General features: G+C 40.5%; 1 long non-coding RNA gene across 1 annotated transcript; it reads left to right on the plus strand.

The window, feature by feature from the left end:
* Nucleotides 1-33,116: 33,116 nt before the first annotated feature.
* Nucleotides 33,117-38,524, plus strand: LOC115277107. Its single transcript, XR_003902222.1, has 2 exons — nt 33,117-33,399; nt 38,319-38,524. It is a non-coding gene; the product is annotated as an uncharacterized LOC115277107 (long non-coding RNA).
* The last annotated feature ends 33,565 nt before the right edge of the window (nt 38,525-72,089 follow it).

Here is a 72,089-nt window from a genome sequence, read left to right on the forward strand (position 1 = left end):
ATTACATGCACAGCTGCTTGGGTTCAAACCTTGGTCCCACTACTGGCCAGCTGTGTGATTTCATGCAAGTCACTCTAGTTCTCTGTGACCATTTCCTTGCCTGTTAAATGAGTGGGCTACTAGTTGTACCTTATGGGATTGTTGTGAGGAATAAATGAAGCAATATATGCAAAGGCCTCAGAAAAGAGCCAGGCTTACAGCAAGTGATAGGCTGCTTTCATGTTCTCTTCTTTGTCCCCGCCACATCTCCCAGCATCTGGCTTCTAGTAGGACCCAATAAACATCTAAATATGAATGAAACACAAATAGTCATTCAAGTATGAGTAACTGGGAATATGGGCACTAGGTGCCGAGCAGCGGAGGCACTGGAAGGTGAGCATGACCCAGGGGTTACAAAGTCAGTGTTTGACATGTCAGATGGTATCTGCCTAGGAGACCCTCAGAGAAAGATGTCGAGGAACAGTTGGTGAGGAAAGTCTGAAGCATAGAACAGGGTCCTGACTGAAGGGCTGTATTAGTTTCCTAGTGCTGCCATAATAAAATACTACAAATTGGGTGGATTAAAACACAGACATTTACAGTGTCACTGTTCTGGAGGCTGGATTCTAAAAGCAAAGTATTGGCAGGGTTATGCTCCCTCAGAAGGCTCTTGGGAAAGATCCTTCTAGAGGCTTCCAGTCCCAGGAAGCCCCGAGTAGCTCCAGGCATTTTGCAGCTGATGGCTGCTTAACTCCAATCTCTGCCTATTTCCCCTCATGGCCATATTCTATCCATCCAAGTCCAAATTTCCCTCTTCTTACAAGGACAGAGTCATATTGGATTAAGTCTGCTATACCTCATTTTAACTGATTACATCTGCCACAATCCCATTTCCAAATAAATTCATATTCTGAGAATGTGAAGCCTGGGTCAAGGCTTCAATATATCTTTTGGGGGGGACACAATTCAACCCAAATAAAGGTGATATTCACTTGATGGATGACTGGCATTGGATGCTCTTTAAAGCCATGGTAACAGATAAGTATAGCCTGGTGGTAAAGGGTACAAGCCCTGACATCACACAGATAGGGACTGACTCTTCCCTGTGCCACCTGCTAGCTAAGATCTTGGGCAAGCTGCTTTAAGCTTGCCAAAAGTTAGTTTCCTCACCTGTAAAATAAGAATAGAAGTATTTCCCTCCAGGTTTTTTGTAACTATTAAATGAGAGAATGGTTGTAAAGTGCTTGGTGTAGTGCCCGTCACAGGGTAAGTGTTCAGTAATGCTATCTGTTAGCTAAAATTTTCTATGGGGAGAATCTGGCATGAAAAAGAAAGAGTAGCAAGAAATGAATCCTTAAATCAAGAAGAAGCACCCCATTTTAGGTTAGAAATGACACAGAAGAGCAACTGGGATCACTAAAATATTAGAAATTATCTCCTGGTGTTTAGGGTACATATTTATCCCAAGAATTTAGCCCATCACCTGGCCTAGGGCAGGTGACTCGGTATGGATTTGCTGACTAAGTTAAAAGGTCACAAAGGAGACTTTTAGCCAGCAGAAGAAGAATATCAAGGGTAAGAGAGTTTGCTATCAATCTCTGAAAGGTTCTCCTTCTGAAGGGAAATTATACCTACCCTGTGAATGTAAAACAGAACTGGGGGGGTGGATATTACAGGGAGAATCATTTTTACTCCATATAAGAAAACATTTGCTGAGATCCTTACTCCTTGATGTTGCAAGCAGAGATGGATAGCACCAGCCAAATCATTTATAGCAGGTGTCTTTGTACTAGGGAGATGGTTGGATGAGAAGCTTGATGAGTTCTTTCCACCCATAATTCTGAAATGATAGAGGCCATAAATAAGAGCTACTTATCAGATGAGAGGAACATGATCAAAACTATTTAACAAGAGACATTAAGCAATATGAAAATTCCTTCCTTTCTAATTTAGTTTTAAGCCTAAACCTGTTTCCAAAGGCCAAAGGTGCCAGTCATTGATTTCAGGTTATGCTCAATCTCTTTTATGTTTGAGTTTTATAGAGGAGGAACAGCAGTCTTCGGGAAGCATTTCTGGATCCAAACAATAATCCTTAATTCTTTCAGTAAAAGCTAATGGTCATGTTAATGTCCTTTAATAGAAGGAGAGCCAAGCCAGGCAAATAAAATAGGTTTTTACTTCCCATCCTTTTTAGATAAGGCATAAGAGAGAATCCAGCTGGTGTCGTGTCACAAGGTAAAGTTCATGAATTTTGGAACTGTGAAGGAGAGTGGGGGAGAAGCACTGAATAACAGATTGCAACCCAAAGCATAAAGTCCCAGAGTTTAAAGCCCCTTCTGAACTGAATTCTAGAGTGTGCCATTCAGATACCTCTTTGGGGATGAACCCCTTATTCTTCCTGCAACTAGGAATGCTACTGACCAACAGCTCTCAGTGGCATACCTTGGTGAGGTAGAGCCACTTTGAACAAGAATGCCTTCCTGTCCTGCTTCCATCCAATGGCTTATCAGTGAAGATGGAAATAGGCCAGACCCCTCCCTTCAACAAGGGATAGCTCTGAAGGGACACCCCAGCTTCAAGCTCTCCTGGAGTTGGTTTAAGCTTTGGTTGGACTTTATTCAGGCCAGCTTGTCTCCCTCTGTTCAGTCTTGCCCTCCTCTCTAAAGATGTTGATTCTGAAAGCATGATCTGATAAATTTTCTGCATGCCAATCTGCACCTCAAAATCTGCTTCCTGGCAAACCAACCTGCCCACCTTCTTTGAATCCTTGCTTCTTTTTGGTTATCACTTTATTTTTCTTGTCTTTATAGCAAAACTCAAAACATTATTTATATTCTTTATTCATTAACTCATCAGTGGACATTTAGATTGTTTCCATGTCTTGCCTTTTGTGAATAATGCTGCAGTAGACATGAGGTTGAGATATGTCTTTGAAATTCTGATGTCACTTCTCCTGGAAAAATATCCAGAGGTGGGATTCTTGGATCACAAATTATTTCTATTTTTCAGGAACCTCCAAACAGTTTTCTGTAGTAGCTGCACTATTTTAGACCAGCTTTGTGCCTACAGTTAACAACACTGTACTGGACCCTTATAAGTTTGTCAAGAGAGTAGATTTCATTGAAAATGTTCTTACCATAAACATTCACTACTGTCACTTCTTCACCTTCCCTTCCTTCTTGAACTCATTCCAATGGGCTTTGTCACTAACACTCCACATTAACCGTTCTTGTCAGGGCCCCTACAGTTCATCTTGCTAACTGCAGTGATCAAGTATCAATCCTCATCTTAATTTACTCCTCAACAACATCTGTTATGGTTGACTATATCCTTCCTCTTAAGACACTGTCTTTGCTCGGTTTCTGGGACATCACACTTACCTGGTTTTCCTCTTTTCACTGACTACTTCTTCTTACTCTATTTTGCTAAATCACCTTCATCTTCCTAATCTTTAAATGTTGGGAAACCCCAGAAGTCATCCTTGATTTTTTTTTTCTTTTTTAGCTTTACTATTCCTTAGATCAGGAGTTGTCAAACTCTTCTGTGAAGAGCCAGATAGTGAATTTTTTAGGCTTGGGGTGATATGAGCTCTTTTGAAATTGCTTAACTCTGCCACTGTAGGATGAAAGTAGTCACAGACATTATAATAATAAGTGAGCATAGCTGTGTTCCAATAATTTACAAAAATTTGGCCCACAGGTTATAATTTGCTAACCCTTATACTGTATAATGTCACCTGACCCTGTAGCTTTAAATATCTATGTATTCTAAATACCGGATCCAGACATCCAAGTTGCCACTTGGCATCTCCTTTAAAAAGTAGAAGTGACATTTACTAAAAGAAATCTTCTGGATTTTTGTCCATTTATTGCCCTCTCAATCTGTTCCTCTTTCAGTGTTCTTTATATTAGCAAGTGGCATCACTGTGTATACCATACTAATACCATCCTACCACCTCCTCCTCCTTTATAAACTGAATTCAAGACACAAACTTCCTCCACCTGGGTTATTTCAATCATGTTCAGCAGGCCTTTCTGCTTTACCTTTCATTTCCCTGGAGTCTAGTCTTTATATGATGGCAAATGAATACTTTAAAAAAATCAAAATTTCTTGATATTTTGCTACTCAACATTGTCCAATGGCTTTCTATTTCATTCAGAATACATTTCAAACATCTAACCAAAGCCCAGAAAGTCTTAAATTATCTGGTGTCTCCTCAAATTTCTGTTCCTGTGGTCTATTATGTTCCTCTTTACAACCTGTACTTATGTATGAAAATTATCCATAAATATTATTGGACATGAAGACCTTTTTAAACATGCATAGTCCTAAAGACTTCACATCATATTCAATTTTCCCTCAAGAATCTGTTAAAGGATAGGACTTAAAAATTAAGGAAATAAACTCAAAAAGAAGAAGATAAAAACTCAAGAAAAGTTGAACTCAATGCAGAAGAGAAGAATAAAAGGGAGTTATCAGGATGATGGAGATGAAAATTCTCAAGATAAGGATAAAAAGCCCTGGGACACACACACGTCCCCATAAGCTCCAGAAACAGAGAACTCTGAAAGGGTCATATTCCACTTTAAGAAACTAGAACTGATGAACAAAGTATTGTTTTTGTTCACTCAGAAAGGAACTTTGTGGTTCCATTGAAAAGGCAGGCTACGGGCACCTGGCTGGCTCAATCAGTGGAACAGATGACTCTTGATATCTGGGTCATGGGTTCAAGCCCCACATTGGGTATAGGCATTACTTAAAAAATAAAGTCTTTAAAAAAAAAAAGAAAGAAAAGAAAACACAAGCTAATTTAATGATAGGCACTTTAAAATCTGAGCAAATTATAAAGGGAAACATTTATTAACCCCAATAAAAGCAAGCAAAAAATGACACAAAAACAAAAATGTAACCACAGTATAAAAAACTGGCAGCTCAGCTGGGTATGATAATTACATAACTATATGGAAATTAATGCTATTTGAGCCAAAAGAATAGAGAAAATTTCATGCAGTGGCAAGATTTTCAATAGAAGTATACCAGAGACCCATTAGAGTGTTTTAGGTTTTATTGTGATGTAATTTTACATGGGGGGGGGGTCATGATTTAAAGATGTGTGTAAATGAGCAGGTAGTGTGGCCGACCGGTCTAAAGATGTGTGTAAATGGATATGTGTGAAAAGATATAATTTTTTTAAGTTTATTTATTTAAGAGAGAGTAGGAGTGCGTGCATATGAGCATACACAAGAGGGGAGGGGTAGAGTGAAAGGGGGAGAGAGAGAATCCCAAGCAGGCTCTGCACTGTCAGCACAGAACCTGATGTGGGGCTAGAACTCAGGAACTATGAGATCATGACCTGAGCCAAAAATCAAGAAACGGGTGCTTATTGAACTGAGACACCCCGGTGCCCCAAAAGATATAAATTCTTATCTTTTGTAAGGAAGAAGTAATAAGAAAATGCCTACAACCAAAAAATAATTCAACTTAAAAAAAAATAAAAAGATGAGTGTTAAAACATGGCAGCATTCCTAAGAATGACAATTGATGCATAAGAGGCATTACTGCCTCCTGTATTTCCTTTAAAAATATGTTGGTCTTTATAAAATATATAATATGTTGACAGCGTTGATAAATTTTAAAAATTAAAGAAGAGTAGAATAAAGCTATCAGTTGAATGAAATAATTCCGACTTTCCTAGACCAGGCTCAATTTACTCCATCCACACATTCCAACCTTTTCTTTTAAAATCAGAGTTAAATGATATATATGCAAAGTACCTAGTGCATACGAAGCTTTCACAAAAACAAGCTCACTCTCTCATTGTAACAAACAAAGGGTAAAGTTCCAAGTTGAAATTTTACCTGGGTCAATACATTTAGTTTGAAATAGATTCAGTTTTGAAAACGAGTTAGTGGGGTGCCTGAGTGGCTAGGTTGTTTAAGCATCTGACTCTTGATTTCGGCTCCAATCATGATGCCAGGGTCATCAGACTGAGCCCCGCATCAGTCTCAAGCTCACACTGGGCATGGAGCCTGCTTAAGATTCTTTCTGTCTCTGTCTCTGCCCCACTCCCCCACTTGCACTCTCACTCTCTCTAAAATAAAAAATAAAAACAAATTAGTTTACAAAAATGCTGTTTTCCTCAAAGCGTCACTGGACTTCAGGAACGGCAATAGGTCTGCCAGCCCCAGTAAGATGATGACACTGCCCTCCCCATCCTCGGTCATCAAGGTCATCAACTTTCCAGCCATCCATCACTTAACGTGCTACAGGGAGCCCTGCAGGAGTTTGGAAAACAGCCTCCAACTGTCTTGCTAAGATGAGCTATGGCACCACTAGAGAGAAAGGAAGGGAAATTGATTTGTGGGAGGCCAGCTTTTGCAAAGCACAATTCCATAGGGTTGGTTACAACTATTTGATTTCCCAAATAAAAATAAAGAGCTTACTGAGTAACAGATTACACTTTTAAAGGAATGGGGGTGGGGGGGGGGGGTAGGGGAGAAATCTAGCTGCTGGATGATAATGCAACTTTGCTTTATTTCACACATTTATAGAGAGAGGCTGGCTGTGTTATTCAAAGATGTTGTATGCTACTTCAGAAATATGTATCTTCTCTGATGGAATGTATTCTTTCATGAACTAAAGCCATTTTCTCCTTTTTTTCTGCAGCCGATTGAGGCCGAAGCCATGCATGACTCACCAAAACAGGAGAGCTTGTGACTCTTGCTCATAGAAGGCCATATGTCAGAGAAACGTGCTTTCCCAAATATGGCATATTTGGGTTGTTTCTGTTACTGATGAACCTCTCTGTTCAACCCAAGGATCAAAGGCTGTGGGTGGCCTTCCTTTAGTCCTCATGTGTCCAAGAAAGGGGTTAGGGAGGGCTCTTTGCAACCACAGCCATGAAAGGAATGGCCTGCTATTAGGAATTAATTATTTTAGTCATTGAAAATGTACTAAAAGATACGTAATATTCAGGTACTGGTAAACATGTGGGTAAAATGCCATGATCTCTGGTTGAATGGGGTACAAGCACATAAGCAGATGATTATATAGCTCTTTGCTAGGGACTACGAGAAAGAGAAGCAAAAACTGCAATGGGGAGAGTAAGAGGAGAGTCTAACTGAGCCTGAGATCCTCTTTGCAGAAAGGAGAAAGAGTGAGTGGGGGCTCACTGAGGGAGTGCCTAGACCAAATCAGGACTGTGAAAGGCACATTGAACTTTACTCACAAACCCTGCACACCCCAGAAAACCCATCAAGTTGATGTCAGTAATAGTGGCAGCATTTTATTACTATTGTTCCCATTTTTAAAATGCAGAAACGATTCAGCATGAAATCACTTATCACATTGTTTACTTAAAAATTAAAGGACTTTTAGGAAAACAGCTATAAAAGTTTACAGAAACCTCCCAGAAAAAAAGTCTAACACAAATCCACCCCCGCTGCTGTGACCTGAGCAGTTTCTCAGAGAATCTGCTGTTTCTGAGCACTTTTCTAAGGCAAAATATGTAATTCAGGACAATATTTTAATTAGTATGCATTCTTGTCTGGTTGCAATAAACATGGATTGTTATTCTTTTTTAATTTTTGTAAATATTTATTTATCTTTGAGAGAGATGGAGAGACAGAGCATGACCAGGGGAGAGGCAGAGAGAGAGGGAGCCACAGAATCTGAAGCAGGCTCCAGGGTCTGAGCTGTCGGCACAGAGCCTGACGTGAGGCTCGAACCCATGAACCATGAGATCATGATCTGAGCCAAAACCAAGAGTTGGATGCTTAACTGACTGAGCCACCCAGGTGGCCCTATTAAAATAGTCTCCTTACAGCTCCTCAGCTCATCACTTTCCTCCCTGCAGCCTATTCAGTGTAGCCAGAATGATCTTCGAAGACACACAGATGCACTCTGATTTTTAAGAAAAATTAAGTGTATCTCTTATCCCATTCCTCTAAAAACAACATAATTCAGTAAAAACAAGAAAGAGAAACATACACTGTATTTCTCTCTCATTTTTTCACCCCCTCCAGACACACACACAAACACTTGTGCACACATACACATGCACACACATGCAGAACTGCATATCAGAAGGGGCTACCAGAGGCACTTCTCTCCCATCACCACTACTTTAAAAAAATTTTTTTAATGTTTTTATTTATTTTTGAGAGAGAGAGACAGAGAGAGACAGCATGAGCAGGGGAGGGTCAGAAAGAGAAGGAGTCACAGGATCTGAAGACAGGCTCCAGGCTCTGAGCTAGCTGTCAGCACAGAGCCCGATGCGGGGCTCGAACCCACGAACCGTAATATCATGACCTGAGCTGAAGCCAGACGCTTAACTGACTGAGCCACGCAGGCAGCCCCCATCACCACTACTTTTCCACACAAAACAATTAAGGACTTAATCAGTGATGATGGTGATACAAGGAAAGTCTACACGGAATTCACAATAATAATATCTGCAAAAAGATAGAGGAAAGGAATCTTACAAAGGAAAGGCAATTGAAGAATCGCCCCCTAAATCTTCCCACAAATGAAATGACTGCTGTTATCAAATATGTTGCTGCTTTTATAAAATGTAAATACACGTTTATGAATTAAGAGCTCAAACAAGATCAGGGACTCACAGAACAGTTAGAACAACAGTAAGATCAATGAACCAAACAACAAGGTCAGGAACGAAAGGAAAGTGAGAGAGGTAACCATCGCTGAAAGCCCCACTGAAAGTCCCATCTCTGCAGTACTTGGATGGCTTGTCTCCTATAAACACTATTTTGTTTTCAATTTTTCTAAAGACTGCTTTTGGGATGCCTGGGGGGCTCAGCCAGTTAAGCGTCTGACTCTTGATTTTGGGTCAGGTCATGATCTCATCATTTGTGACATCAAGCCCTGTGTTGGGCTCTGAGACAATAGTGTAGAACCTACTTGGGATTCTCTCTCTCCTTCTCTCTTTGCCCTTCTTCTGCATGGCCAGTCAGTGTCTGTCTGTCTGTCTGTCTCCGTCTGTCTCTCTCTCTCTCAGAAGAAATAAATAAACTTAAAAAAAAGGTCCATCTCTATTGGTGAAAATAACAATACAGCTATGGAAGCCAAGGAAGGAAGGCTTGAGAAAAGTGAGCTACAGAAATAAAAAACATTTTTTAAGATTTTTAAATTGAAAAATACTTTAACATTTTTTTATTGATTTTGGAGAGATGGAGACAGAGCACAAGCGGAGGAGGAGCAGAGAGAGAGGCAGACACAGAACTCTAAGCTGTCAGCACAGAGCCGGATATAGGGCTTGAACCCACACACAGACCATGAGATCATGACCTGCGTTGAAATTGGATGCTTAACTGAGCCACAAGCGTCCCTAAAGCTGTTTTCTTAAAAAAAAAAAAAAAAAAAAAAAAAACAGAAAAAAAAGTATTTATAGAAGATAAAGGAGATAAAACATAGATATAAGTGATGTCACTGAGGGTGGGATCAGGACAAATGAAAGAAAATGAAGTAAGTCAAACATCTGAACATGTCAGACTCTCGTTTAAAACTTCAAAACACTCCCTTCTTGACAGGAGAATCCAAAGGCTTAGTGTGCTGATCTATTTCTTGATGGCATATATACCATGGTAGGTCCGGCTGGAGAGGTTAAGGGCCCAAAGACACCAGGCCTCATAACTTAAATAGGGTTTCATTCATGGGGTGTGATGAGAAGCTGTTGGGGGTTCTGGGAAGGGGATGACATGCCCATCTTTGTATTTTAGAGTGATAAGTCTGGCTTCTGAGGTTCAGGGCGAGAAGGCAGGTCGATCAGTGGAGTCTAACTGAATCTGTTCCCCCTACAGGGAGACCCACAGTAGACATTTGAGGCAGGTCTGTGATCCAAAGGCAACTCTTCTGCTTTGAAGTGTTTTTACAAAGGCATTGCATTAGTCAAAAAGAAGGAAGGTTCCTCATACTCCCGTGTTGAACTTCTGGACCCAACAAAACAGATTTTGTTTGTTTCCAAACTCCATGGATTCATTTGTTCATTTTTCCTTGACTCTGAATTACAGACATCTTCTCAGAATGTTAATTACAGAATATGCACAAGTCACGGTCTGTTTCTATACCTTGAACCCAGATTCTAATTTTAGGAGCCCAAAGCCACTTGGTTAGAGGTTGCTTATTCTCAGATATTCAAAGAACTGTTATCTTGAGCACAGCCATAGAGCATTCATCCATGCAGCCTAGGCCCCGTCTGCTGCATGTCAGTCTTTTATGTGACTGCTTCAGTGAAGGGCCGGAGGCCACCTAACGCTTTGCTTAGCCAGAGGAAAAGCATTCACACTGATCTCATATGGGACTAGCACCCTCATTTTCCCAGCAGCAACAGAAATGAGATCAGGTATGTATAAACCCCTTCACTTCTATGATGAGAAAGTAGTTGTAAAAGTATCTAGTCTAGTTTCTGATCCATATGTAAGACCTCAATAAATGACATCACTATTTACAAGATGAGTATTGTTATTACTGTCTCCTGTTAATGTACAAGTCAGGCATTAACATATAACTCATTAGAAGACATTATACAAATGTCTTTGGAATTACATTTTAGTACTATTATGTATTATATATATGCATATATGTATATACGTATACATATTGCTTTATCCAAAGCAGGAGAGGCAATACAAAATAGGCCACAAATGTTTATAATAATAAATGACTGTTTAGTTAACATGAAGTTGTGATAATAGCCACATTATTTATTTATTTTATAAAGAAGATATTGGGTAAATATATCAGGGTGTGTAAAATTACAATCTTTAGATGAAGTACTAGATCTTCCCTCAAGGTTTCTTTCAGAATATTAATTTAGTTGTTCTTAAAAAAATAAGTTCTATTGTCTAGTGAATGGAGATGTATCTGATCATTCTCTTCAGAAGCACCTGAGTGATTAAGACTCTCCTAAGTGTTAAATATCCTGAAGTGCAATGCAATTCTCTAAGAGGGGACTATGCTATATGTCACTTCTCACACTTTTTGGCCTGGAACTATTTTTTATTCAGCATCTATTAACATCTCTCAGAAGAGACGTTCAGTGGAAGTCACTTTGGGAATTACTATATTAGAAAATAGAAGGGTTATGCCCATTATTTTTATGAGGGATTATTGTTAACACCTAAATTAAGGGGCCATGAGAAGGGCCTAAAAGTAAGGAAGGGGAGGGCACTTGAGGGGAAGAGCACTGGGTGTTGTATGGAAAACAATTTGACAATAAAATATTATGAAAAAAAAAAAGAAATACCCTCTAAAAAAAAATTAAGTCAATCATTTATTTGTTTGTCATGCAAGTTCAAATTTCCAATAAAGACTTGGCCAACTTTTCTGAGAACTGAAAAAAAAAAAAAAAAAAAAGTAAGGAAGGGTGGCAGGCTGCTGCCAATTGCGCTCTTCTCCCAGATGTGAAACTCATGTCATGAAAAAGAAGCAAGTGAGAGATAACCCAGGTCTTGGTTAATATTTGAGCTGGGAAGTCAATTATCAGCACTCTGTCTGATGATTATAAATTCCTCCATAAAGTCTTTAGCTCCATAACCATCTGCGTGTGAACATGGCATGTTCTGCCGCTATCTCTCTAGTTAACACTGATGAAGATCAGGCCAGGAACCAACCTGGAGATTGCCTGGTTCTCTCAGAATCTGTCTAGGCTCCATAAAGTATAGGATGTACCCAGAGTGGAAAAGATTTACCCTGTTCCAATTACAAACAAGCTTTCCTCCAGCCAGCTTCTCCTTGTGACCACCCCCCTGGTTCCTAACCTTGCGAAACATGTTCTATGCTCAACTCAGTTTCTTCTTGGATAAACACAGATAGACACCTGCCCCCTTCTCAGTAGAGTCTTGGGACTCAATACGCCTAGAGTATTCTATACCAACATTCCGATGTCCTAGGCTCTTAGTTGGATATCATGAACACCAAAGAATCCAATCAGGTTAATTCATGTGTTCATGTATATTCCTTTGAACAATTATACAGATAGGACTCTAGACCTAACACATGATGCTCACACCTGCTCTTGTCATCCTTCATATTAATTTTTTAAGTATTACCAAAACTCAGTGTTTATTAAATTAACAAAACCTCAGTGTTTACTACCAGGAGTCCTTATGATCTGCTTCTAAATTATTGGCGAAAAGCTGCACCAATCCCCAGATTCTGCTGGTTTTCAAGAGAAGTATTTAATCCCCAGGAAATGATGGAGATCATTAAAGGTTTAACAGGATGCCCTCTGGGGTCTCATTTATTAATTTAATAAATATTTATTGAGTGCCTAAAATATGCCTGACACTGAAGTAGGAACATAATGATAAACAAAAACACAAACCTGGTTTCTAGTCTCACAAAATTTAGGGCGACAGGGGTGGGGAGGGGGGCATGGTAAATCAAACAGGCAATTATGATAGAGAATGCTCAGTGTTAAAACAGATGTAAAACAGGTTGCTCTGGAAGGAAATAGTTGGGTCCTCCAGGTTTGCTCGTGAGTAGAGGAGGGATATTTAGGAGAGGCTTTCCAGAGAAGGCAACTTCTAAATCTGAGATCTGACAAATGAGCAGAATTTAGCCAAACAGGTCCAAGAAGGGCTCGGGATAGAGAAGGGAGGTGGGGGGACTCAGAGAAAGACAGAAGCCTCAAAGATAATGGCAGCTCGAGGGAAGGGTAGGGATGAAAATCTGGAGGGCATAATGCAGTATGCCAACTGTAGGGGTGGGCTTGTAAGAAGAGCAATTGAGCCAAAGAGCTATATGAAGACCCTGGAATACAAAAAGCTCCATGCAGTACATGCATGAACCTGCATGTACCAGGGACCCACAAGGGTCTTTCAAAGCAGAAACTCAAGGTGTGATTGGATCTGCATTTTAGAAAGTTATTTTAGACTCTCTGGAAACCAGAGGTGACTAACTGTCCAGGTAAGACTTGCAGGAGATGCCTCTGGGTTCTCTTTCACATTGCAGTTTTTCTGGGAGCTGTTTGGTTTCCATCAGCAAGGCAGCTCTTGGCCAACCCCTCCTGGGTGACCAGGCCCACCCAGAAACCCAGCTGCACTGCCCTGGCTTTCCACAGCATGGAAGAGACGTTGTCAGCAGCCAACAATTTATCTCTGCACTGTTCTCCAGTGCAGAAGTCAAAAGCCTTAAATCACTGGACACACCCCAGGAGGGAAGGTTGGGACCACATTATTTCATGAATAGGAGGAACATGAACTTTTCACTTGGGGAGTGGTACAAACAGTCCTTCTAGGCCCCAAAGGGATTCGTGGAGCAAGAAAGGTGGACACCTGTCTGGATTGAGCGACTGATCCACACAGGGGCCCTGTGGCTAAAAACAAATGCCCTGGATATTAGCTGGCTCTGATCCAAGAACTCCAAAGCCCTCTCCTATCTGAGGAAGGCCACATCTCTCCCCTGGTGCAGCAATTTCCAATTACTTTAGGAGGAAGAAGAAATAGGGGAAATTTCACAAACGACAGCCAAGCCCCTCTGGGAGGCTTGTCCTGAATGCTCCTCACCTCTGAGCGCCTTGCACACTGCCCACCCACAGGCTCCTTTATGAAGTTCAGCCAACAGAGCCCCCAGCCCCCAGAGGGAAACGACTTAATTAAAATCACACTTTGCACCGCCAAATTGGATATGCTAGTCTCAGCTCTGAGAATGTCTTGGAAAAGTATCTGGAGTTGAGTGAGTCTTTCCCAGAAGGGACTTTTTTACCCAAAAAAAAAAAGGCAAATTCAGCAAATGGAGGGAGGGGGAATGTCCGTTTTAAACATTCTGCTGGTCCACAGCTCACTCCTCTTGCTTTCCCTCTGTACCCATTTCTTGTTACATGTTCTGGGACTTCCATCTTCTCCCCTCACATGAATCTTGTAAGAATGACAAGAGGGAACATTCATCATCAAGCACTACAAGTTGAGTGATGTGGTGACAGAAGGTAAGAACATCAGGAACTGCAGACTTGGGTTTGATTTCTTCCTTTTAGTAATTGGACAAGGTACTTCATCACTTCAAACCATGGCTTCCCTATGCATGAAATAGGGATGGTAAATACCTCTGGTAGGTGAAAAGTGCTTGATACATTCGAACTACTAGAAAAAATGTTACTTCTTATTATTAATAATTCTCAGATTCTTTTGCATTACAGAAGTCTGATCAATAGAGAATCACTGGAGTAAAGCATGAAATAATTATACATAATCCTTGAATGCCTGCCCATTAACTGTTAGACCTTAGGAAAGCAGTTTGCCTCCATGAGTCTCGACATTGTTTGTATAAAAGAGGAATTTGGAATAAGCCATCTCTAAGATCCTTTCCAGCTCTAACATTCTAGAATTCAAGATTTACCAAAGATTTACTCTCATTGTTCATTTATCCATTCATTGAACAAATATCTCGAATAAAATCTAGTGCTTATTCAGCCCTTAGTGCATACCATATACTGAAGGTGTACATATAGTGTATAGAAACAGATTACATCATGTAGTTCCCATAACAAGTTTTCATCAAAAAATGTTTTATTTTCTATTTTAAAGTTTGATGAAAGTCTCATTGCCCCCATTCAATCTATCTTTTCTGGCATAGAGCTGATTATCTTATTTTTAAATGTGTATTTATTTAATTTTGAGAGCGAGAGAGAGAGAGAGAGTGAGCATGCGCGCATGTGTGCATGAGCAGGGGAGGGGCAGAGAGAGCACAGAGCAGGACATGGGGCTAGATCTCATGAATCATGACCTCAGCTGAAACGAAAAGCTGACACTTAACTGATTGAGCCACCCAGGAACGCCAAGATGTTAATTTTCAATAAGGTTCTTAACCATATAACAGAAGGGAAAATGAGAACATATTTGGTAAGTGTTTATTACATGCGAGACACTATGATCAATTCTTCATAGGCTGTCTTGGAGGCATCTTCTGCACATACTGGATTCTCCTAGCACTCACTACTCTCTTCTGGCCCTCAACTGCTGGTACCACCTCAAATGTCAGAGCTCCTCCCCTAGGCATAGCTCATAAGATTGCCTCTGTGGCCAACCACCTCTGCTTGTCTCTGCATGGTCCCTTCCCTCTTGGAGTACGCCAGCACCTTCCCAAGGAGGGTCAGCCTTTGGTTGCCTGTGGAGGGTCAGCAGCATTTCCTGAATTTCAAGTTTCCCTTGCCACTTCCAGACTTGGATTAAATGCACAACACAGGGGTGGGTATCAGGTTTTCTGAACTGCTGTCAAAAGCGCCGGATACAACAAAAGTGTGGAGTATTTGCTTTGAAAATGAGAATCAAAAGTATGAATCCCATTTCCTTCCTCTGTCACCTGGACCATTCTGAGGTATGGATTCTCTAAACTGACTGCCTGAAGAAGCCCGATAAACAGGTGGAGCTACCTCTTATGGCACAGCTGTGTCTCTTCATGACTGATCATAAAAGATGATGCATAGCAGTGCATCACCTCGCATTTATGTTCATTCTTCCATATGCCACTTTTTCTTTCCTACATTCTTGCTATCCTGGGATTGCATCTTCCACAATTAAGTATGAGCACTTCATCTCTGCATCAAGCTCTGTTTGCTGGGGAGCCTGGGCTAAGACCATATAATATCCATAACAACCTATAGCCTAAGAACTATTTTTATTCCCAATCTACAAAGGAGAAGAAGAGCTTAAAGACGTAAAACCAATTGGCCAATATCACAAAGCAAAAGTGAAAGGGCAGGTTAACACTTAAACCATGGACTATCTTATTTTTAAGCCAATACTCTTAACAATATCCCATATGTATGATAAAAGTAATTTACAAGGAAACATGCAATCTGTAAATACTTATTGAGTACCTCCTACATATCAGATGCTTTTTATTTATTTTTTAATTTATTTTTTTGAGAAAGAGAGAGAGAGAGAACATGCACACACATGGGTAGGGAGGGGTGACCAGAGAGTGTGGGAGAGAATTCCAAACAGGCTCTGTGCTATGAGCAAAGAGATCGATGCAGGGCTGAAGCCCATGAACCATGAGATCATGACCTGAGCCAAGATCCAGAGCCACATGCTCAACCAACTGAGTCACCAAGGTGCCTCATCAGATGCTCTTTCAGATATTAGAAAATTAAGAGTGAATTAAGACAATCATTATCTTGACCCTTAAAATGTATGATACTTTGTGAACATATTTATTAGTTAAGATATGTAACATAGTTGCTATAACAAACATCATAATCTCAGTGGCTTAATACAATAAAATTCATTTTTTATTCATGTAACAAGATAATAATAGTCCTAGTCATTAACTTTATAAGAATAACAATGAAATCAAGGACAAGTTCAGGGTAGTAGAAACCCTATAGAAGGGTTCTAGACCATTAGAGGAACAAAGAGAAATGCTATGCTTAAACTAGAAGTCTGAAGAAGGGGTAGGAATTGGTCAGATACAAAGGCTAGGTAGAAGTGGTTTGATTTTCTGTTTGGGTATTTTTTTTTTAGATTTTCTTAAAATTGGGTTTTTTTTAAAGCAGTTTTAAGTTTATGTAAAAATTGAGCAGAAAGTACAGAAAGTTCATATTCTTCTTCCTCCTCTCCTTCCTCCCACGATTCCCCCTATTAGTAACATCTTGCATTCCTGTGGTACATTTGTTGCAACTGATGAACTGATGTTTATAAATTATTATTAATTAAAGTCCATGGCTTACATGAGGGTTCACTCTTTGTGTTAAAGTGTTCTATTTTAACAATGCCATGATGGGAAACCAACACATCATGCAGAACAAGGAAGCAGTTTACTTTATTAGTCTGGTCTAGCTTTTCCTGTCTGAGTGTGTGCCCTATGCATTGCCAATTACTTTCCCACCTCTGAACTGCTCTAATTGTGAATTTCTGCTCTTCAGAATCCACGCACAGCTACCCACTGTTTTGAAGATAAAATCTAAAATCCTTATTTTCCTAGATTTAAAGGTCCTCTACAGATTACTCACTTCTCCAGGCTCATCTTCTATGGCTTACCTACTTTTACCTCAGACTGTAGCAAAATTTCATTCTTTGGAACTCACATAGTACTATATATGTGAAAATATGTTTTCTTCTTTATCTGTTCTTCAGCCATTCCCTCTGTCTGGAATACCTTTCTTCCATTGGCAAAAGCTCCTATTCTGCCATCCTTTAAGGGTCAGCTCCAACGTGAGCTCTATAGATTCTGAGCCCAATATAGTAGTTGCTGTTGGTGCCCATACAGATTCCCTTCAATTCCTTAGCAGTTGTGAGTCTTGGCTGCTAATAGCTCTCCGATTTCTATGATTCCTCCAGCTGATGCCCTCTCTCTTCTGGGTTCTACTGTACTTAATCTTCCTGCTTTTTATGAGACTCTATCTTCTTAATAGATATCATCCCTTGTATTTTATTAGGTCCTTTTCACTTGCTATCTTTCCAAAAGTAGAAACTACACATGCTTTTTTTTTTTTTTTTGTCTCCATAATACTAAACACTTAGCAGGTGCACCATATATGCTCTGTTTTGTGATTAGAACCTTCTGTGTCCTTTCTGGTCTTCCCATTGTTGGATTATAAGGCAGAGTTTTTGTCCTGTCTCTACTAGGATGCACAATACAGAATGGCCCCCTCTGGTCATTTTATCTTGGTGCCTAGCAGTATGCCTAGCAGAATGGATGTTCAATAAATGGAGAATGAAAGAATCAGTTCGTCTGTCTCTGGACTAACCACACTTTATCACTCTAACTCTATAGATTTCGAGCCCAATATAGTAGTTGCTGTTGGTGCCCACACAGATTCCCTTCAATTCCTTAGCAGTTGTGAGTCTTGGCTGCTAATAGCTCATAGTGCTCACAGCTAGAGAATTTCCCTTGGCCAAGGGTAAGTTACCTTACTCAGACACAGCCTAAGAGGTAGCCTGGCCTTCATGCATAGAGCAGCCAACAATTGATACAGGGTCATAAAACTGGAACCCTTGCCTCCAGATGGGACAGCTATGACACCAATGATGCTTCAGTGTATCCTATTAGACTAGGTTGAAGCTCTGCCTATTAGCAGAGATCTCTGTGCTTTTCCTCCAAAAGAAGGTCTCTACTATTAAAGGGTTTTAGAAAGCAAGGGACATTGCTAGCATACATACACATACAGCATTTTTATGCACCTCAAATACAAACAAAAATGTCCGTAACCCAAGTTTTATGTAGTTATCAACCTATTGACCAGCTGTATTCCCCCACTAATGTACCCTTTTGTTCTCTACATCTCCAAAGTACTATCTTTGATTTGTTCCAGCCACAATTTCTCATTCCTCTCAGAATCCAAAACGGAGTCTAAGCCCTCGTCCACCCATGTGTAATCCAAGGCCATCATACTATGCATTTTGCATGTTTCCAAGAGATACTTCTTATTATAGCTTCTATATTTCTTTCCTTATACTTTTCTTTCCCCTGTGATCACAGCTGAATCTCTACTGGCTCTCAGGGACCATGGAGCAATAATTCGAAGTGGCTTGGTAGAGAGCTCTGTGGCAGAGGGCCAGTTCTCCTTTCCAACAGCTCAACCCAAAAAGAATGGAAGGAGAAAAATAGAGCACCCTGGAGGCAAGAATCCTTGAAAAGCCCCTTCTCACGTAGAGTGAAAAAGTTCTATTCATGACTTTTACCACCAGGTTTAGGCCTCTGCTGAAAAACAACAAGGAATTTGGAATATCTGTTTAAAATGAGGGTAAATATTTACCCACATATGCTGAAATATTCTTGTGACATTTAGTCTGATGCACACTGCCAGGAGAGAAGCAAGCTCTTCAGCCAAACACAGGAATTTTTTTTTAATCTTCCCTGGGAGTAGAGCAAACATTTGCAATGATATAAAATGTATTAAATCCACTGACCCTGGAATTCATAACTGGCTATGCATCAAGTACTATCATCTTGTTCAGAACCCCAATGTTTGCAAACCCCACATTCCTTACTCTTCCCATTATCCTTCAAGAACATGAATGGGGTTATTCATAGTATTATCACTATTATGATTAAGCAAGCAGATATGTATGCACACTTTTGTCTTAATATTGTAACAATCACATTATGATTACTGAATGAATGCTCTATTTGTAGAGTGTTTAATCATTGGCAAAGTATTTATACACTCATCATCCAGGACACAGTAGGCACTCAAATGTTCATGGACTTAATCAATCACCATCATTTACTCTGTGACAGGCTCTTTGCTAAGCTCTGTACATGCATTTGCTCATTTAATAAGAAGATGAATGAACTAAGTAAGGCAAGTATGAGTTTTCATTTCCATAAGTAAGTATACTGAGGCACAGAGATGAAAAATGAATAGAAAAAAACCCATCTGATTAACAAACATGCATTATGTGCTCATTATGCATCAGATACTGCTCTAGGTGCTATGAATACACACACACACACACACACACACACACACACACACAGTCTGTCCATACCATGGAATTTACATAGATGAGACAGGAAGGCACATAAATAGAAAACATCACAACAATTGCTTACCAGTAGCTTAAGCATAGTGATGGGATCTCTGAGGATCAAGCAAAAACAAGCACAGAAAAAGTTCAATAAAAGAGATGAAGATCCATGTGAAGACTGAGTAGGCATTGATAGAAGTATGTGCATGGTGGAGGATGGACACAGAGGCCACTTTTGGAGAGCATCTCAGACAGTGGAGGTTCACATTACGTATACAATAATGGATGCCCGAGGGACATGCCAGAGACCTTAAATGCTTAGTCTCGCTATAACAGAGGGCACATGCAGGGAAGGATTTTGGAAGATTTTTGATAGGTTCTAAACCATGGGGCTTTGAATGCTAAGGAGTCTGAATCACACAGCCAGAAAATGGTAGAACTAGGGCCTGAAATGCCTAGTTCTACTTTTTATCACTTCAGTGATACTCCCCTCATCTCTGTGCGTGCATGTGTGTGTACATCCATACTGGTGATTGAGTGGGTGCTTAGATCACATGTGTATACTCTCTCAGCATTTATTTTACTTTTTAAAATTATTTTTGACACACAAAAAGCTATGCATGATTAACGTATATAACTTGATAAGATTGGGAAGAGATGCACCCATGAAACCACTACCACAATCTATGCCATAAACCTATCACTTTCAAAAGTTGCGTCCTAGCATCTTATTTTGTTGTTGTTGTTGTTGTTTTGTGACAAGAACACCCAACCTAAAATCACATTTCTGCATCTATGGAGTGTGGGAGAAACTCAGTGAGGACTGGCCTGGATATCCAGCCAACAGCAGTATGAATCACAGAAATACTTCTTTTTCAAACACATTCAGTGCCTTGAGTCTGAGGAAAGTTACGCACAAAAAGACACAACTGAAGATTCCAGAGAAAAAGAATGTTTGTAGTTGGATGAAACCATTTATAAGTTCCATGGAGCCGCTAAAGTGTTTGGATTGTTGTGTGTTCTTTGTAAGTTGCTAGTGTTTCTTGGGGACAAATTTACCAGGATACTTTTATTTATTTGTGTTTTTACGCTAATGATGCTTTGGAACATCCCACGAGGTCTGCTGTTCAAGCTGAACGATCCCCAGGACTGAGTCAGTGAGATCTGGAGAAGGCGGCTCACAGCTGTTCCCTCTGCCTGAAATCTGTTCCTCACTTGCTCATCTGGCCAATTTCTATTCATTCTTCAGGTCTGAGAGAATCTATTCTTGAATTCTACAGTCTAGGTTGGTCCTCAAGGTATGCCCTTTTTAGTACTCTGTACTTCTCTTTCCTATAACTTATCATAGTCATAGTTAAATAACCACTTCTATAATTATTAGCATGGTGTGTACAGCCTCTCTCCACCACTTCCTTGTAACAGGAGGGGTCTAGTTCACTGCTGGCGTCCAGTCTTAGTAGGATATGCAGTAGGTATGAGTTGAATTAATTAATTAAAATCATACTAACATCAGAATAGATCATCATGATAGTCAGTTCAGTATTTCAATAAGACATTAGCATCTGAGGGTTCCACTAGTGTTTACAAAGCATTAACCTTGTGGTTTTAAGAATGATGGCTTCACTGAACTTTTATTGATTATATACTATGTACCAGGCTCTGTGCTAAGCACTTGATGAGTATTTTCTCATTTAATCTTCATGGCAACTTTATGCGCTGGTCACAGTGGCTGAGATGGACATCTGTGCTCTTCTCCCATAATGTAAAGTTGATGCTGGGATGTGGTTGCTTGCCAGGGACATTTCCAGCCTCCCCTTGCAAGCATCTCAGTGGAACACTGTTGAGCTCTGGTCAATGAAACACAAGCAGGAGTAACGCGTGTCCCTTCTGTACTAAGGTACTTGAGTCTCCACAGTTCTGTCTCCATGGTTCCCTTTTCTTTCCACAGTGAGTTTGGAAGCCAAAGGGTAGAAAGAGACTGGGTCCCTGAAAGCATGTATGGTTGAAAATCTCCCAAGTCTGGCTATTTGTATTTGACTAGCATGTGAGTAAACAATCCTCTTTTACTTTGATAAGGATGTTACTAGGATTTCGAAGTCTCTCTATGATGACATTTAGCATTACTTAGACTCATGGATAGAGGTACAGTGAGTATGGCCAGTGTGCAGAGGAGGAAAGTGAGGCTTGCAGATATCAAGTAACCTCCTCAAAATTACATAGGTGATAAATGGTTACTGTTAGTGATGACTCTACACTTTCTTTGGGGGAAAGGCGACTTACTCAACTATTTGTTTGAAAAAGGGTAGCTCAGGAACCTGACGCTTGGCATGCATAACACATTATACATGATAGAGAAGACTTTGTCCAATATTGAATACTAGGGGTGTGTCTAAAGGAGGCTATGAGAGGGTGTCCTGGGTCCACTTCCAGCCAGATTGTGGCATGATCTTTGGTTTCATGTATTAGTATTTGTACATGCCAGAGACATTGCGTAAATATCTCTATTACTTGTGGTAACTATCAGAGTCAGATAGTGTATGCGTATTTTGCAGATGCCAAACTAAAGCTTGAAGGAGGCCAAGGTTTTTGCCTACACCTCTCTGGCTAATAAGAAATGGAAATGAAACTGAAGGCCAGGTCTCTACAATACCCTTCATATCTCAGTTTCCTTTCTCTGGACTCAAAATGGTTTGACTTTGTTAGTCGCAAAAGGAGGCATACATAATATTAATTATGTATTAAATATCTCCAATTTTATGCCTGTTTCACGGCTGTGGCCAATACTATTGATTCTTTTTTTAATTTTTAAAAATGATTATTTTTTGAGAGAGAGAGAGAGAGAAACATAGAGCACAAGTAGGGGAGGGTCAGAGAGACACAGAATCTGAAGGTGGCTCCAGGCTCGGAGCTGTCAGCACAGAGCCCAACATGGGGCTTGAACCCATAAACCATGAGATCATAACCTGAGCCAAAGTTGGACACTCAACCAATTGAGCCACCTAGGCACCTCGATAATAGTGGTTCTTACCATGCCCTAAAGTGTTCATGTACTAACTTTGGGAGACCTTATAACCTGGTAGACTCAGTTTCCTTTTATAAATGAGGGGAGGGACACCTGGGTGGCTCAGTCCATTAGGCATCTGACTCTTGATTTCAGCTCAGGTCATGATCCAGGGTTGTGGGATTGAGCCCTGTGCTAGGCTCTGCACTGAGCATGGGAGCCTGCTTGAAACTCATTCTATCATTCAGTCATTCTTTCATTCTCTCTCTCTCTCTCTCTTTTCCTCTTCTTCCCTCCCTTCCCTCTGTCCCTCTACCTGACTTATGCTCTCTCTCTCCTTAAAATAAAAAAAAAACAATAATTTTTAAAAAGAGCTTTATGATTGAGTGTAAATGGAATTTAGAGAAAGAAAGCAGAGCTTGCCTGAAGCCGCTCAGTGACTAGGAGGCCAATCTGAGATTTGAACATGGTTTGGCTAAACCCAAGGTCAGAAGTGTTTTCATTATAACACAGAAGCAGGGGACTGAAGAAAAGCTTGTGGAGTAGATGGGGACTGACCTTTGCAGCAGTGGTCCTCAAAAATCACTGTACTTGTGAATCAACTAGGAACTTGTGAAAATGGGCCCAAATGCAGTGTCTGGGACTCACTGTGTCTGCAGTGACAACACAGAATCCACATGTTAACCAGCTTCCCGGGCAAATACATGCAGGTGGGCTTCAGATTCACATATGAGTGCCGTGAATCAGGGCTTCCTGTCTGGCATTTAGTGAGGCTCAGCTTCTGAAATCCTTGACTGCTCTTCCCAGCACTGAGGGAGAAAATGACATGTCTCCTTCTGGAAGGAGGCGGAGGCCTGGAGCTTCCAGTCCTGAGCATTCTGAACTTGGCTTCCGCTCTGTGTGTCGATTAGACCTTTCAAACCAATTACCATTATATATTGCTGAGATTTATAGTCCTTGGTATTTGAGGTTACAGGACTTCCGTTCTCAGGAAGAAGCTCATGCCATCAGTTCTAATCAGCTCAGCACAATGTCTGGTCTCCCCTCTGTAAGAGGGCATGCTGTTCCATTAGAGTATTAATAGACAGGCAGAGCGGCCTCAATTGCAGTGCTTGGGGAAACATAAAACTTGCCTTTGGGGTCCATATTTTTAAACAACTGTCCTCCTTCTTATCAAACTCAATGATTCAACAACGATGACTAAGGAAGAAAAACATCCCTGACTTCCAACAGATGGAGTGTACTACATAGAAAGTTAATGAGCCTACAGGGTGGGCAACACGGGCTTCCCTGGGCTTCCCTATGGTGGAGAGGGTAATTCTGGTCAAGTTCAAGGCACAAATATTGCAAAGTACAGTTTTTGATATTGATTTATTTAAAATTTACTAAATACTGACTGAATGAATGAAGAAATGAACAAGCAGAAGACTACAAGACAGCTGGGTGCATAACACCCATAACTGTTATTTGTTTATCCATTGACCCACCCACTCAGTCACCACCTACTCAAACCATTATTGAATATTAGTTTCCAGTCATTATATTAAGACCATGAGACATTCAGATACAAACCTAAATATTCTACTCATAGATAATGTATAATCCACTCAAGAAAGATGTGTAACACTTTACCATTGTCTATCCAAGTAGGAATTAACTAAGTCCTTCTGCCATGTGCTCCTAGCCTACATGTCCAGCCTCATTTCTCGGTCCTCGGTCACACATATGCTAGCCTATGTATCTTTTTTCTTCCTTCTTCCTCACACTAAAATGTTTGTCCATTTGTATCTATGTTTGTCCAAATCCACGCTTTCTTGAAGGGGCTGTCAAAACTCTCCCTGTTTCATGAAGTCTGTCCTGACCTTCCATTAGGTAAAATAATACCCTCCTTTTTAAGGCCAAAATAGTTCTTAACATTAATGGGCGTAATTTCTCTTTGTTCTATTTCAGAGGTATTTCTGTTAATTGTCTTCTCATCTCATGAATTTTGAGCTTCTGTGATTTAAAAAAAAGGCTTCATAATCTCTATAACCTTTGTAATAGCCTTGCCAACATTTGGAGCTCAGAAATTTTAGGGAATTGAATGGAGGCATTCAATGAAGGATTCCAGTTGGGTAGGATTATCCCTTAAGCCTGCTGTCAAATTTCTATCTTAACTCTGTTGGCAATAGTCAAGCTGAAAACAATACTACTGATATTAACAATTTGTTGACTACTTACTCTTGCTAAGTTGTGGTCTAATTATTTTGCATTTTTAAATTTCACATATCCTTAATGCTTCTTGGTTTGATTGCATGGTCACCATTATTGTAGAGACAAGTTATCTGCTGTCTGGAGTGGTCCATGTATTGCCCGAGGTCCAGGTGTTATGTGCTCCAGGGCCTGGGTTCTCACCATAAGGAGACACCCTCCCACGCTGTGGCTGGATTTTACAGACTCTAAGCAACACCTAGAGAAGCATTCTTTTATGAAAGGTAGTTCCCAAGGTCATCCTGGTTCTAGAAAAACAGGAGAAAAAGAGGAAACTCATCCTTATTTCCCTGCTGGGGAAATATGTACTCTGTAGTGTTATGGGAGCAACCTAGACAACTAAATTGATAGTCTATATATTTCTTGATCTGGGCAAATGCCAACTATGCATGGAAAAAATGCTCTAGGATCTATGTTTCATAAAGAGTATACTGCCCTCCTAGGAAAGGAATTCTCTTACAGCCCAGCATCATTTTTATTCCATCTTAAGATTTGGTTTTATGTATCTACACTTCTTTTCTCCAATAAAAAAAAAACAGCTGGTCTGGCTGAGATGTACAATTTTATTCATGGCTCCTATACCCAGAGAAGTATATAAACCCAGAGTCACTGAATTTAGATTATCTAGCACAGCAACCCTGTTTACATATCATGCTACTTTATGTAACCTAAATATCCCCATTGTTTTAGAACCTTCAGAATAGAAAAGACATACTTACGTTAAACCTGGCTTCCAATGCCTTGGAGCTTATCAGAAAACCCTATTAGTTCTTCTAATGCTGTACTCTTTATTCCCTTCCCAACTATAGTACTTTTTGGCTTCCTCAAGGGTTGTCTTATGTGTCTATTAATCAATGTGGATTACCTATCAGGAACCACTGGACTCTACCATAAAGGCCTGTGATAAATCATTGGGCATCTTCTTTGGCTCAGATCTCCACTTATTCATCTAGTATACCATGCTCCCCATCCCATGTGGCAACTCATCACTTTCTTCAAAGGGAGGAGATTATTTCTTCCCTCTTTTGGGGAAGTCTCACAGCAGGACTGTTTGGGTCCTTAAGTGATATATAGATTATTTAGATACCTCTTTCCATTCTACCCACCCTTTTACTCCCCAGGTCCTCATCATTCCAAACTTCTTTTTTCTTTCCTGATGCATTCTTTCTCAGCAAACAGATGGTCTAATCCTTCTTTATACCTCTCTTCTCATCCCTTGCACACACCAAGTATTATGAAATTAGTATTTGTCTGTTCTTAAATTGGGGTGCTACTTTTCTAAGTAGTCTCCTCAGTCCCCACTTTATCAGCCTGAGCAAATGGGGGACTTGGGACCAGCAGTGTGGCTTAACATCACATGTCAGACCTTAGATCAGTATCAGCACTCTTGCTCAGTTTACAAAGTACTTTCACATTCAACCCTTCAGCAGTTGCTCATAGAAGTCCTTTATAAAGCACAGCATGTATCATTATCCCTATTTTAAAGATTAATAAAACCTGGCCCACCAACATTGAGTGAGTAGTTATGATAAGATAATGTCAGTACTAGGAACTAAGGATACAGAGATGTGTATGGCCTCTTAGGAGCTCACAAGCTAATGAGGAGGACATGATTAACACCATTTCCCCTTTGCCTTCATCTTTTCTTCCTTTCTTCCTGACTTCCTTCCCACCCCCCAGTTTCCCTTCCTTCCTTCCTATTTTCCTTTTTGCTCTCCCTTCTTTTTTTCCTCCTTCCTTTCCCCCTGTGTCCTTCATTTCCTTCCTTGCTCTCTCCCTTTCTTTTTCTCTCAAACAGCAATTTTTGGAATACTCACCACATGTCAGGGTTATACTAGATGTGAAGGAAGCATGAGGGAAACTAAGATTTACCGAATCTCAAGATTACATGTAGGTAGACATTTTCATATGTGTTCTAATTTGTAACCTTCAAGAGAACCTCCATAAGTAGTTATTATTATCACCATGTTTTCCTCCCTTTATACAAATTAGACATTGCTAAATAACTTTCTCAAGGCCATTCACTTGAGGGGGTGGAACCAGGATTTCAATCCAAATCGGCCTCTAAAACCCAGATTCTTTCACCTCATACTAGCAGAGAGAGCACACAATCACGATCCAGTACAGGAAGAACAATTGGACAGTTGATGTGAGTAAAAGGTTCTGTTGGAGCAACCGCTATTGAGGGTCAAGGAGGCTGGCGGGCAGAGGGAATTCACAGAGCAGGAACTCAGTCTCAGAAGAGACAACAGTTTGCCCAAGAATATAAAGAGTGTGTGTGTGTGTGTGTGTGTGTGTGTGTGTGTGTGTACGCCACAGTCAGGAAGTCAAGTTCATTCCACACAGCACTTTCCTGAGCTGCTCACTCTCTGCTGTTTGAACATTATACTCTAAACTTTTAGGACTTGTTTCCATACAGGACCAGGTGACACCAATATCCCCTCCTTGGAAAACACAGAGGATCCTGGCAATTGGAGTAAAATCCCAGCTTTTTATATTTTCTGTATTAGATGTTTATTTCTGTACATGCATGTTTATGGGGAGGTGTGCTTCCCCAGAAGTCTAAAATATGCTCTGAATTAGTAGGGGAGAGCTCAAAGCCATTTGGCTTAGAGCCTGTGTAGGAAAACAAAAACGAGGGTTCAAGAGACCAAGGGAGGAGGTATGAACAGCTTTCTGTCCAGTTGCGGCTCTGAAATACTAAGAATTTGTTAGAGTGGGATCAGCTGGAGGGATTTAAAAATGGAGGAGAGGAGTGTGTTCCTCCACCGTCCCCCCTCAGCACATCTGACCAACACTGCTCATGCCTGCTCCAGCCTCTTCCCATGTGTTACCAGTATGTTCAGCCTGGCTGGTTCCTCCCTGCATTAAGGCAAGACTTCTCTTTCTACAATTTTCCTTTATATGACATAGAACCTGGCAGGCTCAAGGCAAAAATAGCTTCCCAGAGCCTTACAGATGAAGAAAAATCTGGGCCTTGTTTACTCTTTTTGCAAACAAGCATCAATTAAAGAAAGGCAAGAAAGGCTAGGCTTTGCCTTCTAACTTGAGAACATCTACGAGGAATCCATGAGCTCTTTCCATGGAGTGTGGCTACAGCTGAGATGCTATAACAAAGCCACATCACCATCTAGGACCTATCTGGGACATTTCTTATGAAATTGGAGGAAACCTTATTATACCAATAGTTTTGGTTTTGTCTTAAAGAATAAAACATAGGGAGAAACTTCTAGGCAGTTAGAATCCATTCTCTATCAAACTGGAAGATACCAATATAAAGGTATCCCATAATGATAAAAACCATGTAAGAGAAATAAGGAAATTTAGGTTCTGCAACCCAGATGACAACTGGCTAGTCATTATCACCCTCTGTATTAGGTCAGATCAGAAATGGCACATATCTGACCTTGTGCAGCCACCAATTCATTCCGTGCTGATGCCAGACATCACCAATCTATTGTAATCGTTTTTCATGATCTGCAAGAGGATAGCTTCAGGATTCTTAACACACTCCCTTAGAGAGCAGCTGTCCATTAAACCCATCATTCATCTCCAGAATTGATCATCTTTTATCCTTTCTAGTTTTTTGTTTGTTTGAATTCTACTGCCACGGAAGAAGGCTTTCTCTTCATTCTACTTACACATTCTCCTTTGGAAGGCATGTCCCAGCCCCACTCAATGAGTGAACACCTACTTCAGCTGCATCTTTTTCAGGCATGTATGAATGTATCCACAATAAACTTTCAGCAACTTTATAAAATTTGGAATTAGTGTAGATAAGAAACCAAATGTTTGGATACTGAGCTGAAAACCATTTGAAAGTGTTGCGTGTGATCCGTCTAAATCCAAACACTCAGTTGGCAGCCTCACAACAGACTCTCAAAACACACTTTTCTTCTGGTAATTCAGATCTAGACATACAAATGAGCAAGGAACATGCTCCAAACATGATGCAGACTTTTTCAGTCTCATTGATCACCACAAATTTTGGCACTAGAATGGATCAAGATCCATGATGATAAAAGGATTGGAAGATAAAAGGATTTTGCTTTTATTATACACATAAAATATACATATAACATATATTACATAAAACATATGTAATTTTTTCATGTTTATTTTTGAGAGAGAAAGAGACAGAATAGAGAGAGAGACACACAGAATCTGAAGCAGACTCCAGGCTCTAAGCTGTCAGCACAGAGCCCAACACAGGGCTTGTACTCACAAACCCTGAGACCATGACCTGATTAAGTGTCTTCACCTATTGAGCCACCCAGGTGCCCCAAGAGGATTTTGCTTTTAGACAAACTTGCTTTTCCCATGCCCAGATGGAGCAGGTGGAATACAGTGACCTGGTGAAACAGACAGGAGTCCAAGGGGAGACTGGACGTCAGGGAATGCAAATTTGGGTGTACATTCCACCCCTATCTTATTCTGAGACTTTGACCATCCTCATCTCTTCTTCAGATGCATAGCCCTCATTGAAGCTGACGCTCATTCTAGTTTCTCTGCTCCATGGTTCCAGAAATGTGCTTCTCAGTTTCTGAAGGTTGAATTGAAGATACAGAAAAAGTAAAAGGAGTGCATCTAGGAAACCTACTCCTTTGACATTTTATGTATCTTCAGTTGTTTTAAAATTCGAGTAAGGACAACACATCCCCAAAGGCAAGGGAAATGAAAGCAAAACTGAACTCTTGGGACCTCATCAAGATAAAAAGCTTCTGCACTGCAAAGGAAACAATCAAGAAAACTAACAGGCAACTGAAGGAATGGGAAAAGATAGTTGCAAATGACACATCAGATAAAGGGCTAGTATCCAAAATCTATAAGAAACTCACCAAACTTCACACCCACAAAACAAATAACCCTGTGAAGAAATGGGCACAAGACATAAACAGACACTTCTCCAAAGAGGACATCCAGATGGATTACAGGCACATGAAACGATGCTCAACATCACTCATCAACAGGGAAACACAAATCAAAGCCACACTGAGATACCACCTCATGCCAGTCAGAGTGGCTAAAATGAACAAATCAAGAGACTATAGATGCTGGCGAGGGTGTGGAGAGACAGGCACCCTCCTACACTGCTGGTGGGAATGTAAACTGGTACAGCCACTCTGGAAAACAGTGTGGAGGTTCCTCAAAAAACTATCAATAGAACTTCCCTATGGCCCAGCAATAGCACTGCTAGGGATTTACCCAAGGGATACAGAAGTGCTGATGCATAGGGGCACATGTACCCCAATGTTCATAGCAGCACTGTCAACTATAGCCAAACCATGGAAAGAGCCTAAATGTCCATCACCTGATGATAAATGGATCAAGAAGATGTGGTGTATATATATATATACATACACACACACACACACACACACACACACACACACACACACAATGGAGTACTACATGGCAATGAGAAAGAATGAAATCTGGCCCTTTGTAGCAAAGTGGATGGATCTCGAGGGTGTCATGCTAAGCAAAATAAGTCAGGCGGAGAAGGACATATACCATATGTTTGCACTCATAGGTCTAACAGAAGAACAGGAGAAACCTAACGAAGGGCCATGGGGAGGGGGAGAGGGAAAGAGAGTTGGGGAGAGAGAGGGATGCAAAACCTGAGAGACTATTGAATACTGAAAATGAACTGAAGGTTGATGGGGATGGGGGGCGGAAGAGATGGCGGTGTTGGAGAAGAGCACTTGTGGGGAAGAGCACTGGGTATTGTATGGAAACAAATTTGACAATAAAATATTAAAAAAAAATTTGAGTAGGGAGAGGAATGCTCCAAGTATCACCTTTGTTTTCCCCTTTAATACTCCAAAAAATTAACTTTTCAGTTAACTTCAGTTAAGTTCAGTGACTTTCAATGTTACAAATAGGAGCCTTCTGAATTTTTTTTTTATCACTGTAATATGTACCTTGGTGCTTCCATTGATAAACTTGCTGTGAAGTCTGCCTCCTTGGGGTATTCTCATTTTAGCCTTTCCCCTCAATGTCCCATCATTCAGAAGACCCTCTTTTTCTAAGCTTCATGTACATAAGTCCTGTGTATTCTCTTTAGTCCAGTGATTGATTTTTCTTATGCACTCATTCAAGATAAAATTCTTTTCTGTTTACACACCTGAACATGGACAATCTTGTTGCCTTTGTTATTTCCTTGTATATCATCTTTCTGCCCATGCATTTATTCTCCACTTTCCAATAGGTTTTAAAGAAGCACGAATATGATTGCAAAAGGATCCCCTCTTAAACTACAAGCACTACAGTAGGTAACCTTATGTATATATTTTTAATATATAATATTCCTAAAAAAATCACACCTAGATACCATTATTATTTTTGAGGGAGAGTTCAGTTGGGACAACTGAGGGTAGAGGTAATTAAAGTTATAGGTCTAGTTACAGATATGGCTGGCCTTGAAACTGTGTCCTGACTCAAAAATGCATGCTTCTTCTACTAGCATACACTTCCTTGCCACAAATGCTATAACCAGTAGGTAGAAAAGCTCACATACATAAAGCTTGGAAAAGGAACAGGGGAGTTAAGAATGGAAAGAGAAAATAAAAGTATACTTAAAAAAAAATCTTGCTGGTTAAGTTAGAGCAACTGAGTGCCAAAATTAGTACTGAGTTTCCTGGAAGCCTAAGTAAAGAGAGAAATGTGATGGGTTATCTATCTCTTGGCATCTAGTAGAAGAAAATGTAGATAGATATACTTGTTGTCCTGGATTTTACTTCTGAGATAAACTTGTCACAAAAGACACTGAGCAATACATTGGAAGATGTTCACAGCAGCACTTTGATCAAGAGTCCCAAAGATGTTTTTCAAACATCTGTTTTTTATAATATCAGCAGACAGGATGAACACTGAGAGAATAGCACTAAATCATAATTCCAAAAAGACAATTAGTTAGGGAGGCCAAAGAATATGGTACAGAGATGTGACTTCTTCCCAGTCTAGCTTAGCATAGGAATAAAAATGAGAGATTTAAGGTTTGAATAATCAGCCTGCTCTTACCCCCAAATTTCCTTGTGATGGTAAAGGTTTTGTTTTTGCATGAAAAATAAAAGACATGATTTTCTTTTCTGTACTTCAGAGTGAGAAAAAAATGTGGATTATTTGACAATTATGTGATTGTGGGGTTGCTAGCAGGAAGTTGTAGAAGAAATGGTAGGATAAATGATCTGGTGTAGAAATTCAGTTTAGGGGTAGGGAGTGGTCAAGAAAGGCTGCCCATGAGGAGGTGACATTTGAGCTGATAACTAATGAATCATTAAGAGAAACCAAGAGTAAAAGATTCAAGGTACAGACACAGCTCCCAAGAGGAAGCTATGGACTCTCTCAGAATGGATTCCAGTAGAGGTGACCTTTGAAATAAATATTGAAGAGTGAGTTTTCCCAGTAGGCAAGAGGTAAGAGCCTTCTAAAATGAGGAAACTGACTATGCAAAGGTGCGGAAGCACAGAACATGAAAGAGCAAATTCATGTTCAGGTTGTTTTAAGTTCCTTTATGTGATGAGATCCTGCCCTTGTAGCAAAGGGGCCAAACATCAGCCTGGAGGTCAAAAAGAGTCAGGGAATCAAAGACATATGAAATGTCAAGGAGTTTGACTTTTGTTCTGGGCAGGATGGGTTGTGTTTGAACAAGACACTCGTGACTGACTGTGGAGAGTAGCTGGAAGGAGTATGAGGCTAGAACCAGGAAAAATGGTTAAGATAGTGCTCTTGTGACACAGAAAAGAGGTGAGCAAACCAGAACAGAGGGTTGGTGTGTGTGTGAGGGGGAGGGAGGGAGGGAGACGGAGTAATGGGGGGGATATTTAGGCAATAGAATCAACCAGATTCAGTAACTTATTTGCTGGGGGAGGGGTGTCAAAGAGGGAAGAACCCAAGATGATCCGCAAATGGAGAGCACCATGAAAGGAAGAAACATCTGTCTGTGGGTCAGTGACCCCAGCAATTCGGACAGTGCCTGACTCATGATTGCACTCTGATGACTCTGTTAAATGAATAAACATTTCTGGAGTTGAATGAATAGCAAGGTTGCATCCAGGATTCAACTAATGCTGCAGAGTTGAGGACATTAGCTGTTATGCAGAAGGCTTCTCCAGGACTAGTGCATATTAATCTAATTATTATAATAATGGAACAACTTCCTGAACTCTTACAATGTGCTAGGCACTGGGTTATGCACTGGACATTATGGTATTGCAATTACTGGTCAAGATGCTCCTATGAAGAATCAACAACTATAGTAATAGTCATTTTAAGGATGGACAAGTTCAAGCTATGAAAGGTTAAGAAAATTGTCCAACATCTCAACAGTAGGGAGTGGCAGAGCCAGGACTTGAACCCAGGTCAGTGTGATTCAGGCCCCTAAAGTCATAATCCTGATGCTTGCAGATTTAGAGAGAGGACCATGGTGAAGGGCACTTAGTAAGCAAGGGTTTCCTAGGGACCAGAGGTATCTCTTTCTCTTCTACTGTATGTTTTGGCTGAGAAGTATAGGAAAACCCTGGTGATGTTCCGGTATAGGATTTCTGTGCAAGCCATTCTGGAGAAACTAGAACTGTACAGCTTGCTGGGCAAATACCAGTAAGTCTCCTACTTCTCTGGAGCCTAAAGCCAATGAGTTTCCTACTCCAGACTTCACTACTAATGATGGAAAGCAGTTGAAAGAAGAAGAACAAGGGGACCAATGGGTTGGGTTTCCTTAGTGGGCACCAGAATGAAGTAAGTGATTTTATTCTTACTGTAATGTGCTGACACCCAGAGTGCTTGGAAGCTTGTAAGAAAGCTCTTCTTTACTAATAAAACACTAGCATTTGGACACTCACAGCCAACTACTGAGACAGTTAGGAGGAATGTTTAAGCTAATTCTCTATCATAATTGCACATGAATGCCCAAGACCAAGTTTCTATATCAATGGAGGGAGACCATTTACAAGGCATGGTTTGACAGGGCATAGAAAAATTCTTCCTTTAAATATCTCTGTCACAGGGGCACCTAGGTGGCTCAGTCGGTTAAGCATCAGACTCTTGATCTTGGCTCAGGTCACAATCTTATGGTTTGTGAGTTCATGTGCCACGTCGGGCTCTGTGCTAACAGCATGAAACCTGCTTGGCATTCTCTCTCCCTCTCTCTCTGTCCCTACCCTACTCTTTCTCTCCCTCCTTCCCTCCATCAGTCCTTCTCTCTCTCAAAATAAATAATCTTAAAAATTTTTAAACATAAATAAATATCTCTGGCACAGACAAGAAAAACAGATGGACATGCATAAAGAAACTTTAAGTATCATTATCAGTTCAGGGGGCATATTATCCAGAGTGCAATATTACCTATGACTGTTCTTTGAATCTCTTCTTGAGGATTTCAGGTACATCCTGCTTCATTAGGAGTTTTGTTTTATTTTCTGGACTGTGCTGGCTGGTAAGCTCAACTTCTATTATTGACCTGGGTCTGCTAAACTGTAACTTTAATTCTTTCCTAAGTGTATCCCCTTCCTCCATAAAAAATAATTCCTACTATATTGGAGGACAGTCCACATATCCTGCAATATCCTTTCTCTGCAAGGTTTCAGAATGAACAGCTGAAGTCACCAATATGACAAGAACATAGGTTAAAAATAGCTTTCATTTATTGAGTACATTGGACCCTGTTCTAGATAGCTCAAAAAATATATATATATACCTTGTCTGGTATTTTAGTGGATCCTAACTGTAACTCAGGAAGGGAAGTAATGATTATCTCCATGTTATGGAGTGTTGAGTCTCAATGAGGCATTGAAAAATGTCCCATTCTGTTGAGTGATAGTTCTAGAATATAAATTCACATAGGTCTGATTCCAGAGATCAAGACTGTTTTTTCATAGACCAAATTGTCTTTGGAATTTTATCTACTTTGACTTCTATCATCTTTTATTTGCCCTTTTATGCACATAGCTAAATTCATAGAGAAGGAAGCTCAGTTATGAGGAAAAAAAGAGATCTGTTGACTCTTCAGAGAGTTTTGTAACACACTTAATTTGAATCATCTTCTAGGGATGGTTTTAACCAGATGAAATACCTAATGAACTTCTTTCCAAATCAACATAGTTTTAAAGAACTTTTTTTTTGAGGTGATACTAAGAAAATAAAGATAATCTGGGCAGGTAAAGTTAAAAACTATTTTCTTTAATTCCCCACAGTAGGAGGTAAGATATCCTTTTTCAAAGGCCAGTTTGTCAATAGGCATCAAAATGTTTATTACTATGTACATGCTTTAGTAGAGTGACTAATACATTCATGCTTATATGCATGCATTTAATTGATATTTATTTATTGAGAATCTACTAATCCAGGTATTCTTCTAGCCTTTCAGTGTGCAATGATGAAGGATTCATGAGGATTAAAGTCAAAGCAGGTAAAATTCAAAAGGCAGTTTCGTCTATGAGAAACAATCTTGATCTCTGAAATCAGACCTATGTGAATTTATATTCCAGAACCACCACTCACTTAGCTTAAATTCCAGTATGCAGAGACAGAAAAGTACATGTTTACTATCATAAGGGAATTTGTGCAGGGTATTGACAGGGTTAAGTGTATGGAGTGGGGAGAGTGATAAGAGATGAACTATTTTATAATGAATTAAGAAGAAGCTCATTAGAGATCTGGATGGAGAGTTCTCTGGAGGAGGAAAAGCCAATGAAAAGGTCCTGAGGCAGGAATGAGCTTGTTTCATTGGAATGTGGGGGGGGCGTGGCTTATCACAGGGAGAGGAGGCCACAGAGATAGGTAGGGGTAAGGGCTAGGTCACACAGGATTATGAAGACTTTAAGGGCCATGATGGGGACTTGATTGTAAGTATTCTAGGAGTAGATTGTTATGATGTGACTATTTTTACAGTGTTTCTTATTCTCTTAAATGAAGTGGGGGGGGGGACCTCAAGGAGTCATTGTACAAACAGAGAAACCAATTGCCAAGCCAATAGCAGTGATGAGAGAGAGAGGTAAGCAAGGGTGGTGGATTCGGGATGATCTAGGGCAGTGGTACAAGGGGACAGGGAGTAGAGGGGTGGATGTGACCTGGCGAGCAGTGCTGGGATTTGGGATCTGACGCTGAAGCTGGCATGACTTTGCCAAATGGTCCACTGTGAGGATCTCTGGTACTGATTTCACTTCTAGAAATATATTCTAAGGAAATGATCAGGGACCTCCTTGAAGATTATAAGAATATTCATAGTTTAAAGTGACAAAAGGTTAGAAATAACTTCTAGACCTTGAGACCTCGTTAAATAAATTAGGAAAATTCCTAAAACGATGCAAATCACAAATCAGCAGATAATTTGTCTGGACAGTGTGATTTTCCAGTCATTATTTTTCTTGCCTTTTTTTGTCTGAATTTTTAAACCTGTTGAAAATGAGACTGTCTTATTTTATAAAACAAACAAAAAGAAGTGTCAAAGTTATGTTTAAAAAGTAAACCTGCCCTTATTTGACTGCACTTCTGCACAGCAGGGTCCACTGACTTTTCCATTTAAAATATATCCCAAGAACTCCATTCAGTTGGACATCCTGTGAGGACTTCACAAATACTCATGATAGATTTACTACATAGCGATGTGAGCCCAAACTGAGGCTGACACTGGGATTCATACATGTCTGGGGAGCTGGTCGAGCATGTGTTTATTTATATGTGTACTTTGCACTGGTTGGAGGGGGTGGAGCTGGGGAAGGCTGCAGAGAAAGAGGAAAAGGGGGAATGGGGAGAACAGCTGGGTGCCTATGATGTCTGGCATGGTCCAGGGACTGAAGTTGAAGGAGCTTTTATTCAAAGGTTTTATGGGGCACAAAAGTACAAAGAAGGCATCCTTGGTGCCCAGGAGATGAAACATGGCACAGAATGGGTATAAATAACCTCGTCCTCACTCCAGGGGAGAATACAGATGAACCCGAGCATTTTGAAGATACCAGAGAACGCAGACTGTCTGGAAGTACCAGTTCTGAGAGCATCCAGATACAATAGTGCCCTTGGACATAGGGAGAACCTTTCTCCAAGTGGATTCATTGCCATTCAACATAAAAGAGGGGGGCCCTGGGGAAGTAAAGAAAGGGCGTGGTAACACCATAAAGTGCCTAGAGTGAATAGGCTTCTTTGTGAACCCACGTGGAACATCTGCTATCCTCCGAGAGTTAACAGGCAGGTATTTTGGGTTGGAATTCCTAATGCAGAAGAAAATAGGAGTTATCAGCTTTAATGTGACCCTTTTTCCACACAAATGGCAGCATGATGTGGGGGAATTCAGGTTACCATAGAAAGGAGTCTTAGCCCCCAGATCTTAGAAGTGGGGAGGGCACTGGAATTCTTCTAATGCCTTCCTTCTGTGCCAGAGCCACCCAGGGAGAAGGTTTTTCAGTCCCTGAATGGCTCCTTTGATGGGACCTATTGACTCTTTCTTGGTATATCAAGGAAGACTCACTACTCTCCTCCTGAAGTAATGTTATTTGGAAACAGGGGCAGGGCCGTCATGGCTGAGAAGATGAGTGTAGTGTGGGCCGAAATCCAATCTGTGTTCTACTCACCAAGCTGTGTGCCTGGGCTTGGTGAAATCAATCTTTCTTTCTTTCTTTTTCTTTCTTTCTTTCTTTCTTTCTTTCTTTCTTTCTTTCTTTCTTTCTTTCTTTCTTTCTTTCTTTCTTCTTTCTTTCTTTCTTTCTTTCCTTTCTTTCTTTCTTTCCTTTCTTTCTTTCCTCTCTTTCTCTCTTTCTCCCTTTCTCCCTTTCTCCCTTTCTTTCTTTCTTTAATTTGCTAAAGGAAAGCAATTTCAAGGATTAATTTTCCTTAAAAAAAGGTCTTTAGAAAAAATTCACCCAAAACTACCTGATGTTCACTCAAGGGCAATGCTGAACTTGCCCTAAAACTTCTAAATAGGGCAGGGTTCTGTGATAGTCACAACAATTCTATACCCTTCAGGTATAGGAAAGGACTGAAATGCAATTTAAAAAAATCCTAAAATTTAAGTAAGCTCTCTGAAAAACATGCTATACTAACCATATTTCACATAGCATCTCATTTAATCTGCATGATATCCCTTGAGAGTAAACTGAATTCTACTTTTATAACCAAGAAAATGGGAGCTCATAATACTTAACACCTTAAAGGCAGTAGAATCAGGACACTGACTTGTGTTTATTCCATATGGCTTCTTGAATTTGCTACAGACAGTTCTTGGGGTCTTTGTGATTGTTGGGTTCTTCTTATTCATTCTTCCTGTTCACTCTGCCTTTGGTCACTTTATTGGCAGCCCCTCTCTTTAATTCCCTGTTTCTTGTTTTGTTTTTTAACCCACTAAACAATGTTACCACCAACCTTTGCCTTTTGGGACACACAGCCTGTTGCCCAACACTTTCAGCTCTGACAGTCCTAGAAAAGGTCTCAACTTTGCAACACAGCCATCTTGACAATTGTAATTACAGAATCGATCCACGTAGCAATCCCTACTACCAGTTCTACACCCTGACTCTGTCATTCAATCCCTCCATACATCCTGAGACATTTTAATAACTGTCTAATATAATTCTTTCCTCTTTTCAAAAAAATCCCTCTTCTATCCCTCCCCTGGTACATGGTCCTGTGTCTATCCAGTATTTAATTACAGCTTCATTTATCCCCAGAAATCGCAGTTGCATCCTAGGAGCAGCCATATTCTGGATCCCTTTGAACAGACATGCACATGAACAGATCTACATGACCATACAGAACTTTCCCTGCTTCTTCCCGTAGCTGGCCTCCAATGGACTCCTATGCATTTACTGTCTTCCTTCAACTTGACTGTACACTCTTAGATGGCCATGCAATAAATGTGCTCTCATTAATTTAATTCTTTTGTTACTCTGTGCTCCCTGTCCACTCTCTGCCTCCCCCTCTCCAGGTCACCTGGTTAAATAGTCTCTTGATAAATACTTACTGAATGAAATAATGAACCAGCACCAATGAAATATAAGGTGTTATTGTAATAATTGGCGGGTCAGACAGATACTTAACTACCACGTGGAACTCTGTGGCAGCCCTGGAATGCCAGTGGATATATGGAGGTCTGGCAGAAAGCAAGCTGTGGTTGGATTTGGGCACAAGCCGGTGAGGGTGGGAGTGGGAAAAACTGAGCAGGAGTCATTATGTCTGGGATGAAATGGAAGGTCTGAGCAGGGAAGAAAGCAGCTGAATAGCAGACTGGCTCTTAGTATTGAAAAATCAGGTGTGAAAATCAACAGCAGCAGCAACAATACAGTGATGATATTAAAAGGAGGCTATTCCATGGTTCAATGTTAGTTTAATTATTTTCTGAGGTTGCCAAATCTTCATCCTGGATATGGAAACTAAGATGGCATTTTGGAAAAAAAGGATCATAAAGTATATTAAATTCTAATTAGTGATATGCATGCTGTTGTACTTGGGTGTATCATGGTGACAACCACAACTCATTTTGAAATGAGTCACAAATCACATGGATTGATAGAGGGAGGGAAGTCTGGAGACGCCTGGACCTGTGGTAACATGAGTACAGTAAGATGGTAGCTGTCAGACCCAGACGGTAGGTATATATACATAGACTGTAAAAAATGCTTCCACTTTTCTGTATATTTGAAAAGTTTCACAATAAAATGTTGGGGGGAGATGCACTGTGGAGCAATTGCTACAGTTCCCTTGGAAAGAATACTGTTGGATCCTATGATCATCAGAGCAAAATATAGTTCATTAGGTAGAATTTTCCAGAGTGGTGATCGTAAATCTCTGTATTTATACAGGGTTTTATAGGCCACCAAACACAAAATGTGCCACCTGAAAGAACAGGCCCTGGAGTCATACTTGCTGGATTCTGATTGCTAGCTGCAGGCAGCTCACTGAGCTTCTCTATCCCTTGGTGGTTCCATTTGTAAAATTTGTACCCTAATTCTCCCCAGAGATGTTATGCATATTAAATAAAGCAGTAAGTTGAAAATGCTTAGATGGTGTTAGGAAACTAAAAGCTCTGTGTTAATGCTAGCTATTATAATTATAATCATAGTAATAATTGGGTCTTTCCCTTTGCTCTTTGGAATAAGAATAGTTACTCTGCTTTACAGCTAAAGAAACTGAAGTTTAGAGAAATGTCTCTTGTCTAAGACCATGGAGGTTGGTCAGAGGTGATACTGGGGTTAAATTCAAGGCTTCTTTGCCTCTTTCAAAATATGCTTTTCCATGTCCCCTGACTCCCACTCAAATGTTCAGTCAACTCCAAGATGAGGCAAATGCCAAGCACCCAGCAGAGTGCTTGGCACATGGTAGGTACCGAAAAACTAGGTGAATGATAAAAGTCCATTTATAGCACCTACTATGTCTGTTGGCCTGCTAAGCACTACACATTATCTCAAAGGCTACTCATAAAAGCTCTAAGAGTTTAATTTTACTACACTACCCTTACTTGTCAGATGAGAGCAGAGGCTTTAGAAAGAGTACATTGCCCAAGATCCCACAGCCAGCAAGTTTGAGCCACACATGCATCTGGTTCCAAAGCCCATGCATTTTAAACAACACTCTAACACTTTCATGAATGAAGGGAGAGAGCTGCTTCAAAGCTTAGCCGAATGGTAGAAATTAGGAAACATGAGCCATTTTACCCTTAATCCACAGAGCTCCCCCTGGGTCTTTCTCATCATAGATGCATTGTATTACTAGCAAATGTGAATGTTTTGATGAATTAGGCAAACATTCCAATTGCCTGTACATTGCAACATCTTCCCTTCAAAGGCCAGGGAATGTAGACTGTACGTTCTTTGTCCAGCTTGTCTGAATGCGTCAACGCTGTCTGCAAGGCACAGAGGTGGACGCTTTCCTAGCAGGGGTGAGGCCCCTCCTGCATGTCCAGCTCCTGTATTTGTAACACTGCCATGCGCTGTACCACTAGGCCAAGGAATGAAGGGGCCCATGGTCCCAGCCACCTCGGATTATGCAAGCCAAGAAAAATGTGCAAATCGCATGAGAAAAGCAGGCAGTCCCCAAACATCTTTATTTGTTCATTTCTGTACCCTGACACTTTGATTGCAGTCTTGCACTTAGAAATTTCAAGATAAGTATCAGCAGCTGGACACCGGGTAAATCAGAGGCACAGACTCTGTGTAAATACTGATGTTTCGAAAGCACGAACTTATGTCCAACAGCTTGGAGCAGAGGACCCAGTGGGAAGGGGGGGGGGGTGCTTTGCTTTGGCAAAGTCAACCTTCTGAGAAACTCATGGACATGTCTGTACATGCCTGAACTTGTCTGACAAAGCCAAGCAGAGATTTCAGGATCTGCCAGATCCAGATACAAGCGGCCTGCGTGCTCAGAACCTGAAAGGAACAGTCAGAGGAAGTAAAGGATTAGGATGAAGAAACAAAAGATTATGGGGCTGAAATCGCTTAACAGAGGTTACAGGTGGGTAATCACAATGATGTCAAGAAAGTGAGCAGCCATCTGTTGAGTGGTGACCATTAACAAGATCTCATGTTAGCGCTTTTTACATCCATCCACATAGTTCACTCCACCAAATAATCCTGAATTTGAACTGAAATTGCTCCAGTCTATAAATAAAATTCAAAAAAAGGAAGAAAAAAAAGGAAATCATGCTTGAGTGGTAAAACAGCCATCTCAAGGTCAGGACCTAGCAAGTAAGAGGAAACTAGACTGCAACACACACCTGTCAGACCCAAAGACCAAGGTACATTACCTTGAGATGGCCCTAAAGCCCAGTGAATGTGAATTTGAACACAGAAGAAGCTCAGAACCTAAATCATTCTATAGTTAGAATAAGTAATAACCATTATACACACACCATTTTACAACTATCCAAGAGGTAATATAATCTACATGTACTAGACACAAGAGAGATAAAAGTGCCAAAGAGTTTGCCTCTAGGATGATAGCATTTCATAGACCAGCTATAAATTTTAGCTAGTAAACACATCAATTTTATACCCTTGTAGACAGAAGTGATTTGAAGAAAGAATTCTATTTGAGAAGATAGAGGGAAAGAGGGAGAAAGGGGGAGGGCAAGAGAGTAACTCTCTCTTTAGGGGTTAAAATGATGGGTAAGACTAACCTCTGAGCGTAGTATGAGAAGAAATGAGAGAGCTTGCTGGTAAGATCGGTTAAGGACATACCAAGAAGATGGACTGGAAAAGCATGGGCACTGCTGGGTGTGACAGCCTTGGTCAGTTCAGACAAGTGGAGATACAGTGGGAAGTAATATTAGAATACTGGGTCAATAAGGGTTGCCAGCGCTGTAGTTGTTCTGTGAAGTTTAGTGTGTTACATAGGATCATTTAACTGCAAATAACCAGATCCAATTTTGCATAAGCAAAAAAAAAAAAAGTGAGAATAATAAAAGCACACAGGTATTTCTTCTGGAAAAGCATGTGCAAAGGATAGTGTTAAGTATGGGAAAGAAAACTGAAGGTGGCTGGGGGCATCGGGAGAGATGATGCTGGAAGGGGGACAGAACCCAAACCCTGGAATTCTTTGTGGACACCACTAACACACTCAGATGCAGTTCTATGTGCAACAAGGAGTCAAAAAAGGAGGAGTAATATCAAGATGCAGGATCATGGGATGGTCAGATAAAATGATCATTTGATCTGCTGTAGGGGTTAGAGAAATGAAATCTCAAGCATGGCTATAGATTTTCTTGGCTATATACAGAGCAATGCCATTAACTGTGGAAGGTAACACAGAGATGGCAGATAAGAGGTAGGATAATGATAGATTTAATTTTGGGCAAACTGGATTTCAGATGGCTGTAGGTCACGCTAGAGATACTGACAGAAGCTCATACATGTGTGTGGACGGAGCTCAGAAGGAATATTTGGGCTGGAGTTACAAATATGGAATTGCTAGCCTTGAAATACTGACTGAGGCCATAGCAATGGATCGGGACATCCAAGGAGATGATAAAACAGAGTCTAATAGGTAACCCTAAAAATAAACAAAAACAATAGCTATAGGTCATACTAAGAAGAATATTTCTTCAAATTTCGTATAAGTAACAGAGAGATCAGAGAAACTAGTGAGCAGATTACTGCAGAATGGCAGTGTAAGGACTTCTGAAAATCTATTTCTCCATCAAAGCAAGAATTTTGGAAAAATTTTCAAGATAAACTTTTTCAGAACTCTAGAAATTAATCAAAAGCATTCAGTAACCTGAGAGTGTTTATTGAAGAAAATCAGCTCAATCTCAGTAAGAATGGTGAGCAGCTCAGTGGCATTTTAACATGCCCTATTCCTATTTCCTTCTTCCCAAACAGCAGCCATGAAAACCAATAGCCTCACAGTCTCTCTGCAGAGACAGAGTATAGAGATCTTCTTAAAGCCTCTTTCTTGGGGAATGATTACTATTTGATCTTCCTGGAAGTTCCCTGGGATGCTCCCATTCATAGGGCTTATCTTTATTTGACCTGACTCAAATATTCCAGAAATACAAGGTTGTGTTAGTATCTAAAAATCAATGTCATATACTACATTAATTAGGGACAAAAACCACACATTCATCTCAATACACATATAAAAAGGACTTGACAACATCCAATCCTCTTTCATATTAGCACAACTCAACTCTGAAAAGAAGGAAACTTTCTCAACCTGATAGGAGGCATTTATGAAAAAGCCACAGTTAACATCATATTTAATGGTGAAAGACTAGAATCTTAGGATTGAGAATAAGAAAATGATCCCAATTCTAACCATTTCCATTTGACTTTTTCCTGTAGCTTCTAACCAGGGCACTTAGTAAAGGAACAGAAATAATAGTTCTCTAGAATAGAAGGACTTGTATGAAACTGTCTCTATTTGTAGACGACACGATTACTTACGTAGAAAATCCTATGTTTTTTGTGGATTAAGTGAGTTCAGAAAGATTACAGGATACGAAATGAATATGCAAAATCCAATTGTATTCTACACATTAGCAATGAACAATTCAAACAGAAAGATTAAGAAAACAATTCTATTTACTATACCATCAAAGAGAATAAAATATCGAGGAATGAATTTTAAAAGAAGACTTGTATACTGAAACTATAAAACATTGTTGAAAAGAATTTTTTACCCTATTAAAAAAAACGGAACTATGTCCCATGTTCATGAATTGGCAGACTTAGTATTATGAACATGGTAATACTCCCCAAATTGAAATAAAATTCAATGTAATCTCTATCAAAATTTTAGATACCTTTTTTTTTCGGCTGAAAAAAAGCTGATCCTAAAATTCATAGGAAAATATAAGGGACCCATAATAGCCACACACACACACACACACACACACACACACACACACACACACAAAGAGGGACAAAGTTAAACTCACAAATCCTGATTTCATAACTTACAACAAAGATATGGTATTCAGACAATATGGTATTGGCATAAGTATAGGCCCCTGGATCAAAGAAGAAGAACTGAGAGTCCAGAAATAAATCCTTAAATGTACAGTTAATTGATATGTGTTAAGATTGCCCAGACAAATCAAGAGGCACAGAACAGTCTTTTCAACAAGTGGTGCAGGGACAGTTATATAGTCACATGGAAAAGAAGGTGGACCTGTCACCATCCTACATAGAAAAATTAACCAAAAGTGGCTAATAGACTCAAATATTGTAGATAAGACTACAAAATTCTTAGAAATAAACCTGGTATTTAAATTTCATGAATTTGAATTAGGCCAACCTTTCATGGATATAGCATAAATAAGAGAATAAATAGATAAACTAGACTTTATAAAGTTTAATGTATTTTGCTTCAAGGACAACATCAAGGAAATGAAAAGGCAGGCCAGAGAATAGGAGATAATTGTAAATTAGATCTCTGATACAGGACTTGTCTCCAGAATATAAAAAGAACTATAGCAACTTAACAGTAAAAAAGATAACATAGTTTAAAAATTAGCCAACAATCTTAATAGACATTTATTTCCAAATATGATACAAAAAGGATCAATAATCTCACAGAAAGATACTTATCAGCAGCCATGAGAAAAATCTGAACCAAAACCACAATGATAGATCACGCCATACTCCTAGGTTGGCTAAAATTTAAAAAGCTTAAGAAGTCCAACAAAGATGTAGGAGAAAATGGAACACTCACATATTGCTAGTGGGAATGTTAAGTGGTATAATTGCTTTGGAGATCAGTCCAGCAGTTTTTCAAAATGTAACCATTTTGAAGAGTTACCATATGATTTGGCAATTCTATTCTTAGGAATGCACCCAGGGAAAATGAAACTAGATCCCACACACACACTTTACAAACATGCATACCAGCACTCTTTATAGTAGCTCAGAAGTAAGAATCATCCAAACATCCTTCAATACATTAATGGATAAACAGAGTGGTATATCCATATGATGGGATATTACTCAGCCATAAAAAGGAATGATGTGTACTGATACACACTACAATGTGAGTGAAACTGGAAAATATTAACCTATGTGAAAGAAGGAAGTCACCAAAGACCTGATTGATAAATTTTATTTACATAAAAAGCTCAGAATAGTTAAAAAATAAAAATAGAAAGTAGGGACTGGGTAAAGGAAGTGACCTGGGAATGACTAGGGTTCTCCCAGGATATGGGAGGGTTTTTTGGTTTTTTTTGAAGTGATGTAAATTTTTCTGGAATTAGATAGTGGTTAGTGTTACACAACTCTGTCAACATACTAAAAAAAAAAAACCATTGAATTGGACGTTTTTAAAAAGGTGAACTTTATGGCATGTGAATTATGTCTGAATAAAACTGTTATAGAAAAAAGGGGACATCAGGAGACATGATGGTAACAGTGTCATATGCTGTGAATAAACATAGTGAGAAACATTTATGGAATAAATGTAAGGAATGAATGGATAAATATATGGAACATTTATGGTATAAATATCTGGAATAAGGGACATTTATGGGATTTAGCAGCAATGAGAATTTAATGAATTTGGCTAAAGACGGTGGAAAGGTAGGGCAGAACAGGTTTGATTCATCAGCCAGTACTTCTGAATTGCACATTATCCATTGGCAAGTGCCACTGGGATGAGGAATGAATGAAGAGAAGAAAGCCAGATGGGAATGGGTAAAAACTGAAAATGGAGGATGGGAAAGGGAAGACTGCGGGTGTAGACAACCCTTTCAGAAGTATGGCTGCAAAGGGAAGAAAGCAAATATGTTAGTCACTGGAAGAAGACACAGACTCAGGTTTGATTGCAGTTTGTAAATCTGGGAGAAACTTCAATTTCTTAACATGGGCGAACCAGCCTCCGTTCAGTGCTGATGGGAACAATTCTTGGGAGATGGAGGAATGGGATTGATAACATGTAATGGGGAGGGATGGTTTTGGAGAAGTTCACCAGAGCACTGGCAAAGGAATTATCTTTAGATACAAAGAAAGGGACAGAAGCACATTCTTTGTGTGATAAGAGGAACAGAGGAAAGATGAATGGAGATGCCGCTTATCTTCAAGACCTGTGGGAGAACTCTGAAGGAATTCCCCTCTGCTGGCTTCTATTAGAAGGGGGGTTCCTCTGTGGAAAGCCAAGAAAGAACTGGTGGAGCTTCTGGAACCAAGTAGAGAGGATGAAACAGCTGCAAACGTGGAAGCCTGAGAGTCGTGGTGTGTGCGGGAAACATGAAAGATGGCTCTCGGCTTTTCAGGACTCAGGTAAAGTCTGGGGCTCTCAGTCTGTTGTGGCTTCATTCCATGGTGTTGGGCAGTTTTTGTTTGTTTTAATCCCCTCAGTGTTCAGCAGAGGTGTTCCAATGGCAACACGGAAAAGGCAGATCTTTACATTTATCCAGGACAATTTTCCCAGGGAGGTCAGGGAATATTCTACGGTGAAAGAAATGAAAATACTTTACTGATTAAAAAAAAAAAAAATTCTTTAAAGTGGGCACCTAGAATCTGAGCAGTGGACAGGAAGTGAAGTCTGGCCATGACTGATAGGGAACAACTAGAGAGGTCAAAGAACTGGAGGGGTTCCTCCCCTTTCCTGATCCGTTTTTTATCTCCCCCACCCAACCTTCCCACTAGCCTTCCCCTTCTCCTTCTTAAAGAGACGCTTGTCTAAAATTTCTTTTCTGCCTAGTTGGTGTTCTCAATGGATGAGTTCATTAGGTCTTGGAGAACTATTAACTCAGAGTAAGGTCTGTTTAGGAAACTACATAATCAACTCATGGTTCAGCTTTGACAGAGGTTGTTCTTATTTGACCTTCACAGGAACCCAGTCCTACAAGTGAAGCAAGAGTCAGCTCCCATGTGTCAGGGGACAGAAGCACCAAGGAGTTTAGGGATAAATCTTAACTTCAAAGTGTGTGGTTAGAATCCACGCCTGCCTTGTGACACCAAGCCATGCTGACAGAAAATTTATCTATGAGAACACCTACATTCAGCTCACCAAAGAAGAGTTCTACTGATTTGGGTAGCTGATGTTAATCATAGGAAACATGTTAAAAATCATAACCCACCATACATTCTAAATGGAATTATCAATCAATGCAGTCCTTCCTTGGATTTCTAGAACATCTTTTCAATATATTCATTAACTATCTCCTATCCTTGTACACATTTCCTTTAAATATGGGCTAGGAAAATTCTACACACAGTATGAGAAAGGTCACTACTTTCGAGGGACTTAAAACCCAACTGGGAATATAAAACGTATCTGTGCATATGCATGTGTGAGTATATGGCATATGTTATGTGGAAAAGAGTTAATTATTTATGTTAACTTTTTAATTAACTTTCATGTGATGACACAGTTTCCTAGCAAATTCACTTGAACATCTGTTTCCCCTAGTAACTTAAAAATCAACAAAATTTTTCTTAACATTATAGCCTCCCAATACCTAAATAAAACATTCTACAAGTCTTTGAAAATCTGATGGCAGGAATTATGTCATTTGGTGATCTTCGGACTCAATGTCGATGCCCAGCAAGTACAGAGATGTCCAACAAAAACAAACACAGAATCTTAATGCAAATGCATATCTGTACCGGCTGTTATAAATCTGTTATTTTTTTAGTTTTGAGACCCAAAAAATTCTTCAGTAATTAATAATTTTGTGACTTGAGGCAAGTCTTCATGGAACTCCTGCATACCAGGCTTTCACTCATTAAATGGGGATGATACTTTCTCTCCTCCTTACCTTAGAGGGGTGTTCTAAGAATCAACCAAAAAGAAGTGAAAATTTTGTGGATGTTGGTAGTTGTCAGAGATTATGGAGAGACTCTCTTACCCAGAGAGAAACACAGCATATAATATTACTTTGCAGGCTCATAGGCCTGCTATAACCTTTCAAAAACTGTTATTTTATAGGTAAAACCATATGATATTCAAAAGGAATGTTGAAAACACATACACACACACGCACACACATACATTCTTTTGAAAAGCCATTTAATTCCTTGGAATCATGACATCTTCACCCCTAATATGGGTGCATCCAAAGACACTAAAAGATGAATCTGATTGCAGATAGTTACTATTGATTTGTCATGTAAAAAACAAAACAAATGCCCTTGAATATTTTTTATTCAGATACTACCTTGAAATGTTGTAGCAAAGATCATTAGTATCTATCAACCTTTGAATGAAAATTTCTCAGCCTCTGCAGTTTGGGTCTAGATAATTTTTTGTAGGCAGTTGAGGAAAAGTTTCTGAGTGCATTGGAGGGTGTTGAGCAGCATCTGTTCTGCCAGCACCACCTTCCACCAAGCACAACAAAAAATGCCTCTAGATGTTGTCAAATGTCCTGGTTTGGGGTAGGTGGGACAGGAGAAAACTACCTCCAATTGAGGACTACTGCTTTAAATAATATAAACCAACACATTCATGCATTATTTCGCAAGACTCTTTTTTTAAAGGTTATATGATAAATTCCCACAACTAAAGTTTTAAGAAAGTAAATGGCTTGCCCCAGATCACATGACTGGGTGCCAGGACTCTGATTCAGTCTTCTGGTCTCCCAATTTCATGCCGACCCCACTACTCACCCTGCCTCATACATTATGTACTATCAGGTAGGGACTTGTAAAAGCCACTGTGTCAGATCCAAGGGACTTCTAGAAAAAGAAAATATGCCAGACTCTTGTCCTCACTCTTACTCATTCCGTTTCTTACTCATTCTTTCCTGATCAATGAGATGGGGAAGAGACTGACTTGTAACAGGCCCTGTTATTCTCCTGGGCTATTACTGTTCATTATTAGGGTGTTAAAGGTCAGCGTTTTCATCTGGTCTGGCAGCTCCTCTCTTTTGGACTCTTACCCTGAGAATGTAATTTTATTACCATATGATAAGCTTTAAAAGGAGTTTTGTTTCCTATAGATCTGTTGAATCTATTTTTCAACCAAGCCAAAGCTAGGAGATAGAGTGACCAGCCTATCCCAGTTGGCTTGGGACTTTCCTAATTTTAGTACTGAAAGTCCCTAATCCAAGGAACCCCTTAGTCCAGAGGTAGAACTCTATCCCTACATCATTGACTGGTGCTATCTGAACCCTAGAGAAGTTAAAAGCTGAAAATAGTGTCCTTGAGTTAGCATAGAATAATGGCTTCCCTGACATTAGCCCAGAATGAGACATCTAAGAAGAGACAAAAACTTATGTTTAATAAAGTGTAATTAAATGCAGAGGGAAATAAAGAGAGAAAGCAAGAGAGAATAAGAGAACAGTGAGCTTCTACAACAAACCTGAGACAATTCAGGAGACAGAGTAGTCAGAATATGTTGACATGTTGGCACACAGTATGTTAACATGACTTGTATGGAAATTTGAGAGATTTCTTTAATATAGATTCAAATTTAAGAGCTAAGAACACCCTCCCATGTTATCTTTACAAAACCCCAAAATATATAAATAGTAATTATCAACATTTCTAATTTATAGACAAACAAACCAAGGCTCCTTTGAGTAAGCCCCATGAGGATGCATGGCCATTTAATAGCACAATTAGGATTTGAACCCATATCTCTGTGATTCTAATCTCTCTTCTCTCCCCTTACCCTTCTTCCCCTCTTTCTCCATAGCTGACACCTAGACATTTTCATTATTTGAGGGTAATAGGCAACTGTTAGCACTAAGTTCCTCTGAGGAGAAAAACAAGAGTCATTATTAGGTTTTCTACTTAATTAACTCATATTCAATTAATATTTATTGAAGGTCTCCAGCAAACTTGAAACTGCACAGTATGCTTAATAAGGTGGAATTCGCATATTTTAATCTTCCCTGGTATAAAAAAATTTTGGTTTTTTCTTCTTCTTTGCTTTTGAGATGCTCCCATTGCCTCAGTTCACATCAAAGCACATTCAAGGGCAAAAGGGCTACTTTTCTGTTATCTAGAATATTTACAGTATTTTATGGTGGGGCTATTAATGCACTATTAATCCATCCAGCTCTAATACTTCCAGACAGACATGTGACATGCTTAAAGTGCATCTGCTAAATGTCCTACTGTATTCAGACACTATGACTTCTGTCTTCAGAAAGTAAGAGTCTGTCTAATAAGGAGAGTGGGAATGTTAATGACTTTAGTATGGACTGCAATTCACTCTTCGTTAGCCATTTTTTGTGTAGCTGACCCTCGGCCAATGTGGGGATAGGGATGTCAATCTCTCCCCTGCAGTCAAAACTCCACTTGAAGCTTTTGACTTCCCCCAAATTTAACTACTAACAGCCTATTGTTGACCAGAGGCCTTACCAATAACATAAATAGTCAATTAACACATATTTTGGATATTCAAAGTATTATTTACTATATTCTTAATTTAAGCTAGAGAACAAGAAATGTTATTAAGAAAAACATAAAGAAAATACATTTTTAGTCCTGTGCTCTATTATAAAGAATCTTCATATACGTGTACCCATATAGCTCAAACCTGTGTTGTTCAAGGGTCAACCATATTTCAAATTTCCAAGACCCTTTCAAGCACAAAGGGGACAATGGCACAGGATTCTAATTTCCATGATTTCCACCCCAGAATTGCTTTCATCTGTTTCCTTATTTGTTGCTTCATTCATTCAATGACTATAATAGAGCAAGAGACAGGATATAATGATGAGTAAGGTGCCATTCTTGCTCTAATGGATCAAACAATCTGATGAAGCAAGTAAATAAAAATATGGACACAGGACAGCAGGTATAACAAGAGTTTGTGCGGCTTGCAGGGCAAGCATGAAGGAAGAGCATCTAAGCTGGATTTAGGAGAACCAGGAGGCACTCTGTAGAGGCAATACCATGACAACTTACATATAGGTAGAATGTGAAGGGGAATTACTGGCGTGGGGGGACTCTGAGGGGCCGATGAGATTGAAGGAGTGGCATATGCCACATCACAGCGTCGAAGAAAAACTCTGCTACTCCTCAGAATCAGCAGAAACTTACTCTGAATAGAGAATAAAGTATATTTTTAAAAAGTGGCAAGAGGTGGGGGGCTGAAGGGCTACAGAAGGCTGGAATGAGGGAGATTTGTTTTACATGTTAAAGGTGGCAGTCCACTGAACAGTTTAGGTAAGCGCTGGCTTTGAGAAATATCCCATGTGACTCGTTGTGGAAGATGGATGGGTAAGGAATAGTCTCAGAGTATCTAGTTTGAGATGAGAGGGGGAAAAAAAACACCAAAAGCTTTGGAACAGGGCATTGATGGCAGAATGGAAGGAAGAAGGCAGAGAGAAAAGGATTCCTTTTAAGAGGAAAGAACCAATTTTTTAGACATAGAGGCTGAAACCCAATGGAGCAAGCCTGGCTTGTTACACAGGGCCCTTATAGGATAGATAGTCTATAGAACCTCAGTACAGGGCAGAGGTGTAAGAGACAGACAGGGATTCAATCTCAGCTTGGCCACTTACTAGATCCATGACCTTGGATGAGTTACTGCAACTCTGTGTGTCTCAGTTTCCTGGTGTGTAAAATTAGGATAATAATGTAACTATCTCATAGTGTTGTTTCCAGGATTCAATGGAATGATATATAAAGTACTTAACACCAGTACCTGGCATGTAATAACTACTCTTTCAATCATCACTATTACCATCATTGTATCTTTTCTTACTCTTACCCATAGTAACTACTCAATAAATAATCACTATTGTCATCATCCTATTTCTAACTTGGCCACCCACATGAGGGCTGGGAGTGTGAGTGGCAGTTGCTCATTTCTATTCTGTAGTTAAGGTAACTAGGGAGGGGGATTGGCTCAATCCCCTAATTTCTTAGATTGGGAAATTGTAGTACAAAACTTAATAGTTGGGCTGTTTTTATTCCAGTCTTTGCTCCTTCCAGCCCATTCCTCCCCGTCTCCTGGTGAGAAGTGTGGAAGTGCCAACTTCTCCACCCCAGGGTGGGGCTTCCCCTGGGATTTCGGGAAGTCTCTCCTCATGTATAAGTGGAGCCAAAATTTGATGTTGCCCCGTTATGGTTTGCCTGGGCAAGACCAGGGACACAACTTGTTCTGTTTGAAGTTGGTTTTAGTTTTGACTAAAGACAGAGTGAAGATAGCACCCAGGAGGACGTGAGTAGTGTTATATCATCAAGAAGATGCATGAATCACTTTCCTCTGGGATAAAATGAAATCACGCAAGGGTAAGGTGGGCACAGGGAGGTAGGGCTCTTCCTTGCCATGTTTCCAGGCCTCCAAGACAGGATATGGATTCTTTATGGGTCCTCCCTGCATTATAGCATTCGGAGAGAGTAGATTAGAGCACGTCAGCCCTGGGAATACCCTAACGTGCTATGTCATTCCAGGACCCTCTTTTACTTTGAGATGTGGAATCCATGGCCCAAAGAAAAGAGCTTACTCAAGGCCTCATTGCAATTTCATGATAATAAAGAACTTCCTTCTTGAATGAAAATAGTTTGTGTCACCTGCCGCGAGCCAGCTTCCCACAGAAGTTCACCTGACTCTTAGAGTGGGTTTGCTTTCCTACCCTGTTATATAAATATGGGGATTTTTCTCTTCTCTTTGCCACTAGCCTGGTAAATCCCAAGAGAGAAGATTCACATTTTCACCACTGCATTATACGGAGCCCCAAACACAGAACTTTGTACCAGGAGAGCTCTTCAATAATTAATTTTTGATTATTAAGAATAGGCAGTGTGTCCCTTAGAATGCTGGCTCTCAAGCCACACAAAGTCCACTTTAGAAGGGAGGTACCCCTGTAAATATGTCTCCTAAACAGAACCAAGAGCACCATGCTAATCCCTGGACTAACAGGTTTTTATTTAAACCCTGTTTGGATTTTAGGAAGTCTCTCAAGTTTGAAGTTGTTTAAATGAGTTACACAAAGGAGTGGGGCAGAGAGAGGGGGAAGTGTGGACTTTCTTACGGGATGAGCTGTTTGAGACTGTGCAATGGAGTCTTCCAGAATTAGAGCTGTCCAGCCATGCTTCTTGGGCATGTCTTGGGCCCTTTTCTGCCTAGTTCATTGCATGGCAGAGGGTAGACCAGAGCATGCATCCTCAGAGGACAGAATGGTTCCAGAAAAAATGGGGATGTTGCTGAGCTACTGAATCCTAGTTCTTTGTCCCAGTCAGATAGCTAAGGGGAGGAGGGAACCTAGAAGTGTTTGCTTATGGGCTCCCCTCCACATGCAAAACACAGCTTTAAAGATGAATGAACATGGGGCACCTGGGTGGCTCATTTGTTTAAGTGTCAACTTTGGTTCAGGTCATGATCTCACAGTTTGCATGTTTGGGCCCCGCATCGGGGCTTCAGAGTCTGTGTCTCCCTCTTTCTTTGCCCCTCCCTTGCTCACGCTCTGTCTCTTTCTCTCTCAAAAATAAATAAACATTAAAAATTTTTTTGAATAAATAAAAATGAGTAAACAGATTCTCAGAAGATAAGGGACTTGCTCTAAGTCACGCAGGAAGTAAACTGGATGCAGATTTGAAACCCGGTACTGTGGGCAGGTCCCAAGGGTCTAAACAATATGTTGTATTACATCACAAGGTAGCCATTCCAATTCTCTGTGTCAGTTAAAAGAAAATTCTTTAAAAGGATGCTGATTTATGAACTCACTGCCTTTATCCATAGGGTCATTTTGCTGGCATGTGAATGGAGATTGATGAGGGCAGAGTATTTGGCAGGGCTCTGCAGTCTGAAATGCAGGAGGGGTTTGTTTTGTAGTGGAGGAGGGATAGTGAATGTAAATTGTAAGAGCAAGGAGATGGGTTGACAAACCTTCCCTGGAGAGGGTGTGCCCTTGTTATGTGTCACTGATCCAGATCATCTGGGCAAAAACTGCTCTTCTCACGGCCTTCCCCCAGTCACCACTGATACCCCTTACAAGAAAAATTGGTGCTTTGTGCAGAAAGAATACACAGGCAGCGATATTCTTTTTGATCACTTAGGGGTTAGGAATTTTAACTACGCTGATCTGACATTTTCCATACTTTTCTGAAACTATCCTCTGCCCACAGAGGGAAGGAACATAAGAACCTCTATTCTCTGTTCATGTTCCTGTTCATCTGACAGGATAGGACTGAAGAAAATGTTACCTGGAAGGGGCTAAGCCTATGGCACCTCCATCCAAAAACTCATGGAACCCTAGGACATTCATCTCCCACCTTTCAGAGACTCTTCTCTCTCCTTGATGAAATCAGTTCATTTCTACCTCAGCCAATCACATGGGAAACTATACAGTAGGTTAAACTCTGGGGCCAAGTAGCTTTAAAAATCACAGATCTTGGAAGCAAGTAGACTTGGTTTTAAACCCTAAGCCATAGTTTTGGTTGACCTTAGTGGTCACTCAGCTTCTTGGAACCTCCAGTTTGCCATATGGAAAACATGATAATGATGCTTGCTCTTTTTCTTACTTCTTCTGGGGATGCATTAAAAACACTGTAAATAAAGTACTTTGCACAGTGCTTGACACATAATAAATGCTCGCTAAATGGTGGTTGATTTCATTATTATGGTAATATTAGACACTATTATAATCATCTGGTCTCTAGTAAATGTGCATTTATGGAACAATGTAAACACAGAGACTTTATGAGAAGGAACCTCATAAAACTCACTTTAGAAAGCATTTCCAGATATTGAAAAGGACACCTCCCATCAAATCCCATGTCAATCCTTCAATGAGGAGGACCCAGGAAAGAAATTGATTTCAGTCTTTCAACTAGCAAATAACTGTTTCCTCTTGAAAAGTAGTGTTTGAACCCTGTAACTGATTGCAATTCTCCTCTTTGTTTTCAATGCTAGGGAGCTCATATTTAGAAGAGGACAATAAATTAACACTTATGTAAATACCCGTTTATCCAAGGGCTCATTATACCGATGAGAACACTGTGGCTCAAAATGATTTATTTTATGTATCTGACACAATTGCTCCTTTCCTGCAACTTGGAGCTCTTTTGTTCCTTGACAAACTATTCTTCTGAAAATTCTCTCCCTTGTCTCTCCTCTGGCTTTTTTGTCCTCTGATGCCTCGAACATTCCACATTGTTAATGCGCTTTACCCACATCATATTTAATGCTCCCAGAAATGCTCTGAAACATGCTATTACTTCACAGGGAAGCAAACTGAGGCCTAAAAGAGTTTCATGTACCCAATATACCCATCTGCCACCCACCTCCCTTGCTCTACCTCTCTCTGCATGATAGGGTCTTTGTGTGGCTTACGCAATAATCCACACCAAACAGTACCAAATTTGTCCCCTACAGCTCTGAGCTACCTCTTAAACACTAAAATATTATTTCCAAATGACTACTAGGTAGCCCATAGACACTAAACACAACATCTGGAGAAGCACATATGCATCCTTCATCTGTTCCTTTTCCTGTAGACTCATTCTTGTGTAACTGAATTAAATAATTAATAAAAGTCACGAGCTTTCGCCATTTTTCCCGGCACCACACACTGTTAAACACATTACCTCATTTAATATTTATGATAATTTCATAAGGTGAGTTTACCATTTTTTATAGCTGAGAAGTATGTCATTTTCCCAAGGGTACTCATCAAGTACCAGTTGTATACAGTCTGATTCTTTAGAAAAGATATGGAAAAAATAGCCTTTCCCTAAGTCCTGTGGGCTAGAAAATCTTATCTTCTTCTCTAGTTTTCTTTTTCCTTCCTGGTGATATCCGATTAGTCATCTGGATGGGTAAAACCAATGGTTCTCAGCCTTGGATCACAATGGAATCATCTGGAGAGCTTTACCAACCACATACACCCTGCCCCCACCCCTAGAAATTCTAATTCAGTTGGTTTGATCTACATCTTGGGTAACAGAAATTATTTAAAGCTCCCAGGTGATTTCAAGGATGGCCAAGGGTGAGAGCAACTAACACTCTAAGTATGTGTACCTACATCATGATCTATCACCCCCACTTCTGCCACCACAATGACTACATCATCTCTTCCTGGATGTTTTAAGGCTCCTTATCTCAGCATCCTGTCCCCCTTTTCTTAATGCTGTGCCATCCATGTTCCATGAAGAGAGTCACAGTCATGTCACAAAGCACAGATCTGAGCAGGCCACTTCACAGATTAAATGTGGCCATGGCTTCCTATTGCCTTAGGGCAAAGTCCCAGATCCATCTTTCTCTCCTCTGTTAAACTCTTCCCGTTGAATAGGTCCACACAGCCACGGCTCCATCCTTTGCTCTGACTGCAACCCTGGCTCAAATGTGAAGTCATCCCCAATCTGAAGGGTCAAGTTTAGATTTCCTCGCTCTGAGGCTTTCATTGTCTCAATCTATCCTGATGAAATCCATTGTTCCCTCCTCTGTGCTTCTAAAGCACAATGCTATTTAAAACAGTTACAATTTCATATTAATGTCAACTTTGCTAGATTGTGGGCTCATTCAGGGCATGGAGTGCTCTGTTCATTCCCCTCCCCAATTGATACAACACAGTGTTAATAGAATTATCATGAGGGTTAAATCATAATAGTTCCTGGGGGCACCTGCGTGGCTCAGTCGAACTTCAGCTCAGGTCATGATCTCACAGTTCATGGGTTTGAGCCCCACATCAGGCTCTGTACTGAAAGCTCAGAGCCTGGAGCCTGTTTCAGATTCGGTGTCTGCCTCTCCCCTGCTCATACTCTGTCTCTCTCTTGTCTCACTCTTAAAAATAAAGACTTAAAAAAATTTTTTTAACATAATAGTTCCTAAAAAAAGTAAACAAATATGTTAATAAACAGTTCTTTTTTAATGTGACTTCCTTTTATTTCTTTATTTCTTTAACTCAAAGAGAAGACTTTCATTCCTATGAGAGATTTCTAAAACTGTATCCCATGGTTGGCAACCAGAGAGAGAAAGAGCTGGCTCATTGGGTTTCTATATAAATCATTACAGGGATCTTTAGAAGATGTAAGTTAGGCTTTTGACACTGCAGTTTTCTCTCTTTTTAAAAAAAATTATTTATTTTGAGAGAGAGAGAGAGAGAGAGTAAGCACACACAGAAATAGGGGAGGGGCAGAGAGAATATCAAGCAGGCTGGGCACTGACAGGGCATGGGGCTTAAACCCATGAATTACAAGATCATGACCTGAGCTGAAATCAAGAGTCAGAAGCCTAACTTCAGCTAGGCTTTCCAGGTGCCTGACATGGCAGTTTTCCCATATGTACAATGTAAAAAGCAATACTATTTACTTTTGGGAGTTGTCAGGAGAATTTAATGAGATAATGGATGTAATATACTTAGTACCTGGCACATGCTAAGTACTGAACAAAATTTTCTCTCCTCCTCCACAAAGTCTTCCTTGCCTATGCAAAACCTCACTGATACCTCTCTTCCCATTATGTTTATTTACTTAACAAACATTAACTGAGGTTTCATTATGTAATATATACTTCTCTAATTCATAGCAGTGGGAAAACCAGAAGAAAGCCTTACCCTCAAGGAGCTTACTTTCTAGTTTGGGTGGCAGAGGGGAGAGAAAATGAATAAACAGATAAGACACACAGAATATAAGATGGTGGTAAGTGTTAAGAAGAATAAAATAAGGGAGGCAAAGTGAAAATGCTAGGGTGGGGTTGCAATATTAAGTCAGCAACTACGTCCTCTGTGAGAAAGTCATATTCTAATGAAGAGCTGAAGGAGGTGGGGGTAATCAGCTGCATATATGTGTAAGGGGTAGAATTCCAGGTAGGGAGAACCACAAAAAGGCTCATTGGGTTGGAGCAGAGTGTGTGGGGAGAGTGGGTAGAATGGATAAGTGAAGGGTTCAAAAAAGGAATGAGAGGCCAGATAGAGTTAGACCCTGACCATTGTTTTAAAGACTTTGGCTTTTACTCTAAATGAGATGGAAAGACTTTGGAGAGAACAGACAGGTTGACCAGTGTCACGCTGGCCACCAAGTTGAGTCCAGGCTTATAGGACAAATGCAAAGGAAGGAAGACCACCCCCAATGTGAGTGAGAGAAGAGGAAGGCTTTTACCAGGCTGATAACCATGGGGATGGCAAATACTGGCTGGAGCTAGAATGTACTTGTCCAGCTGGGTATGGAGTATGAGGGAAAGAGACGGTTTTATTTGCTGTCATTTTTCTGAGCAGCAGGAAAGATGGAGCAGTAGGGAACTGAGCCTGGGGAGTCTGCTGTAAAAGTGGATTGGATGGGAAAAGATGGATTTTGATTTTGAAAATGGTAAGTTTGAACCTTCCAAGAAGAGATACCAAGCACCCTGCCAATCTCAAGTTTAGAGATGTGGTCCAAGGTGGCAGGAAAGAAGAGCTGTTGGTGTGCCAATGATATCTGAAGCAATGACAAGGAATGATATTGCCCAGGGAGTAAATGTAGATAGAGAAAGAGTGGCCCAGGACTGAGTTCTGACATACCCTAATATCAAGACATTGATTTAAAAAAAGAAGAAGGGGGATGCCTGGGTGGCTCAGGTGGTTAAACATCTGACTTTGGCTCAGGTCATGTTCTTGCAGTTTGTGGGTTTGAGCCCCACATTGGGTTCTGTGCTGACAGCTCAGAGCCTGGGGCCTGCTTCAGATTCTGTGTTTCCCTCTTTGCCCCTCCCCGGCTCACACTCTGTCTCTCTCAAAAATAAACAAACATTAAAAGAAAAGGAATGGAGTTGATGAGCAAAAAAGTAGTCTGCTAAGAGACTGAGAAAGTGAGGAGCCAAGCAGAACCCAGAGAGTGTATGATGTCTTAGAAGCCAAAAAAAGAAAGGATTTCAAGGAGGAGGTGGTGATAAAGGGAATCATATGTTGCTAATAGGTACACCAAAATGAGGACTGAGAACTGACTGCTGGGTTTAGTCATGTGAGTATCAGTGATGATCTTGCTGAGAACAATTTATGCTGGAGGTGAAAGCTTGATAGGAGGTGATGGGCAGAGAGTCTATTTCATCAGTTGGGGGTGGGGGTGCATTATACAAGTTACAGAACCTCAAATCCTATATCCTTCCCTCTGGTCTTCCTTCCTTCCCTCTTATGTAAAGTGGCTTAGGAACACCTATTTTATGAGGATACTATGAAGTCATTGTGCCAAGGATGGCGATACATGGCATGTTTTCAATAAAATGGAGTCCCTTCCCATCCTGTCAGGATCCTATGTCTTTTGCCCTCAGTGACTGGGAAAGGATCTGCAGAAGCAGGCACCCATTAAGTGTCCAATCACAGGGAAAAATGAGGTCCACCATTCTCCTTCTGGTCCAGGTAGGTGTCTGGTCATTTGTTTGGCTCAAATAGGAGCATTCTCATCAAAGGTAAGGATGGAATGCAGGAGGCCACCACCGGCTTTTCAGGAAAAAAGCATTTTGACTTAGAACTCCATGGAGCTTCTGACTGTAAATAAGAATCGCAATGGCTTCTGCTTGGAAGTAGAGATAGGAGATCTGAGGATTAAGTGCATTCTGTCCAGGGCAGCTTCCTACGAAAATGATTTCCGGAGCACAGTGCCAAAGTGCTTTCGTAAATGACTCTGGCTCACCCCTTTCCCTATCTCCTGCCCTGCATATGCAACATTTATAAAAATAAACATTTGCAGGAGGCATTTGGGAAGAGGCCAAGGTGGAGCACCCAGTAAAGGAAACAGATACACTAGAGAACTCAGAACTCCCAAGAAGAATATTTGTTTTTAGAGGAGGCAACAGAAGGACCAGTGGATGTTAGAAAAGATGGTGGGAAGAGAGGATGTGAGCATTCCAAAACTTCAGCTCTGTCTTCTGTCAGCCTCTCCTCTTATTTACATCTTGTACCTCATTCTTTTCTTCATTAGAATGCATAATCCTAAGGGAAAGCCCACTTTGTACTCAGTTTTGAATACAGATTATTTATCCAGAATGACACATTTATCAAATACCTACTTGATGCCAGGACCTCTGCTCCTCCAATCACATCTACCATGAATTGGATGTTCCAGTATTAAAATCACAGGACGAAAAACTCTTTCATCCTTAAGAGTTGGTACTGATTCACTCAAATCAGATCTGCAAAAATGTCTCCTCCTCAAAGGAGCCAACTCTGAACTCCCATCCCAGGTAGATTGAGGCTGTTCTTCCCACATGCTTCATAGCTCCAAAACAGAAGTTCCCTGAGGGCAGGTTTTTGCTTTGCACATCTGTTATGTCTCACTGCCTAGAACAGTACCAGGAATGCAGTAGGCATTTAATTAACATGAACAAATGATGAATATCTACTTCATGGTCATTTTAGTCTATTACTTTACATCTATCTCCACTGCTATGTGGATTTCTCTGATAAAAGAGAAGGTGCCATTTTCTTCTTGATTTCTCTGTTTTCTGTCACATAGAAGATGCTCGGTAAATGTTAATGGGATAAACATAGAACCAAGCCTCTCTCATTCTTTAGGAGTCTCTGTTAAATTATTCTCTACTTGATAAGCTAATTAATAATTACTTTTATTAAATACAGAATAAGGCAGAAAACAGTTGAAAAGAGACTGGTATAAAATAAGGATGGTATAATCATCATGCTCATCATTATCAGCAACAAATCCTTGCTGCTATATTCACCAATTCAAAAGTATTTTTTGAGGGGTGCATGGGTGGTTCAGTCAGTTGGGCATCTTATTCTTGATTTCTGCTCAGATCATGATCCCAAGATCATGTGATTGAGCCGCAAGTCTGTGCTCTACATGGAGTCTGCTTGGGATTGATTCTCATTCATTCATTCATTCATTTATTCTCTCTCTCTCTCTCTCTCTCTCTCTCTCTCTCTCTCTCTCTCTCCCCACCCCCCCCCACCCTGCTGTGGTCTCTAAAATTAAAAATAAAAATTTGAGCATCTACTATGTGCTGACATTACGTGAAGCACTGTATAGAAAGAATGGAGATTAAGAAATATTGTGCTTGCTCACAAAGAAGTCAGAGGTGGGTGCCAAAGTAAGGACACTAATGAATGCTGTGGAAGAACAGAGTCCAAGCTAAGACCAATGTCATGGGAGGAAAAACTCCCAAAGGAAGGACTAGGATAGTTAAGGAATTAATTGGAATAAATCATGTACTCAACTGATAGTGATAAATCATGTATTCAAGTAGCCTGGGACTGGGTTAGGGGTAGAGATTGAGGTAAGGAGGGTAGGGAAAATTTCCCCAGGCAGAGGGAACAGTATTTATCACAACCTGTAAGTAACAAAGTGAAAGGTCATTCAGGAAAATGACAGAAGTTCAAAATGGCCCCCAAACTAGACTGCGGCAGGGTGGGGCATCAGGAGGAGAGAGCCCAGGGCTGAGAGTCCTGTTATTTGTTAACGGTTAAGACTTTCTTTTTTCAATGCCAACCCCTGTATTTTCTCCTTTTTGATTTTCATAAACACATAAAGGCATAAATAAGTAATGCACTAGAAAGACTAGTAAACTAATGTCCAGAGAGGTTGACAGAAGCACTAGACCTAAATACCAAATCTCCATGCTCTTCATCCCAAACCACTGTGCAAGGAATGGAAAATAGATAACATCTCCTGTACCAATTATAATTAACTGGGAGTGGATGGCTGGAGTCGGTGATTTTAGAAGGATTCTGTGGCTCTCTCCGCCTCTTTGGGAAAGAGAGCTGGAATGGATTCCCGCCGCCTTGGGTGGGTGAGGGGAGAGCACAGCCCTACCTGTCATAGATCTGGCATTTCCTGAAACTGCATTGTGCAAGTTCTCAGTTACACCACACAGACCTCTATTTCTTGGTGAATTCTTTCTAAATGATTATGGTTCTTCATTTGCCCCTTTTCCTTGTTTGAACATTTCCTCACCATGACACATACCAGATATTTTCCTAGAAATCCAAAATCTGCTAGCACGGGCCAGTCACACTGATGATTGTGAAATCGTCTAAATTCAAAAATGGCTCATTTGAGTCAGGCACACCAGAGGGATCCCTTACTACTCTCCTCCCTCCCCACCAACTCGCGAACTAAAGGGAATCGTAATGGTCCGTGATAAATCTCTTTCTATCACTGATGACCACCTCATGAGGATTGCTTGTTCTTTGCCGCAAGACACATTTTAAGTAACCAAACCTTAAATATTGAGAAGCTCACCTGTCAACCCTCCATAGAAGGACACTGTGCTTCTGTGTAGATACTCATCACATATTTCGTTATTTGTCATTTTGACAACTCATTTCACTTAATAGGTATTCAGTAAATACTTATTGAGTAAATGAAGAGATGACTTAAATGATAAACTAAACAGGTAAATAAGTAAATGCAGAAATGAATGACTCCTATCTCGCTGTAATTAAGCTTGTCAAGGAGAGGAACTGCTCATCCTTGTGCTGTCACGGAGCCTAGCACAGTATCTGACACATACCACTTTCTCTGTAAATATACATAGACTAATTAGAACATTCTCTTTCTCTAGTAGAGTATTTCCCTCTACCACAGAGCCTACCATAGTACATGTACTCATAGTAGATCAAGCAGCACATGTTTAGATCACCTACAAGATTTGATTTTCTCTTCAAGTGGCTAAGGGATCACTTGTATCAGAATATAAAAATTAAGTAGGAATAATTCCTGGGTGTCATTCCAAGACCAGGCATGGACACTTTTAACAAGTTCTATGGGCGATTTCAATGCATACAAGTTGGAAAACCACCGTCTATACCCAGAGCTATTTGAGGCTAATAACTAAGTTCACGCATCTTTGAATCTTGGAGTGTGATGCACTAACACCCAGCATGTAATAGGTCTGACTCATCGAATGGAGGAATTTTCAGGGGGTAGTTTGATGCATTTTTGGTTTATTCAAGTGTAATGAGCCTAATACCCTGCACACAGTGGGCGTTTCTTACTGAAAGGCACGGGCAGTTTTTACTGGCTGTGAGGACTGTCAAGTTGGTTTGAAATTTCAAACTAAGCTAATGGAGGAAACAGATGATCCCACCAGGGAAAAACTGTACAACGAAGGCATTTTTTCAACCTGCTTCTGGAAGTCAAGAGAGATTGAGTGCTTCAACTTTTGTGGAACTGTGGGTTCCAAAGACCTCCTACCATCCGTCCGTGATCAGATTGTAGGAATGCGTGACTGGTGTCGTTATTGCAAGTCTTTTAACTCAATGATACCACCTCATATGCTGACTGATCAGGTTCCCTGGAAACAGACTCTGGGGTGGAGATTTGTATGTCAGAAGTTTATTAGGGTGTGCATGTAGGAGACAGAGCTGTGGGGGAGTGAAGGTGCTAGAAGGCAGCAGAAGGAGTGATTGAGCTGTGATGCAGTCACAACAGAGGCCTCAGCTGATCCCACAGGAAGCTCTGGATTTGGGTGGCCCTGTAGAGTTGTTCCACATGAACCAAAGGCACCAGGCCTTTGAACTTCACATTGAAGAGTCATTGGATATGGCCTGAACTTGCAACCCTGGCTGAGGAGACCCCTTTTGGCAGAAGACAAGTAGTATGTGGAGAGCTGACAGTGATCAGCAGTCTCAACAGATGAGTCCTTCGGTCCCAACGGTGGCTATCTGTGTTGTCTATAACTATCATGTCTACAGAATTTATAGTTTGAAGAAGGTGTGTGTTGTAGTTAACCATGGGCTTTGGGGACAGGGATAACCAATCTGAATCAGACCTCTTCTTTTTACTATCTGTGTAACCTGCACAAGTCATTCAATTTTTCCAAACCTCAGCTTTTCCTTTGTAAAATGGTGATTGACTATGCCTGGATCCCAGGAGATAAAATAGGCAAAGTACTTCTGCCTCCTCTCCCTTTTCCCTTAAAATCATTCAACATCAGTTTAACATTCATTTACTTGTAAAACATGTTTTAGTTGGTTTGACAAATTATATTATCTGTACTACTAAAATGACTTGGGCATGTACCCCTATGTTTACAGCATCACCATCTACAATAGATTAATTATGGAAACAGCCTAAGTGTGGATTGATAAATGAATGGATAAAGATGTGATATATGTGTATAAACATACACACACACTGTAATATTATTCATCCATAAAAACACCAGTGAAATCTTGACATTTGCAACAACATGTTGGAACAGGAAAATATACTACTGAGAAAAATAAATTAGTAAAAGACAATTGAAACCATAGGATTTCACTCATATGTGATTTTTAAGAAACAAATGAGCAAAGGAAAAAGAGAGAGACAAACCAAGAAACAGACTCTTAACTGTAGAGAACAAACTGATGGTTACCAGAAGGGAAAGGGTGGGGGGCTGGTGAAATAAGTGATGGGGATTTAAGGAGCACAATTGTGATGAGCACAGGTAAGGTATACAAGTGCCGAATCACCAATCTATTCCTGAAATTTAAAAAACAATTAACATTTATTTATATTTGAGAGACAGAGTGTGAGCCAGGGAGGGGCAGAGAGTGAGCGAGACAAAATCTGAAGCAGGCTCCAGGCTCTGAGCTGTCAGCACAGAGCCTGATGCGGGGCTTGAACCCACAAACTATGAGCTCATGACCTGAGCTGAAGTCTGAAGCTTAATCGACTGAGCCTCCCAGGCACCCTTCGTATGCCTGAAATTGATAGAACACTTTATGTTAACTACACTGGAATTCAAAATAATAAAAAACCAAAAACACTGAAGTGACTTGGAGGCAGCTACAATTACATCCCTGGAGCATGTTCTCAAAATTGGTGCCTTTTAAATCCACACGATTGTAAGGCAATAAATATATTGACAGGTGTTACAAACATAATGAAAAGTAGTTGAAGGAGGCAGTGTGAAACAATCATTTCTTTAACAAATACTTGAGTGCCTACACTCTGCAATAACCTGCTCTGTGTGCTTTGGTTCATCAGTAAACAAAGTAGACAGAGCACATATTTCTTTCAAGGCACAGCTTCTAAAAGATATGTGTATGTATTTACGTTGTTTCTAACTGTATTTAAATACATAAATGCATTTTATTTATTTACTTAAACAATTCACATAAATATGTTAGAAACTTACATGTGCAATGGGAGAAAACAAGGCCATTTTGAGGAAAGATTCAAGTACATTTTTTTAAGTTTATTTTGAGAGATCATGACCTGAGCTGAAATCTGAGTCAGAGACTCAACCGACAGAGCCACCCAGGCATCCCTATCAAGCTGTATTTAAAATAGGATGGTCAGGGGCGCTTGGGTGGCTTAGCTGATTAACTGTCTGACTTCAGCTCAGGTCATGATCCCGTGGTTCATGAGTTTCACATTGGGCTCTGTGCTGACAGCTCAGAGCCTGGAGCCTGCTTCAGATTCCATGTCTCCCTCTCTCTCTGCCCCTCCCAAACTATACTTTCTCTCTCTCCCTCTCTCTCAAAAATAAATAAGTATTAAAATTAAAAAAAAATAGATGGTCAGCATGAGTTTCATTGAGAAAATGAAAAATGACCTTTGAATGAGAGCTGAAGAAAGTGGAGACAGCTTAGAAGAAAGTCAACTGTAGATAACAGCCAGTACAAAGGTCCTGGGGCAGTCATGACTAAAATTTGAGAAGCAGCAAGGAGTCAGACTGAGACAGAGAAAGTAACCAAGGTGTAGCACCCGGACTATCCTAGCCTCTGTACCAACCCACAATATAGGGCCTCCCTACCCCTTTTCTGAGCATCTGCTTGGATAGAGCAGCCTAATGCTATTTTAAATCCTTCTTCACTTTCCAACTCCCCACAAAGAATAGCAAAAGACACATACTACGGCATTTTATTCCAGCTATCCACTTTTTTTTTAACAGAAACCACAAGAGTAGATTCAGTCTGGAAAAAATCACCAGGATAGAATAAAAAACATGTATGCACACAAAATCTAAGTTACAAACAAGCCTGGAATGAACATCTCAAATGAGCTTCCAAGAGAAGGTCCAGGACTTTGTCTTCATCTTGTTTCAGCCTATCAATGGAAGTCAGTAAGAAACTCATCTCGTATATTTCCACAACTTGAATGTTTCATTTCTGGAGTGAAGTTTATAAAATGGAAAGAAAAAAGGATACTAATTTGTGATGGAAATAATGCTGCACGTCAGCCTTCTTTCTTCCCCTGTGATCTAGGTTCCATTTGGAATGAAACTTCTGGTAGATATACTTGCAGGAATTGGCTCCCATTATTTGGATTCATACTCACAGAGCAGCTTCCTCATCCTGGAGGGATTTAGGACTAGAGCTCAGAATCTTGTAGAGGAAACTGCACGATTAAATCTTTCATACCTTCTAGGATCTCACTTCTGAGTATTAATGAGGAAAGAAAATTCTGGATCTTTTCCCTATGTCTAGGAGGAGCTACATAATATCAGTCCTTGAAAGCCAGTTTCATAACTGAGATCTTTGCTGATAGTGGTTTGGTGCACATAATAGATTGTGGTTTGGTAGATACTAGCATCCAGTTCTTGAAAGGACAGAATGGTGTTACCATATTTCTGATCAACTACCCAAAGCACATTTTTGCTCTGATTTTGACTCCGTGTCTGGAGCAATAGCTTCAACTCTGCTACCAAATGACTGATTTTGGCAAAGGCACTCAAAAATCCCTCAAACTTGTAGCCTATCTGCCAAAAACAGCCCTGTACCTAAGAACATGAAGACAAAGATCTGGTTCTTGGCTCTGCTACTTTTAACGTTGTGGCCTGAGGCAAAACATTTAATCTTTCAGCGCTCAAAGATCATCTGAATAGGCTAGCTCACAAAATATTATGGCACCCCATGAGCTTTGCAGAGTACGTGCAAAGTGATATTGAAGTGAAAGAGGCATCAAGACCTGCTGCTGGTGGTCACTGAAGTCTGTTCTCTGCTGTAAAGTCCTATGACATCCAGAGAAGTCACTAAAATTTTTCTAACCCATATATACTTCTATCTCAAAGGCACTCACATACACACTTATTCTGCTGAGATGATGGTGTCTCCCCCTCATTAGGGAGCCCCTCTGAGCTCCAAATCTATGACTCTCAATGCTGCTCATATTTTTTTTTCACTAAGAGAATCAGTTTATGTTAATAATTAAGAACTCAGCCTGCAGGGCCAGAAAGTTTCCAGACTCCTTCACTCACTAGCTGCATGACCTTAGGCAAATTCCTTAACTTCTCTAAACCCCAATTCTGCAAAGTAGGAATAGTAACAGTACTTTCTTAACAAAATGCTGATTAGGTCTAATAAAGTAATATACTTGTTTTAACATAGTGTCTTGCACATAGTGAGTGCTTAAAGATGGTTATTACCATTATTGTTGTTAATATTATTTAAGATCTCAAAATATTATAGAACTAAAGCTTTAAATTTAGCTTTGGAAATCAGCCTAGCAAGAGAAATGGCTCTGTAAGGTCATTAAGATTGTAATTTCAACAGGACTGTGACATTATCCATATATTTTGCTTGAAGATCATTTAAAGACACGTTTTTAAGAAAGCCATTCCAATCTATTCTGATATGTAAGTTTAAGAGAGAGTGGGGGTAGAGGATGGCAGAGAACTGAATCATCAGGCTTAACTAAGAATCCATTGTAATTAAAGTGCTGAACTAAGAATAGAACTGAGGTCTTTGGCCTCTAATCAATATGTATTTAAAAGAGAGAGGACTTTCAAGTGGAAACTCAATGAATTCTGTGCCAGCAACAATTCTACCACCCTGCAAATGCTCCGTTCAATCCTGCTAACAAAACACAGTCACAGAAAGCACCAGAAACCTCTGGATCCGGATTGCTTTTACTTGCTATTCCCAGATTGTCAGACCCACACATAACAACCTGATGCTTCCCCCCCGGCCCCCCCAAAAAAGGTTAGAAGAGAAAAGAAAGAAAGAAAAAAAGCCTGAGGCTTGTACGGGTACTCTGTGGCCATAAAGAACCTCATGTAAGGGAGAGCCTTAAAGATTTTTGTCTGAATGTCAGCTCTGCCATTTATATTAGCTATGTGACCTTGGGAAGATTCATGACATCTTCTTTCTCCAATCTGATGTGATTAAATGAGACCACAAAAAGCCAAGGTCTCCGGAGTACATGCCATGCGCCAGGTAAGCTAAGAGATACAGAGAAATCCATCTATGGAATCTCACCTTAGAAGAGACTGAGGGCAAGATCCAGCTGCACGAGGCAGCAGCAAGTAAGGGACACTAAGCTTCAGAGCAGGAGAGATAATTGAGACACATCACACGGAAAGCCTGTCTTCAGCCAGTGAAAGTTACATTATCACTTTGTCTCCATCTGTCTCAGCCTCCGTATCCATAAAGTGGAAGAAATAAAACCTATCCACCGGGTAGTTGTGAGAAATAAATGAGATAGGTGTATAAATCACACAGCATTATTTTGCCCTTAATGCTTACTGAATAAATGATAGCCTGTTGTTGTTGCTGCTGTTGTTGTAGTAATAGAATGATCATAGTTATCCATTATTGAAGGCACTATATCTAGAACAGGTGCATAACTTTTCTAGATAACGGAAGTAACCAGAGTAAATGTGTTTAGGCTGGAACCCAAAATGTAACTGGGGTTGGGGGGCACTAAATACACATGTGAGCTGACATTTCTAAATAGAAGGATCAGAAAGTAAACGTAGAGTCTGGACCTGACCTCCAGCCCCCACTGTCTACCCAACACTCCTACACCAGACAGGGCAAAACTAAAACCAGGAGAAGGTACAGGTTTTAATTCAACTGAGGGCGGCCCTTTTCTCTCCATTCCTACACATAGGACTGTGAGCGAATCCTCTCTCTGGAATAGCAATTCCAATAAGCAGGAAATGGGGGAAAGGAGATTCAGAGGAAGCATCCATGAATGCCTGGTAGAAGTTTCCATAGGTTTCTTTCTCTCCTGGTGTAGGACCAATGTGGTATAGGCCACAGCCTTCCTGTGCAAAAAGAGGGGGGAGAGAAATGGGATGCCATGATACCCAAATGCAGTCCAGCAGTCCCTTCCTCATTTCATATTTGGGGAAACTGAGGCTCAGGAAGGGGGCAGCTCGGGTAAAATGATACAGCTAGAAGGCAGTAAAGACTACAGCAGATGAGAAGAAGGGTGTGTGGCTCCAAACTGGAGGCTGATTTTCCCTCTGTCACACTGTGTCCCCTGCACAGAGTGTGTCCCCTGCCCAGAGTCCCCCAGTCTACACGTATCCCTTATCTACATGGTGCTGATGGAGTATTATTCCACAAGACTAGAACCAGAGGGCTTAGAAAGTCAGGGCTCCTCAGTTTACAGATGGGAATTCTGAGCCCCACACAGAAAAACAGACCTCGCTTAGGTAGTAGTGGATGGAAAGTCAAATTAGAATTAGAATTCAAGTCTGTATATTCAGTGTACTTTCTAGAACTCACTCCATGGAAAGCCTGTGGGTGGGAGAGGTCTCTACCTGTTAAGGTCTTCAGTGTGTAGATCAGGAGTCCACCTGAGGCCTTTAGCTCACTGCCTGTGGTTGTCCAGGCCCCACTCTGATTGCATGGGTCACTCAACAGGCATTTCCCATGAAATATCTCACACACACAAATTATAAATAGTAGAAAGGAATGAGGTCTTTTATTAAATCTGTTTTGGGTGTGTTGCCGGCGTCTACATCTTCCTCAGTCCGTTGGCTCTCACACGTAAGGTAAGGAGGCTGAGCGGGGGGATGCAGACGGCTCCAGAACACAGACCCCAGGTGAACAATCACATGGGTACTTTTCTCACCTAGAGCATATAGCTCCTGAGGGTTTCTAGCCAAAGCTCCCGGGGCAGACAAGCCATTCAGCTCCTTGGCCAGGTAGCAGTCACAGAACCACAACAAACAGCAGCTTCTGGAAACGTGTAATCAAAATTGGCACAACTGCATGGGAAATGATGCAGTATATTAAGCTATTTCTGCGACCGTGGGGCTCTGTCTTTAAAAGGGAAAAAAATAATCAAACGCAATATTTCACATTTCAGCTTTAAATGAGGGAGGCTCAGTTTTTAACGTCAAACACGTAGTTCAGAGCAAGGCATGCATTTGGGTTTGTAATTTATTTTCATGTGTTTATTTATTTATTTATGGTTAGTTGAGTTCCAAAAAAGGATCTGAAGCAAAGGATTTGTAATTTTTTTCTTTTCCAAGTTGGTCAGGCCCAACATTTTTCATCAAGTGGCTTATCATTATGCTGAAAATATGAGGGGGAGAGGAACGCGGGGGAGGCAGATAAAAGAAGAAGTGTGATCCTTGTCCTTAAATTCTCAATTACACAGAACAAAGATGGAGTAATGACGATGTCCACAACAGGATGGTTTATCAAAATGTCAAATGCTCTAACCCAGTTAAATCTTATCAGTTCTTGGGGCTCTGGGTGGCTTGATTGGTTAATCATTGGACTCTTGATTTCAAGCTCAGGTCAAGATCTCACAGTCATGAAACTGAGCCCTGAGTTGGGCTCTGTGCCAAGCACAGAGCCTACCTAAGATTCTCTCTCCCCCTCTGCCCTGCCTCCACTTGCATGTGCACTCTTCATCTCTCTCAAAAAAAAAAAAATAAATAAATAAAAATTAAATCTTTTCAGGTAACACTATACACAAGTAGAATTTTCTCTAGCTTATGCATGACTGACCTGGTACTGAGAAAGGAAAGATGGTCCAGTCAGGGTCACTGGGGTGGTGGCTCAGCAGAACAAGCCCTGGAATCTCATAAGGTTCGACTCTGAAAACACACCCTTGACTGAAAAGTGTGGGCACTAAGAAAGGAGAGGAAGAAAGGCTGAAATGGTTTAGGAAGGCATTATGAAAAAGGTGTTACATGGACTGGGTATGAAAGATGAGTAAGGGTTTGGTTTTGGTAGAGCTGAAGAAGACACAGCAGTGCAATGGTAGACTTCTACTCCCTCACAAAATGTACAAACCCAGTCTACACGTATTCCTTATCTACATGGTGCTGAACGCCTCCTGCACTCAGCCACTTGCCTTGCTTCCTGCTCAGAACAACTCTGCTGATGGCTCCGAAAAACCTTAGTTACTAAGCCCAGGTCTCTCTACCCAGGTGGGGACCTGGCTTTGGCCTTGGCCTCCATTGGGCCCACTATAGTTAAAGATACAGGAAATTCCGCTATCTTAGGATCCACGGAGCATTGGGCTCCCTAGATGGGCTGGGTGCAACCCAGAAGTAATGCCAATGGTGAGGCTTTCCATCGATGGGAAACTGAAGGCTGAAAAGATGCCAGTAGGTGAATTCCTTTCTCCACTTTCCATCCTACCTTTAGCAGGCTATTTTGAGATGTAGTGGATCCACATGGAACCTCCTTGACAGGGTCCTAAATGACCAGGCAATTGCAGTGTTTTCACAACAAGGTGGCCAGTTTGTTAATGCCCTAACCTGTAATGGCTTTTCCATAATATAACTTCTTGGCTTATTTCTAGAATATCACAGTCTCCTTATTCTTCTTGCACTTCCTGTTCTTATCTTCCCAGCCTCTTTGATAGCTTCTCTGTATTAGATGATTTGAACATGTCCAGGTTTCAGTCTTGGGGCCTTTTCTCATCTAGGCTCACTTTTGGAGGGGGTGGGGGGCACAGGGAGGTAATTCTTATTGCCAATGAATCTCAAAAATATTTCTCCAGCTCGACCTGGTTTCCCAGACTTCAAACTGGTGTAGTCAGCCAACCACCTGATCAGTATCTCCACATGAAGCACCCCCAAGCTTACCATGGCTAGACTGAACTCTTTGTCCGTGCATGTCACAACCAATCTCTGCTGCACACTCCCCATCTCAGAAACAACTTGTCCAAACTGCTAGTGCAGGGCTCACTGGGACACTTTCTCCCCCACACCCTATTTCTAATCCATCAACTGACACGGAGTCCATTTCACTTCTCTCCCTTCTACAGCTCTCATTCTGGTCCAAGATGCCATTTTCTCCTGCTGGATGACTGCAGGAGTTTCCTAACCAGTCTCTTTGCTGCCAGTCCACCCCCTACTTTCCATTGAGCAGACTGAGCGATTCTTTTAGAACATAAATCAGATGACATCTCTCCTTAGCTTAAAAAACATCTTAAATTTTCCATCTTACGCAGAGCAGAAGCCCGTCCTCCAAATGACCTACAAAGCTCTCTTTGATCAGC

The sequence above is a fragment of the Suricata suricatta genome, chromosome 13, assembly GCF_006229205.1.
Source record: "Suricata suricatta isolate VVHF042 chromosome 13, meerkat_22Aug2017_6uvM2_HiC, whole genome shotgun sequence".
Lineage (NCBI taxonomy): Eukaryota > Metazoa > Chordata > Mammalia > Carnivora > Herpestidae > Suricata > Suricata suricatta.